At 43.9% G+C, this 67,609-nt stretch overlaps 6 protein-coding genes and 1 long non-coding RNA gene across 17 annotated transcripts in view; 3 read left to right on the top strand and 4 right to left on the bottom strand.

The window, feature by feature from the left end:
* The window catches only part of itpkb (inositol-trisphosphate 3-kinase B), a 14,439-nt gene extending 4,099 nt beyond the window's left edge, over nt 1-10,340 (top strand). For both annotated transcript variants that reach the window (XM_057016514.1, XM_057016513.1), the window contains exons 5-12: nt 1-229; nt 5,874-5,973; nt 6,089-6,126; nt 6,216-6,391; nt 6,505-6,709; nt 7,809-7,910; nt 8,233-8,304; nt 8,556-10,340. The exon at nt 1-229 is cut by the window's left edge and continues 620 nt beyond it. In XM_057016514.1, the coding sequence (XP_056872494.1) occupies nt 1-229; nt 5,874-5,973; nt 6,089-6,126; nt 6,216-6,391; nt 6,505-6,709; nt 7,809-7,910; nt 8,233-8,304; nt 8,556-8,765 (1,132 nt within the window). In that variant the 3' untranslated portion in view covers nt 8,766-10,340. The remainder of the gene's footprint in view (nt 230-5,873; nt 5,974-6,088; nt 6,127-6,215; nt 6,392-6,504; nt 6,710-7,808; nt 7,911-8,232; nt 8,305-8,555) is intronic.
* On the bottom strand, nt 9,951-11,267 carry LOC130515928 (uncharacterized). Its single transcript, XR_008947307.1, has 2 exons — nt 10,674-11,267; nt 9,951-10,468 (listed from the first exon to the last, which is right to left on the bottom strand). It is a non-coding gene; the product is annotated as an uncharacterized LOC130515928 (long non-coding RNA).
* Nucleotides 11,268-11,448: 181 nt separating this feature from the next.
* coq8aa (coenzyme Q8A, genome duplicate a) lies at nt 11,449-25,891 on the top strand. Of its 4 annotated transcripts, none has more exons than XM_057016516.1 (17): nt 11,449-11,609; nt 15,134-15,233; nt 15,321-15,403; nt 15,487-15,707; nt 15,779-15,974; nt 16,092-16,158; nt 17,808-17,882; nt 18,478-18,606; nt 19,656-19,741; nt 19,825-19,965; nt 20,126-20,207; nt 20,294-20,387; nt 20,509-20,650; nt 20,766-20,873; nt 20,974-21,039; nt 21,511-21,597; nt 22,198-25,891. In XM_057016516.1, exons 2-17 carry the CDS (start codon nt 15,140-15,142, stop codon nt 22,489-22,491), a joined length of 1,965 nt encoding a protein of 654 aa, XP_056872496.1. In that variant the 5' UTR covers nt 11,449-11,609; nt 15,134-15,139; the 3' UTR covers nt 22,492-25,891. The 4 variants fall into 4 exon arrangements, with proteins under 4 accessions (XP_056872496.1, XP_056872495.1, XP_056872499.1 ...); XM_057016515.1 differs by lacking the exon at nt 11,449-11,609 and adding an exon at nt 11,616-11,866; XM_057016519.1 differs by lacking the exon at nt 11,449-11,609 and adding an exon at nt 11,616-11,866 and having other exon boundaries at nt 22,129-22,241.
* stum (stum, mechanosensory transduction mediator homolog) lies at nt 24,665-32,678 on the bottom strand. Of its 3 annotated transcripts, XM_057016558.1 has the most exons (5): nt 32,489-32,677; nt 32,082-32,406; nt 26,805-26,987; nt 26,469-26,477; nt 24,665-26,104 (listed from the first exon to the last, which is right to left on the bottom strand). In XM_057016558.1, exons 2-5 carry the CDS (start codon nt 32,290-32,292, stop codon nt 26,070-26,072), a joined length of 438 nt encoding a protein of 145 aa, XP_056872538.1. In that variant the 5' UTR covers nt 32,293-32,406; nt 32,489-32,677; the 3' UTR covers nt 24,665-26,069. The 3 variants fall into 3 exon arrangements, with proteins under 3 accessions (XP_056872538.1, XP_056872540.1, XP_056872537.1); XM_057016560.1 differs by lacking the exon at nt 26,469-26,477; XM_057016557.1 differs by lacking the exons at nt 24,665-26,104; nt 26,469-26,477 and having other exon boundaries at nt 26,509-26,987; nt 32,489-32,678.
* A 6,014-nt stretch (nt 32,679-38,692) lies between these two features.
* Nucleotides 38,693-48,166, bottom strand: ehd3 (EH-domain containing 3). Of its 2 annotated transcripts, XM_057016547.1 has the most exons (9): nt 47,855-48,165; nt 47,228-47,493; nt 45,434-45,610; nt 44,809-44,906; nt 41,799-41,940; nt 41,619-41,718; nt 41,362-41,532; nt 40,124-40,288; nt 38,693-40,038 (listed from the first exon to the last, which is right to left on the bottom strand). In XM_057016547.1, the coding sequence occupies exons 2-9, from the start codon at nt 47,452-47,454 to the stop codon at nt 39,511-39,513; spliced, it is 1,608 nt and encodes a 535-aa protein (XP_056872527.1). In that variant the 5' UTR covers nt 47,455-47,493; nt 47,855-48,165; the 3' UTR covers nt 38,693-39,510. The 2 variants fall into 2 exon arrangements, with proteins under 2 accessions (XP_056872527.1, XP_056872526.1); XM_057016546.1 differs by having other exon boundaries at nt 47,228-48,166.
* A 570-nt stretch (nt 48,167-48,736) lies between these two features.
* On the bottom strand, nt 48,737-53,468 carry il20ra (interleukin 20 receptor, alpha). 2 transcript variants are annotated; one of them, XM_057016521.1, is made up of 8 exons: nt 53,340-53,468; nt 52,780-52,889; nt 52,167-52,290; nt 51,674-51,879; nt 51,281-51,456; nt 51,063-51,207; nt 50,745-50,881; nt 48,737-50,397 (listed from the first exon to the last, which is right to left on the bottom strand). In XM_057016521.1, exons 2-8 carry the CDS (start codon nt 52,826-52,828, stop codon nt 49,465-49,467), a joined length of 1,770 nt encoding a protein of 589 aa, XP_056872501.1. In that variant the 5' UTR covers nt 52,829-52,889; nt 53,340-53,468; the 3' UTR covers nt 48,737-49,464. The 2 variants fall into 2 exon arrangements, with proteins under 2 accessions (XP_056872501.1, XP_056872500.1); XM_057016520.1 differs by lacking the exon at nt 53,340-53,468 and adding an exon at nt 53,015-53,304.
* On the top strand, nt 53,379-64,533 carry med23 (mediator complex subunit 23). Of its 3 annotated transcripts, none has more exons than XM_057016512.1 (31): nt 53,379-53,590; nt 53,864-53,895; nt 54,053-54,140; nt 54,227-54,351; nt 54,544-54,655; nt 54,764-54,862; nt 54,955-55,056; nt 55,135-55,204; nt 55,296-55,408; nt 55,490-55,585; nt 56,300-56,317; nt 58,705-58,911; nt 59,068-59,211; nt 59,325-59,470; nt 59,559-59,804; nt 59,887-60,029; nt 60,125-60,299; nt 60,383-60,546; nt 60,628-60,752; nt 60,834-61,039; nt 61,616-61,796; nt 61,876-62,046; nt 62,130-62,346; nt 62,449-62,558; nt 62,661-62,787; nt 62,866-63,031; nt 63,172-63,226; nt 63,299-63,513; nt 63,592-63,712; nt 63,799-63,930; nt 64,011-64,533. In XM_057016512.1, the coding sequence occupies exons 1-31, from the start codon at nt 53,540-53,542 to the stop codon at nt 64,221-64,223; spliced, it is 4,170 nt and encodes a 1,389-aa protein (XP_056872492.1). In that variant the 5' UTR covers nt 53,379-53,539; the 3' UTR covers nt 64,224-64,533. The 3 variants fall into 3 exon arrangements, with proteins under 3 accessions (XP_056872492.1, XP_056872490.1, XP_056872491.1); XM_057016510.1 differs by having other exon boundaries at nt 63,154-63,226; XM_057016511.1 differs by lacking the exon at nt 56,300-56,317 and having other exon boundaries at nt 63,154-63,226.
* The last annotated feature ends 3,076 nt before the right edge of the window (nt 64,534-67,609 follow it).

The raw sequence follows: 67,609 nt of genomic DNA, 5'->3' as shown, positions 1-67,609 counted from the left end.
ATCTGAAGATGCCAGTCCAGACCAGTTGTCTGCTGGCCTGTTCTCCACCCCCAGCCTCAGTTCCAGCCCCAACTCCTCCACCGGCTTCCTCAGGAAGCTGTCATCCTCCTCTGCCTCCTCGGCCGGTTTCTCCTCGTCCTGGGAGGAGTCGGAAGAAGATGTCTCCAGCGATACCGAGAAAGGAGAACAGCTCCTCAACCCTGCAGTTCTCACTTCCAAACAGAAAGCGGTAAGCAGAAACCTGGAACGCGCTGCTACAATAGTGGAAAATCGTCTCAAATTGGTTAAATAACGCCATTTGAAGGCAAGGTGAACCCTTTTTGTCAATTAGCCGCTTTATCCATGCGATTGGAGGCTGCTGAGAGGTGGCGGAGGCCGCTGTGTGTGTGTGTAGGTGGAGATGTAGGCGTTGTGTGTTTTATTTGTAGCCAGCAGGAGCTCTGGAGGTCATCTCACTTCTGCTTTGAAACATTATTTAAAAAGAGGTTGTTCAACTTTATTTTGTTTGTGATTCACATAAACAACATCCCAGAATGTCCACTTTTAAGGATCGGCACGTAGAACTGAGTTAAATTTGGCTCACGTTTGCTTCCATGACTCATCATCAGCGATCAGCATATTTCTAATAATTAAAACCTGTTTGTTTTGAGTGTGACAAACACACCTTTCCTTCATATTCTGCCTATGATCACACGGGATTTCCAAACCAACACTCCAAACTATTTGTATAAATGAATTTGGCTGATGGATTTGAATGGTGTTTGTGTCGCTCTTTGCATATTTCCGGTCAGTTTTCCCCCTTAATTCATCCTGTCAAAGACTGAGCCTGACGCTGAGAGAAGATCGACACATTTGCTTCAAAAGAACTGGGATTTCTTCCTTATTTATCTCAAAGATCTCAACCCGGCAGGTTCCACTTAGGTTGATCTGTAGCTCAAGGTGTGTGTGATTGTGTAAGTGTGTGTGTGTGTGCGCAAACATGCAGGTACACATTACGAGTGCTTCTATGAGTGGGAGGAATGTAGCAACAAAGGAAGAGAGGAAGAGGAGAGGACTTACAGAGAAAGATAGAAAAGAGGCATTAGAGACAGGAGTGCAGTGAAAACTCAATCATTTTTTCTAATTTTTATTGTTGATTGAATCTTAGAATACAGCGATTCAAGACGCTAGTGAACTTTTATCGGATAAGAAACAGCAAAGGAAATTGCTGAAACTGCAAAAACGCATAAAGAGCAGATCCATAATTTGATAAAACATGAAAGGATGGTGGTAAACAGTTATTTATTGGCAAAGGAAACAAACCCATGTAAGTGAAATAAACTTCAATGAACAGAGTCTGGGGTTGTGTTCAGCAGTGGGAGCGCTGTGAGGACTAAAGTGCTGAGGAAGTGTGAGGAATTCACTTATCAGTGAGGCTAATTGAAAATAAAACGCTTTCTTTTGCTGCGGAGCAGAAAGAAATGGACTGTGGAGTCATGGAAAAAGATCATGTGGTCATGTGGTGTTTAGCCTGGTCCAGAGTGACGGCAACATCGGGGGTGAAGAAAGAGTCAGATTGGAGCGATAAGCACCTCGTGAGTGGTGGCTCCTGTGCAAACCGCTGGGAGAAGGCCGTCATCCTTAACCCGTCCCCTGTTTTCACCATTTTTAAGACAGTTAGACACACCTGGATTGCTTTGTGAAGGCATTCTGAGAAGTCTGAGGCCTGTGCAGGACAGACCCATATAAAGGCATTTTTATTAGCGATCATGTGACTGCTTGGGCGACTCGCCAAGGTCGGAGGTCATGAGGATTTTCCTGATTCTCACTAATAAGGCAGCAAAAGGACACCTGCGATGGAGTGATTCAGTCAGCTTAGATTCAAGATTAGCTCGGACGATTTTTCTGCTTTTCCGGCTTCTTTTTTGAAGAAGCTCAAAAGCATCTGCGACTCTTCTGTGAACCCTCGTTGCGTCCATCGAGGTGTCATTTGGGACAGGCTGCACCCGTACCAAACTGTGAAACACACACTCCCTCTGCACACACAAACACACACAACATCTCTTTGTTGTGCAACATGCACATAATAAATGAACAGTCGGCGTCACGTTTACGGTGACGAAGCGATTCTGCGTCTACGTCCAAGGGTGAATCAGGAGTACTTCCTGACCAAAAAAGCGACTTTTGTGTCGTGAACAAAGTCTCACACGCGCACACACACACTTACAAGCTGTGATAGCTGAAATGGAAAATCTTCGCAACCACGGCGGCCGGTTGCCTAGCACCCATGTGACGTCAAACCGAGTTTCCCTCTCACAGCTGTGTGTGTGTGTGTGTGTGTGTGTGTGTGTGTGGTGTGTGTGTGTGTGTGTGTGTGTGTGTGTGTGTGTGTGTGTGTGTGTGTGTGTGTGCAGTTCTTGTTTGTCTGTGCTTTGCAGAGAAGTAACCAGAGAGGGGAAACACCAATCAGCTCTTTATTTGCACTTTCTGTGTGAGTTCTCTGGCATGCGTGCATGCATGTGCATGTTTGAGGCGGTCCCCCGCCCCGGTGGTGTCAGAGCCAGGTCAGCTCACGGTTACAGAAGCTGACGGTTTGGTTCTGGATCCAGAGCAGACTCGGGTTTGTCAGAGGTTTAAGAGCTGCAGGAGACCTGCTGGGATAAACCTGCTGGATGTGACTCAAGAATTTCGATGTTGCAGGAAAGGGACAGACAGCCTCAGAGAGGTGCTGTGAGGGAGCGGGGGAGACACGTCGCACCTGACAGGTGTCTTTGGGCTTCTCCCTCAAACTGCGCTAGTGCAGAGGTGAAAATACAAACAGCTATAAATAAACAAATAAACACAAAACATTTTATTCACCTTTTCAATGGTGTTTAGCCTCATTTGTAAGCTTCGCTGTGCAACAGAATCTCTCGTGCTACTTTGCCTGCAACACACTCCGTGCACTGTTTGTGTGTGTGTGTGTGTGTGTGTGTGAAGAAAGTTGCTTGTCTCTGCAAAGGGGACCTTGCGGTGAGCAATATCAGGCTTGCTCCTTCCTCATTGCTCGTTTGAACGAAAACATCAGCACTCACCAGTGTTTCCCCTACCTCACACACTCAAGCAGAGTCACCCTTTGCCCTGATGAATGTTTTTAATTATTCGCAGCACCCTCCCAAACTCCTCCCTGCAGCTATGACTGATATTTTAGTTGCTCTGAGTGCCTCAATTTTCTTAAAGTGGACTTTGTGAGGCTATTTTTTTTACTGCAGTGATCTTATGAAACCAAGCATGCAGCTGTGAAATGCGTGCACGTTACTTAAGGACTGTCAGCGGGCTAAAAGGAACTCTTTTGCCTCATTTGTTCTTTGCTCGCTTTGTTGTTTCCAGAGGGCAAGGCCCTTATTTCTGTCTTTCTTTTGTTTGTAGTCAGCGGCGGATGTGGAAAATACTGTCGCTGAGGCAAGCGGCAACCCCCCACTTCCTGTCTGTAAGAAGTTCCTTCTATTACCCCCCCCATACGACTCACACACACACACACACACACACACACACACACACACACACACGCCCTTTGAATGGAAACTTAAATGCTTTTCCTGCTGTCTCCTTGTCATCCAGCACTTCTGGGAATTGAGATAAGAGAACAATAATGAGGTGGAACAAGTAGAAAGAGGAGAGAACTTGAAGGATGTGACGGAGCGAGTGTATAATTTTGCCTCTTAAAAAAGAACGGCCAGTTTCATCATTTGCAGTCGGATCCTATCCGTGCCAACGCGCTAACATGCGCTTGTCCTGTTTTGCTTTACGAAACTATATACGTTTGTGTTTGTAGAAAGGGAGGGACCGGTGCTTCTGACCAGTTTGTCCAAAAAAGCATCAGGTTCTACTAACGAGTGCATATTTAGATTTAAGGAATTAAAAAAACAATTATGAGTGTGCGTTTAAGGCCTCTTAAGCTTTACTCCATCTGTGCATGTCCTCAGTAGACATTTGCATGTTCAGATCGTGTTCCTCTGTTTTGCTAATCAAATGATCAACAATTGTTTGTGATTGCATGCACTCAGACACACGTGGGTAAATCTTTGTTGGGGCAGACAGGAGAAGAGACCATAGAGGTCCTCCTGGTGCCTCTTTGGTTTGTTGTCGGTGTCCGGCTCGCCGGAGCGTCTGATCTACATTTGTCAGCTCTGATTGGTCCCGATGTGCTCGACACTGTGGAGCGCGGTCATTTCGGTCGCCGTCATCTTCATCGTTACCCTAATCCACCTCCGCACCAGCTGCCTTCAGGTAACTTATATGTCAGGCCCGATGAAGGTTTTATGGTCCTAAATTTAATCTTTGTTTAGTGATGTTTGACAGGGTCTGAAGTGTTATTGTAATCGTGACTTTATAGAGCAATAAGAGGGCCAGTCTGCGTCCCGCCGCCTCTGATTTCATCCCAGTGTCCTTGTTTTCTTTGTGTGACACCGAGATAGTCCAGAACTCAACTCAACTCAACTCAACTCAACTCTTCTCCAACTTGTGGCCAGTTTCCACGGTGTGACCTACACACGTGTGTTTATGTGTTTAACTTGAAAGGGGCAGAGTCCTTTACTCGCTTCTTCTTCTTCTTGTTCTTCTTCTACCCATCATGTGATTCCTATCGAGGGAGAAGCAAAGGGAGACAAGACGGTGTGTGTGAACGCGTGTGTCTAACCATAGATAGTCATGTTATCAGCTGATGAAGTTTCATCAGGTCGAGATTGTGTGACATTGGGTATATTTCTCCTTCTATGGTCTCTTCTAGCTTATCTACTCCTCTCTTCTCTCATCTCTCTGGTGTCTGCTTCTGCCACACCGTAAATTCAGTTTTCAGTAAGAACTAAATCAACATTTGTGTGAGATACTGCAACACTGTAACTAATATAAAATATACAAACACTGTCCTCATACACAAGATGCAAAAGGGGGTGTCGCGTCCCCTCAGAGCCAACTGAATCCTTTATAATCTGTTTGAAGTGGACATTCCTTGCAGCATTTTGCTATTTTTTTCCTATGCTGGAAACACTGGGATCTCAGCCACAGTGTTGCACAGCCAACCATTGTTCAAACCCACAGACAGCTGGAATTTTTCCATCTGATGTAATAGCGCAGGAATAACAATATAAACATGCTTTTGCATGTGGAATATATTATTCCTCAAGAGTGGGATGTCAGGATGTCATTCCATTTACTTAGATATTAATTCTAATTTTTGAATAGCAGTGATGAGGCAAGTGTTTTTCATTGAATAGCCTTTATTTTAAGATTTGCATTTTTCATCTTTCAATATTTGCTTTTGACTTGTTTTGTATGGAGCTCATGAGTGTTGGCCTGCGGCCATTGACCAGAGCTTAACGTGTTTTCTCGCAAACTCCCAGAATCTGTTGCTGCAGAAACAGTTGGTCGTCGCTCGAGTGTATCTGGACATTTGTGTGGTCAGAAAAGGTTGTGACGGGGTCGCAGGATGTGTTGGATGTAGGATTTCAGCTGCTTTACGGGAACACTGCCGGATGTGTTGACAGTAAACCAGGTCATTAATCGGGACTGCAGGCTGAGCAGTTTAAGCACAGAGAGACGGTGCTGTCAAGTACAGTAAGTGTGGAATGTGGTCAGAAGAATCCCTGACATTCGTCACCCTCAACTTTAGTTCCTCCAAAACCGGATTGTGCTCACTCCTTCCCCTGGAAATACTTGAACTACTGGTTTCCAGGGAGAGGAGGAGTGATCATTTAACTAGATTTCTAAGTTCACAAAAAATAAATACTGATACTCTTAGTAATCTGCAGTTCTTGATGGATGGATGGATGGATGGATGGATGGATGGATGGATGGATGGATGGATGGATGGATGGATGGATGATGGATGGATGATCACATGCCTGTCTTTGCAGCACAAGTCTTGGAAGAAGATTAAGAACATGGTCCACTGGTCGCCATTTGTCATGTCCTTCAAAAAGAAGTATCCCTGGATCCAACTGGCTGGACATGCAGGTATGAGGCCAAATGTGTTGTATGTTTCTTATTAAATCAAAAAAAGTAAAAGATATCAGTTCACTTTACTGGGAGGCCATTAGCTGGAAATGCTTTCAAATGTGTCCCTTGACAGGGAGCTTCAAGGCCGGAGCCAACGGACGGATACTGAAAGTGAGACTCTTGCATCTGTGCAGATCACTTGACACACGTGCTGCTTCTGAGTGGTTGTTTTGAGCGTCTTTTCGCTTCTTCCCCCTCAGAAACACTGTGACTGTGAGCAGCGCTGCTTGTCCCTCCTGATGAAGGATGCGTTGCGCCCGTACGTCCCTGGTTACCACGGAGATGTGGAGAAGGACGGTCAGAAATACAACCAGATGGAGGACTTGCTGGCCGAGTTTGACTTTCCGTGTGTGATGGACTGCAAGATGGGAGTGAGGTGAGGAGAAAAAGTAATGGCGGTGTGTGTAACTCACCTCCAAACGAAGGCCTGAGCTGCAGCGAATGAAAGTCAGGCTGTCTTGGCTCATAACGTGTGTTAACTTCCTCCAGGACCTACCTGGAAGAAGAGCTGACCAAGGCTCGGAAGAAGCCCTCCCCCAGACCCGACATGTACCAGAAAATGATCGAGGTGGATCCCAGCGCGCCCACGTCGGAGGAAAACCTGCAGAAAGTCGTGACCAAACCGAGATACATGCAGTGGAGGGAGACCATCAGCTCCACGGCCACCCTGGGATTCAGGATAGAAGGAGTCAAGGTAAGGCTTCGGAAAGGAAATGGTGTGATGGCAGCGGCGTGTCCTCCAGTCTTTCCTTCCCGGTGTGGGTGAATTGGACTGGACCGTGATTGGACTTCCTGTTTTGAACACCAACTTCCTCTGAAGTATATGTGCGTTCCTTTGTTTCACACGAAGCCTGTCCGTGGCAGCTCTGTATGTTTCGTCATCTGGTTCTGACACTGCGTACGGATGGACACACACACACACACACACACACACACACACACACACACATCTCTGTCTCTGCTGCCTTTATTTGACGGTTGTGACTATATAAGGACATTCCCGGCCTCCCGGTGGTCTGTTGCCATGACACTGAGGGCTATCCCCAGAAACAAAGCTGTGTGTGTGTGTGTGTATGTGTGTAACTGTGTGTCTTACAAATTATTTAAGCTGTAACATTAGTGGAACCGGCGCAGTGATCAGATATGGTGTGTGTAGGGACCTATGTGTGTGCAAGTTAGCCCAAGCTGCACTCATACCTGAACCATAAAGGGAAAAATATTTTTGTCTCCAAACAGCACCTTGTTGCCTGGCAGCCAGTAGCATAAGAAAAGCTCCTTTTTATTCCACTCTGCAACCAACTGTTCAGCTCCCACTGCTGCTTCTGATGCTGAAGGCTTCATCTGCTCCTGTTCTGGCACATTTACTCATCGTACATTAAATTTGAGCACTTTTGTGTTTACGATCAGAGTCAACGCAAACATTTACTCTATAGTTTTGATGCCACACAAATGAGAAATCTCAGCGAAATTGCGGCAACATTTTGGGCCGTCCAATTGTCTACCGGTAGTTTTAGGAGAAACCGGGCATCTTTTTCTTCTGGATTTTAAATAATACATTTATTTCCAGGGCTGTTTTGTCAAATGGTCACAGAAATTAAGCTTCTGCTTCCAGTATTTTTTCTGCGCAGACCTGTTTAGAGTGTGTCCCTTGCTTCCCCACGGCCAAATATCTAAAAATACCTGCTTCTTTCCCTCCAGCTCAGTGTTTGTTCTGAACTTCTCATCCATCCTTCCTCCCTTCCCATCCTCCACCTTTGTGTGTTCTTTAACGGTCCTCTTACTTTCCTGTTTAGATGGAGGACGGGACGGTCAACAGGGATTTCAAGAAAACAAAGACGAGGGAGCAAGTCACTGCCGCCTTCCAGGACTTTGTCAAAGGAAACAAGGACGTACTGGTGAGTCACAAACACACCTTAACCTCATGCTTTTCGTGGCTCAAATCCTTGGGAACTCACGCTGTTTTATTTGCAAAGCATTTTGCATAGTACCATTTATCTGTCGGGTCTTTGTACTAAAAAATATGAATTATGCCCTGTTTGGTTTATCTATTATTGGTTAATTAAAAAATGTTATGATAAATAAAATCTATTTATCACTGCTGCCATTTCATGTTATTATAATGGTGACTGAAATGGCATCAAATGTACCTGTGGATCACAAGTAAAAGCTTGTTTATTTTATTCAATTTGATTAATTTTCTTCTTTTTTGTCCTTCAGAAATCTTATTTAAGCAGGCTGGGGGAAATTAGAGACACTTTGGAGACCTCACCATTCTTTAAAGCTCACGAGGTAAAGATGCACTCAACCTGGACAAACACAAGACAATAAATTCACAATAAATAAAAGATTTTATCTGTCATTAATGTTAGACGCATTAATGACAGACAAAGAGAATTACATGTCCAAAAGGCGTGTTTATGTCTCGATAGCAGGAGGTAGGTGGAACAGAACAGGAATAGAGTTCAGGGTTTGGAACAAACCCGTAATGTTTTATTGTTTTTCATGCTTTCCTGTTTTTCTCTTTGCGATTGTCTGCCCAGGTGATTGGAAGCTCCTTGTTGTTTGTCCACGACAGCACGGGTCGGGCCAAAGTCTGGATGATCGATTTCGGTAAAACGACTCCTCTGCCTGACGGGGACGAGCTGACCCACCGGGCGGTGTGGGTGGAGGGCAACAGAGAGGACGGTTACCTCTTTGGATTAGATAGCTTGGTGGACATCATTTCATCCATGGTGAACTTTGAGTCTTGAGGGTTCCGCAGATATTAGGTCTTTTTTTGGAAAAGTACAACATTATCCCCCGAGAGTGTGCGGCGAAATCCATCAAGGACACGTCTGCATCAGTGGACTTCAGAATCTTGCTTTTTTTCCCCACCAAAAAGGTTTATTTTTCCACCAGAATCTATGTAAAACTTAATTGTGATGAAAAATAACTGAAGATATGTACGATATATTTTAATTTAAAGATTTCCAAATCTTGACATAAATCTTTTATTAAAAATAACACACATTTTTGATTCAGTTGGGTTTAAATCTCGGTCATTTGAGCATCAGGTTAGTAGGTATTATTAAATAAAACTTTAACTGTACTTAAGATGTCATCTGGGTGAAGCACAATTGTCTTTGCATGAACACAATGAACGTGGACTAAAATACATATATACGGCAAACCTTAGTGTCTTAACATTTGCCTAAAATCACAATTTTTTAATATTTTAGTTGCATCAGAATTATTTTGCAGATGGTGCTGATGAACCGGTAAATGTAATGTTTCAATGTGTGGAACGGTGTGCTTCACTGTCATGGAGACCGCAGAAGATTTATTAATAGAGGTAATATATTTTTTGTAAGATATTTAAAGCCACAGTGTGGGGCAACAAGAAGACGCTGTCACAAAAAGTGGATTTGTTTGACGGTTTTGTGAAACTAGAGCGCACATCACAGGTTAGTTTCATTGGTATGGAGGAAATCCTTTCATTTTAAAAAAAACACGTTTGCCACCAAAACCCACCGTGTTTGATGCTGTTTATATCATATTGTTTTACCCATGGAACACTTAGCAGCCATGAACAATCCTATTTAAGCTACACAGTGCCTTTATGTTTCAAAGCCAAGTCAGAAAACTGAAAATATTTTTGTCAAATGTTGCCTTTTAGCCATTTTCTCTGCTTAGTCTCATCAGGCATGCATGACTCTTACAATCTGGGCTTAATGATGTTCTTATTTATATTGTTTCATGTTACATTTCAGTCGCTGTAGATACTGTGATATTTGTTTGGATTGTTTGACTTTGTGATATATACAATAAGTCTCCTTTTTTTATCAAAGAGATCAAAAACAAAACTGGCGACAGAAAAAGAAAAGTAGTTTCACGTGGAAACTGAAAAATCAAACTAGGAATATTTCTTCCGTATACTCAAAAAGATTTTCCACTGATTTTTGCTGTGACACTGCTTATAATTCCACATGGTGCCTATTGTACATACATAGTTTGACATTTTGGGAAATTAGTGAATTAAATGGCTTAGATATTCTGGTTTCAGCTGCTATTTCTGGTGATAATAGCATGGAAAAAACACAGTTAGCTTCATAGGATAGTGGCTTCTGTTCAATCTGTTCACTGACTGTGAACTTTGCTTTAATTTCAACCCCAGAAAAGAAGCGTAATGTTTCCCAAAATGTTACACTTATGCTGTTGCTTTCGCTCCCTGGTGTGCACTTAAGGTTGTTTGTTATAGACATTTTCCTGTTTTGTTGTATATTTATTTAGACTGTTTATTTTAAAAGAAGTGTGTATTTGATCAAGAAAAAAATCCCTGAAAACTGCATGGTGTCTGACATTTTTTTTCTCATTTTCAACAACTGAGACCTCTCACGCTGATGCTGCAACTTCTTGGCTTATTGTTTGCATGTGGACATTTGAAATTCAAATTGCTGCCGATCATATCAGCCTCCTGGACACATGGGAAAAAAATAAGGTTGGAAGTGGCATCAAAACAAATATATGACATTTTTACAAGTACTTATAAATATAAATTTATTAGTAAATATATGTTTATTCACTAGTATGAAAACCATTACCCCTTTAGATCCTCCTAAGTAACCTTAGAGTAAGATTCTAAATACACACGAGTTGTGATTTTAACGTCTTCTACAAACCTGGGAAACTTTTGTGCACTCAAGTTTATCTGCAGGTGAGAGTGTTTTTATTTTTGTTTGTGACTCTATGGTGCTCTCTGGCGTCGGTTTGGTGACACTACAGCACTGAATCCCCACTTCCGGTTGAAGCTCAAGTATAAAAACACATAATTATAGACATTCTTAGTGGTTCTTATTAATTTTTGCTGCCTTAGTTACTTTGACATGACACATTTTATCGGTTATCCAACACAGATTTCGTTTTACGACTTGCAATAATGACATGACAGTAGATGGCACCAAATGGTTTGTTATTGCGGTTGTGTAATGAACAACACCTTTAGTCATCATACCAATTAATAGCAATTGGTTATTTCAAAAGTGGGACGTAACTTGGCCTAAATTCGAACGATGACATCGATTTGGTGATATTTCGCATAGCAGGGTCTGTTCGGTGAGCAAACACTTATCTTTGTTTGCCTTCCATCGAACGACACTTTAAGTCGCGTTGGAAGCACTCACGTATACTCAGATAAACACGGTTGTTCTTGTCTTGTCACGTACGACACGTAGGTTCGTGTTTTTCCGTCAGTACAGACTCAAGACTTTCGGGTTATTGCAGAAACACGACACATGTTTTTGTTAAGCGATTGACCAACCAGAAGCCTCGAGTTAGTTCAGGCCTCCCGTCAATCAAACTCTACAGACCAATAGGAGCAGAGAACGAACAAAGTGGGCGAGGACATTCTAGAGCGTTTCCGAAATAAAAGTTCAGCTGGCGGCATTCAAGAGACTCTAATGGTTAAACGCGGTTTTTACAGGGTAAAGAGCAACGGCAGAAACCTCAGAATATATTCGTTTTGCCAAAAAGTGAGACGATTGCGCTCTCCTCCGTGTGAAACGTGCTCGCGCAGGACGTGACGCACGCTGGACGTGACACACGCTGACCAGCGTCGGGTAGGTTGCGTCAACACACGTTTCTGGCTGTTCGCTGCAAAGTTGATAAATAAGGTTGACCTCGTGGTGGAGAGAGAAGGGCTGCAGCAGAGGAAAGGAGGACCAAAACAGGCTGCGCTCCTTCCTCTGAGCTCACCGAGAACAGTCCCCCTTTATCTCCACCTTGCAGTCATAAACCTTCCAACAATAAGCAGCTCTTAGCCTAAGTCGCCCTCGCCGCTGACCTTGTTTTGACGCGGAGAAATAAGCAACTGCTGGTGAGTATCCGCAAGGCCATCACACATTCTCTGACAAACAAACGCCACACAACGTTGCATTTCTTCTCTCGGTGGCCTTTAATTCATTTGGGCGTGCTCGCCCCCGAGATGTGTTTATGTCCTGCAGCTGCATGGCTGTTCCGCTACTTCTGCAAACTTTACCAACCTGGCGACCAATCAGAGGTTTTTGAGAAGAACAACCTATTGTGCAGGATTTATTATCCGTTTTTTCTTCTATAGAAACGTTTATTGATGCGCCTTTTTTCTGGCTCGGAAATAATTCTGGGCGACTGGAAATAGACGTGCAGCTGAATCCACATAGCGTGTTGCGTGTTTATGTCTGGACAATTTAAGGCAAACTTTCTTTTCAACTCAAACCTGTCAATACTGTTCCGCTACCTTGTTCTCTGATAACCTAATTTCCGGTAGTCTTATCATTTGGTTCTGTAGCCCTGTTAAAACAAACATTATTACAGAGTCAACCACTGATCTTGATCACAGTTCAGGCTGTAAATGATCAAACTTGACAGACATAACGGGTGAAATCATTGTTTTTTATTTGCTTCTGTCTATTAGTGCCGACCAGTAACACTCCAATTGTTGTAAATAAGTTTTAATCCTTCCTATAGTCACAAGTTGCACTTATCCCCAGAAACTATTTAAGCTGTAAGAATATACTTCTAATAATAAGGTTAATTAATTAAATAAATCAAATCTACCTGTTGTGTTACTCTGTTAACAGTTGAGTTAGAATTGTGGGAGATATTTGACCTGGATTGCGTCAACGTTTCTCTGAAAGCTGACTCAGCAGAAATGCCAGAGTCATTTGTGCAACTTTAAGTGGCTAAGTGATTCAAGACAAAGTCATCCTCATCTGTTTCTTAAATGAAAACGTGGTTTTAGTCATGTCTCCCCATTACTGGTGGAAAACCACATCACCGTTGTAATGTGAGTAACATTACCTACAGTACGTTTGGCTCGGGATCGGGGGTCGCTCGGGCCCAAACGCCAGATATAGACGGGTTCAGAGTGCGATGCCTGGATATTTTCATAACAGTGAGTCAACCGTGCCGGAACAGCAACAGAGACCAGTCAACAACTGAGGCCTCGATGTACAAAAGTGTGCCATACAGGTCATGCTGTCGAAAAAGATCCCACAGCGACCAACAACAGACCTTCCCATTTGTCAATGTCATGCTGGTATTCTTGTTAAGCATGATAAATGGGGAGTTGATGGCTTCAGACACACTTGGTGGTAATCTCAGTTAGAAATGGGAAGTTGCTCAATACAGCTCATTTGAGAACTGTGGTTTTTGGCCAGTTGTAGATTTTGACCAATCAGTGTTCACCTCTCTGAGTCTTGCAAGAGTAAGAGCGTTTTGGCTGCAAATGGCTACAAAATGACTTTGTTTTTCTTAAGAGATTGAATGCTTAATAAAATAAATTGCATCTTATGTTCTGTATTTAATTCAGCATTCAGGTTGCATGCAAAGCACATTTTTTCCAATATTAAAATGTGAGAATATTCACCTAGTATTCAGTAAGAATTCGGCTCAACCTGCTACCATGGTAACAGATATCTGTATCAATATTTATGGGAAGTAGAGGAGGAAACGTGCTGATGTTGACTGCGAAAGAAACAAAGCTCAATAATAGCCTGAAAACTTCCTTGCAGAGCTTACGAGCAGAACGCGCTTCCACCTCCAGTTAGAAAGCTGCGTTTTTACCAATAATTGTATCGGGAGTTTAAGGACCAGTTTTAATTTTCAGGACCACTGGAAAATATTGCAACAATAGGATGAAGTGAGGAGAAGAACCCGGCACTTGAATTTTAAGCAGACTTGACATGATGATTAATGGAGATGTTCCTGGAGCCAAAAGAGAAAAGCGAGTGTTTTTCTTGTGGTTGTAACTGAAAGAGCCACACACCCAAACTTTGTCTGTTTCAAAAATATCGAAGGATGACCAGAAAGTGTTTGTTGTACTGTGCGCGTGGTCACATGTCAGGCTTTGAGATGGGGATCACTTGGAGTCTTGTGACTTCTATGAAAGTTCTTTGTGTGTCTGCCTGGTCACCCACTGCCCTAAAGGAGGAAGGATGACCCATTAACTGACTCTGTGTGTGTGTGTGTGTGTGTGTGTGTGTGTGTGTGTGTGTGTGTGTGTGTGTGTGTGTGTGTGTGTGTGTGTGTGTGTGTGTGTGTGTGTGTGTGTGTGTGTGTGTGTGTGTGTGTGAGTTCTTTTTTTTCTGTTTTCTTGTACTTGCTACATACTAGGTACCAAAATCCACATTCTACTAGCAAAGCAAGGACATTTTTGGAAAGTGAGGTCATTTTGGCTGGTCCTTGCTACTTCAGAAGACTGTTTTAGTGTTAAAATATGATGTTGAAGTTAGAATTAGATTAGAGTTGGGGTTTGTTGGAATGTTAGGGTTGGGTAATATGTTATGCCTTTGAAAGTCCTCACAAAGATAGAACTACGGGATGTGTGTGTGAGAGAGAGCCTATTCATTATACTCGAAGCTCATCCGTTGGCTCATTCTCTTGACTTAACTTGTTGACTGCTGTAGTCACACCCAGAAATTACACCTGTAATACAGCAACAGTTGTTCCAACAATCTCTCAGCTCAGGAATCGGAGCCAGTTCCGCTGTTTAGCCGCAGGCGTGACGTTTTGTCTGATTTTGTGCATTCAGACTTTTAAAACTTTAAATTTAGACTCTTCTCGGTCAAATACAGTTCAAAAACACACGCCCCGAAGCTGCAGCCTTTTCATCTGCTGTTTTCCTCCTGGCCGTCGTCGACGCACGGCAAGGCGCGGCACCCTCGCAGCAGAAATATTTGCTTCAGTTTCATGTTTTCTGGGAGCAGAATTTCCAGGTTGCCCCCATCAGCATGAATGCGTTGGGAGGGGACTTGAGACAAATGCAAGTCCCCGCGTCCTTTGTCTGCGTGGGCGGGTGTGGCGCTCACAGAGGGATTGCAGGGGATAAGTATTTTTAGGCAAAGTATTAAAGTCATTTAAAGCGCTGACAGCTGTGTATTTGGGTGACTGCACACCTTTATTTTGGCAGCAGAATGTCAATTACGAACCACCTTTGCCCACCTGTTTATGTGACATGGGAACCCTGTTTGGGTTTGATTACCATGTCTGGAATGTGATTCAATATTAGCTTGTTGCTAGTGATATAGCTATCAGGCTTTGGCACCGCTCTGAGCTGATGTTCATGCATTTGTTGCTCTAAGTCTCTCTGTCGTCTTGTTTTCAGGCCGTCATGGCAGGCGATATGATGTCGCTGATGCGAGGCTTGGCTAAACTGAGCCAGGCAGTCGTAGAGACGCAGAGCAACACCCTCCGCACTGGATCTGGTGAGTCTGCTGGGTTTTTGGAAAGCCATGTTCACTGTTTGTTTACCTTAAGCACAATTAGATCCTATATTTAATTTTCTAATGTAGGCATACCTGGCGTTGGTGCTGCTGTTCAGAGCATCCAATCAGCTGCCGAGCAAAGCCTCTCTGCTGCTATGGTGAAAATGCAGGTACGCATCGGTGAAAAACTAACCTCAATTATAAATAAGTCATTGACTTAGCACGGAGATGAAATTGGTGTTTGTGTCTCCAGGAGATGTCGGGCCAGCAGCAGGCCTCCTCTGCCGAGTCAGAATTTGATTTCGACGACGACGCAGTCTTGTCCTCAGAGATCCAGGAAGAAGGCGACTTCACAGAAGCGCACGCGGGGAGCAGCAGTCACGCTGGAGCGGGGAAGCAGTCATTGTTTGAGGGATACAAAGATCCCAGTAAACAGTTTAATGGACACACCAGATCTTACCACCAGGACGCCAGGTACGGGCACTTCCTCTGTATGCACGATTTCACCGGCGTTTCCGTGTTGACCGCCGCTTCCTCTGTGGCAGGCATTTCGCTGGGCTTCACCACGGCTACAACCGCACTCTGAACAGGCATTTGTGGTTACGGTTGTACTGCCAGCAGCAGCTCAGTCAGCTGAGGACGTACCACCAGGACCCCACCACCGTTGGGGGGCTGACAGCTGACGACATTGAGAAAGCCAGACAGACGAAGAGAGCCGAGGCGAAACCACACAAGCAGGCGGTAAATATGTGTTCTTCAGATCCTAGTCTTTATCAGACACACAATATTACACTAATATATAGTTTGATGCATTTGTCGGCATTGTAATACCCAGGTTGTCGCTTCTCTGTTTACTAGCTCAGTGACAAAGCCAGAGAGAGGAAAGTACCAGTGACCCGGCTGAGCAGACTGGCCAACTTTGGAGGTACTGTTATGTCATTTTTTGGTCTCTGGCTAGGTCTATATTTAGTGATCTGTTCTGGTGTGTTGATGCACTGCGGTTAACTTGGCTGATACTACAACAGCAGGGGACCGCAGCCTGATACTGGGCGGTTCAAAATTTCAGAACACTGGACAACAGCAATGCTACTAAACGTGCACAATTGTCAAGGAGGAAGGTCATTTAACTATACGGGCCAGAAGGTTCAACCTCCATGTAACGAGTAACCTGAGGATGGTGCTGGTATGCACAAGATGTACAGATACAAATACCTACAAGCACATAAAACACGGGGTTGAAAGGACACATTTCATATGTACATACACTCACACAGGAATGGAAGAAACATTTGTCACATGTTAAAGTGCGCAGTCCATGGAAAGGAAATGTTGTTGTCATGAACAGAAAAATACTCCTTGACAGTCTGAGAGGGAGGAGCTGTGAAAAATCTGCGCGAGCAGATTGAGAGTGTGTTAATCTGGTCAGACCACGTCGCCTGTTGTCTCAGTCCGTTAAGCCTAAATCCCAGATAGTAACAAAAATGTTACGTTGCTTTGCTTAGTTGGCAGCCTGCAGGTGCCTGCTGACATTTAAAGGGTAAAGCCTTCACCCCAGCAAAGAGGGGTTCTAATGTGAGGGTGAGAAGTCCGTAGCTTCGCCTCTTAACAGCTGGCATCGCATCAGAGTGGAGGTGGATGTCCTGTGGAGCCGCAACACAAAACCCAATCCTAGCAAAGTTGGCCAGACTGGCAGTGCAGCTATTTTACTGAAACACACGTGAGCTTGTCAGAACGTTGACAGATGAAACGTTTCGAAGGTGGCGCAGGAGGAGGGAGGGTCGAGGCATGTGTCCGCCATCTGTTCCTTTCCCCCGTGTAACGTTTGTTGACGAGCTTCACTCCCAGTGGAGAGCAGAGGTCAACATCAGCCATGATTTATAGTGGGATAGATCTCTGCCTGGTTGTGGGCAGCGCCGTCTTTAAAGAGCTTCTTGCTGAACCCACTCTTCCGAATCCCAACCAGAACGAAGGTCGCCGGGGTCGACTCTCCCCTTTCAGCCGCGGAGAGCAGTCTGTAAACAGGCGTGACTGACAGACACTTGTGCTCGGGCTGGAAAAAGGGATGTCACTCACGCGTGGGGAGAGATGCACCGTCATCACACGGGTTTAGCGGCGCTGCGGGAAGCCGCACGGGTGAGATTAAGAAACGGCATCGGGGAGGGAATGTATGACGTCCTCTGTTTTCAAGTTCAGCCACCTTGTTTGTGGCACACTGAAGCGTGGCGTTTTCACTTTTGTCCACATTAAAACCGCTGACTAACTGATTATATAATGCTGAATTATGTAATTTGCCAGGGACAGTAGAGCCCATGAGCAGGCCCGCACTCTTATTAAAGAGATCAGGGAAATAAAATGCAAGTTAAATAGACGGCATTTATTTCTGCAGCTTAATTGTTTGTATTAATCAGTGCTTCACATAGTCTCCTCGTGCACACTTGTTTGAGAGCTGTCACTGTTGTCAGACTCTGCTGATCCATTCTAACGTCAAGAATTGATCCATCATTCTGTTATTTGTCTCGCATGCTCATGCACAGTTGTGTTTATTTTCCCCTGAAGTGTTGTTTTCTTTTTCAGGTCTTGCTTTAGGATTGGGAATCGGAGCTTTAGCAGAAGTTGCCAAGAAAAGCATCAGGCACAATAATGGCGGAGGTAAATAGTCAAAAGATTTTATTTTATATTGTAGTTGTGCCTTTTTCTTGTTCAATAGTAACTTTAAAAGTGGATTCTCCTGCGTGCTGCTACATGCGGCGATATTATGCATGTCGTCAGGTCAACGCCCTCTAACCCAGCACCTTCTGTAAACAGACGTGCCTGCTCCTGTGCTGCTGCAGCCCTCACACTCCATTGTGAAATGGAAATAAGATGAAAGAATGGCCTGGCAGTTTATGGGTGTTAATCCCAGCACAGCCATTCTGCACACCCTTGTGTTAAATCTCCGTTAAAGGTCTAAGGGCGGTCTCAGACACCCTGGCAGACGTCACCTGGTGACCTACTGACCCCAGAGGCGTATTACAGAGAAGAGTAATCCTCCTCCGATTCTTGTCAAACTCTGAGGGGCAGAGCTGGTCACAGATGCATTTTTTACTGTTTTCGCCTGACTGCGTTCTGGAAAATGGTGGCTGTTTTTTGAATCTCCTGCAACATTTGCTGGGTGTTCCGCCTGCTGTAAAGATGTTCCTGACTAAACTGTTATCATGCTGCTCCTTCCTACAAAAATTTCATCCACACTTTTTATGTTATGCAGATGAAAACAAGAAAGGCGTTCTGGACTCCAGCCCCTTCCTGTCTGAGGCCAACGCAGAGCGCATTGTCAGGACTTTGTGTAAAGTGAGAGGAGCTGCATTAAAACTGGGGCAGATGCTCAGCATTCAAGGTGTGCAGCAAACACACGCTCGCTGTAGGAATGAACACACAACTATTTCATTACTGAAATTCAAACCAGCCGATCCCTCTGTGCATCCATAATGTACAGTTTATGGTGAATTAGCATTTATGTTGGTCAGAGTTCACCTCAGGTCAGCCAGGAGGTTGCTGTTCTTTATGATTTGAGCAAAGACACTGTTTAGATTCAGCCAGCAGGCTTATGTTAAGGTTCTAGGTGCTTTTCTGTCTTACCAGACACACACTGCTAACAAAGTTGCACTTGTTTGTGGTTCACATGCACGTGCACATTTGTGTTTCACTCATTGAGACTGCTTTCATTGACATAAAGCATTCCGCGGCACCTTTATTTAATAACTAAGTCTCAACCCTCAACCGGCCCTTTAAAGACTTCCTCCAGAAATGTCCTCACAATGTAGCAAGTGCAAACAAACACACAGACCAGACTGATTGTCCTGGTATAGAGTGAGGACGGTCAAGGTTGGCTTCTGTTTGTTTCTGTCCACACGCTGACCTTACCGAGTGACTCCGGACCTTTGGCCTTCATAACTTGTGTTCATAGTGTGTTTCTTTAAATGCTACAGCAGTGAAAATTTAATCTCTCATTAAGTAAGAGATTATTAAGTAAATTGCAGGAAATTAATAGTGGGCTGGGATTCTAACAAGCTGTGTTGACCTTTTATCATGTGATCCTTATTATTCATTCTGTATTCCTCTGCATATTCATCGCTGTAAGCTTCAACAGAATTAGCAAGCATGCAGCAGCAACTACTGAGACATAGTTGTAGTGGAGTGTGGAGACGGTAAACATCACTGCTTTTTGTCCCCTGCTGACATTTTTGGGTCACAGTTAGAATGCAGCTGTAGCTGTATGAGCGCACGTTCCGCCATCGCAGCTTTTAGCCCCTGTCTAAAATACGCGTAACCTTGAGGTAATTTAAAACCTGTAATTCTTCGTGTTGTCTTTAACAGCCAGTTACGGTAGCTGACCTACAAAGTTGTGTTTTTTATTGCAACAAAGTCACCTGTTTTTGATTTCAGATGATGCTTTTATTAACCCCCAACTTGCCAAGATCTTTGATCGCGTACGACAGAGTGCTGACTTCATGCCCATCAAACAAATGACGGTAAGTTTTTTGTACCAGCCTAAAGCACCACGAACCAGTCCTTAATTATAAAATAACCCCCTACTTGTTGTGTTTATTTGAAGAGAGCACTGAACAGTGATCTGGGTCCCAACTGGAGAGACAAGCTGGAATCATTTGAGGAGCGCCCGTTCGCGGCGGCGTCCATCGGCCAGGTTCACCTGGCGAGGCTGAAGGACGGCAGAGAAGTGGCCATGAAAATACAGGTAGACCAAGAACGCACACGTATGAATCTAAAGTTCATGCAGCTCGTCGATGCAGCTGGGTTCTCTCTACTTTATCCAGTCAGAGAAAAGCTGAGCGATTCCTTAATCCTAATTCCTATAAAAGGTTTAAATGTTTCCCTCCTCTTCTGTTTGTTTCCAGTATCCTGGCGTTGCTCAGAGTATCAACAGTGACGTCAACAACCTGATGACAGTCCTGAATATGAGCAATGCCCTGCCCGAAGGTAGCCGCATAAACATCATTTCAATTAAGCAAAGCCCAATTTCGACCGCATGGATCAGCTCACATTCAGTCTGTTCGGATCTTTAGGTCTGTTTCCAGAACATCTGATAGATGTAACGAGACGCGAGCTGTCCCTGGAATGTGATTATATCAGAGAAGCTCGTTGTGCTAAGAAATTCAGGTGGGTCTCACAAAGCGTTTTGCTAACGAACGATTTCCAGCATCGGTTTTATACTTTGATGGTTAACCTGAGTAACTGAACCCTCTTTGGGTTGTTTTTCCTGTTCTTTTGTCTGATGCAGGGAACTTTTGAAGGACCATCCTTTTTTCTATGTGCCAGAGGTGATAGATGAGCTGAGCAGCAGACATGTGCTGACCACAGAGCTGGTTCCTGGATTTCCTCTGGACCAGGCTGAGAGCCTGTCACAGGAGCTGAAGAACGAGGTGACGAAAACTGTACAGAGATTCATGCAGAGGTCTACTTTAGAAGTGGGGAGCTGTGGATAATTCCTTTATCTTCATAAGACATTTTAGGAATTTTTGTTCGTGTCTGCCTCAGATCTGTCAGAACATCCTGCTGCTGTGCCTCAGGGAGCTGTTTGAGTTCAGGTACATGCAGACTGACCCCAACTGGTCCAACTTCTTTTACGATCCCCAAACACACAGGGTGAGTCTGTCTTGTACGTGGGCCCAGTGTTGGTGTTGCCGTGGTAACGGCTGCAAGGATTTATAATGCTGACATTGTTTACCGGATCACGGCTGTGTAGGTGGCGCTGCTGGACTTTGGAGCCACAAGAGGATTTGATCAGAGTTTCACAGACGTCTACATAGAGGTGAGACGCTCAGAACTTAATTTTAGCGACGCAGCTCTTTGTAGGAAGGGTGCTGCATTTAGCTGTGACCTGCTGGAAACAAAAATACCAGATTCATTCAGTCCAGTATTTTTAGAACCATGGTCTGCAGCCTGGCTCGTCTTTCCACTGTGGGACGTGAAGGCCAAATGGCGATGGCTGCGTGACAGAAGCACAATAGCACCGCCACAGCAATTCCTTGGAAAGTCCTGCTGCTGATATTACCCACAGTCATAAACACGACCAGTATTCTTTATTCCTCTCAGCAGACTGCGTAGTGTCTAGCCCTGTCAACTTTTTAAAAAGTTGAAAGCCAGAAAAATATGTCCAAAGCTGAACAGAAAGAACGTCAGGGTCACAAGCAGACAGAAGGTTTCCATCACGGCTGTAAAGTTTATATATTCAGTGGTTTCCTTAGTCCTTGGAGGCAAATCAATCCTCTTTCACTTGTAGATAATCCGTTCAGCTGCAGAGGGCAACAGGGAAGGGGTCCTCCAGAAGTCCATCGAGATGAAGTTCCTGACAGGGTATGAGTCAAAGGTAAGCGTGGCTGCTGCTACAATACAAGTCAAATACACACAAAAGAACAAGTGGTAATGCGGTAAACCGAAATGGGTTGAGCCAATAGAAATTGGCTTGGATCATGCCGATGGTGGTCCAAAGATGGGGGGTCCCTGTATGTGTCATAACTGTGGACAGGTGGTCTATGTGATCCATCATGTTAAAACAGGAAGTAGACAGTCTCTCTAGAAGCTCATTTATATTCCAACTGTGATTATAATGCGTTACCACGACAACCCCAGCAGCCATTCCTCAGTAATTTCTATAAATAAATAGGTTTTCTGCAAGATTTCTGGCAAAAACAAGTTGATGAATTGAAATAACGGTGAAAATAAATATGTAAAGAACACACTGAAATTGTTTGTTCATTCTTTTTCTTAAATTTCTTAATAATTTCTTGATTTTTCCAGAAAATAAATATATTATAATTCAAACCACTGCAGCCTATTTTTATCTCGGCCCTCATTAGTCAGAGGTATTTTGACCCCGGAGCTCTGAACTCCCCCTCAGAGTGAAAGAAACCCAGTAACGTCCTGAGATGCATGGTGTTCATTTTCTAAATGGCATCATGTTTTCCAGGCCATGATAAATGCTCATGTGGACGCAGTGATGATCCTCGGAGAGGCCTTCGCCTCCAAGGAGGACTTCAGGTTTGGCTGTCAGTCCACCACCAAGAGAATCCACAACCTCATCCCGGTGATGCTAAAGCACCGCCTCACCCCACCGCCGGAGGAGACGTACTCGCTGCACCGGAAGATGGGCGGCTCCTTCCTCATCTGCTCCCGGCTGGACGCCAAGCTCCGCTGTAAGGACATGTTCCAAACAGCTTACGAAAAGTACTGGGAAGGCCGCACGCCCCCTCCCTCGACCTGAACTGGCCTGTGGGGTGATGATAGAACCTGGGCCCAACTGCAGACGGTGCAAATCAAGGGTGAGGTTGGCGCGGTGGCTACAGAGCTACGGTCCGTGTCGAGGCATTAGCTCATCTGGGCATTTTTGAACGTCGATTACCATTTGATGGACAACAGCAACGATTCGAATAGAACCCGTTTAAGACCCCGAGTCAAAGAACCAGAGGGTGCCGAGAGACAGCCCGCTGCGTTTTTACAGGGGAATGGTGGAATTTTATCTGGCACGTTCAAAGTGACTTGCATTTTTCTTGTGCTTTTCATTGCTGTGTTGAAGTGTTTGATTGCATTTTAAAGACTGAACTGTCAGATAACACCAGCCAACACGCACACATTAATAATCTAATCCAGGATTTGTATGTTAATGATCATGCTAACGTGTGTTTTTAATCAGTTTTCTGTGGAACTTCTGTACATTTTAATCTCTCGTATTCAATCCAATGGTTCCTGTCTATTTAGCCGAATTCCAGTTGAAAAGGTAAATGTTATTTTTAGTACCAAAGCATAAGTTGTTTTTTTTTTCAGTTGTTGAATTGTACAGACGTTAGACTGCCTGTAAGATGAGGATCAACCTTCATCATGAATGTTCACGACCTGCGAGGTGGGAAGAAGCTCATCGTTGTATCGCACAAAGTCCCAGCTCGTGGTTTTACCTCGTCTGGTGTAAAGGTCTCTCTCCTCTGCTGTGTTATTGTTTGCAAGGTAAAAATTAAATAAACGTTGACGGTTTATTTCCCTAGAGGGAGGTGTTAAAATCCCGCATTTGTATTTCATATCAGCACAATGAATTTTTTTTTTTTTTTTTTTTTTTCGTAAATCAAAAATGTCCTTTACGAAAGGTTCTGATATTGTCTAGCAAAAGTAAATGATTTATACTTGGTCAGATGACTGAGGGGTTTTTGTTTGTCATTGGGTCGTAGCATTTAAAGGAAGGGCATCTGTTGGTGCTGTTGAACAGGTTTCTGTGTGGTTGTACTGTATTATTCATGCTGTGTCACCTGCAGGTTAAGAGGTTATGTGTTTAGGAGATGGAAATACAGTAGAGTGAGGGAGTCTCTATCATTTCTTTTTTTAAGAAATGCACGTCCAGACACAAAGCATGCTCGTGGGCACTTTAGTATCCGGACCAATGAATCATGCCTGTGTGCATACATAGCAGGGCCCAATTTAGGGTGAGCACATTTAGATAGGGCGTGCACACACACACACACACACACACACACACACACTGCTCATTTTCCTCCGTTGAGTCAAACTGACTGCTGAGACTTCTTAGGTGTTTTGTTTTTTTTAACTCGAACACCTGTAATTTTTCTTTTGTGCCACGGCGTGGCGCTGGTGTGCTTTCACATGCACAGCTTCCAGTAAGAAGAGGCAACTGATGGTATGAAATCAGAGATGACTTTATTTAGAGGAAGTCACGCTTGGATTACAGACATTGCAGTCGTCATTTACATGCAGGAGTGTGAACGTTGTACTTTTACGATCATGAAACCTCAAAGAATTTTACAGTCATAGCTTCTTTAAAAGCCTAAAAAGTCATCCATCTTTAAGAATACGGAACTTTTAAATTCTCACTTCCCAGTTGATGTGAAAGTTTGGTGCTGTGTCAGTCTGACAGTGATGGAAATGTGGTGATCTTGGATGAGTGTGTTAAACACACTGTGTTTACACAGTGGGGTCTTTGGCATCTGCGGGAGCTGTACTTATATTTGTTTCTTCTTTATATACAGCTCTTTATATACACTCATTGGTCTGCAGTGGGCAGAAACAATCCTTATTTGGTGAGAGGGGAGAGTCGGCAAGTCTGGGCAAAATTCTTACAGGCAAACGCTTTTTATGGGAATAACATCTGTGTTGTCCACACTGGCTCCTCCACGCCGATGGATAATGACACTATTTCTGTCATCGCCATGGAAACTCCTTTGAGATGTAGTGATCAGAAAGCTGATCCCGAGTCTATGATGCCACGTCCTCTCTCGACTCTACATTTGAATAACTAACAGAAATATACATTTCTACTCTTTTTTTTTTCTTACTTTTCTAGTTTTTTGCGGGATGCCACCTTGAGCCTGGAACTCTGATGGATCTGAGATGTGACCACACATATTCGGTGTAATAAAATAAGCACAAACAGACCCAGCAATAAAATATGTTTTTACTGCAGCATAAATTAACAAGTAAAATAGAGTAGTAAAGGTACCACATAGTGTTAAAAAAAAAAAAATCAAAGTCACACACTTTATATCAGTCTGAAAACAAAAATGAATGCACATTAGTGTAAAAACCACTCCTAAACTTTTTTAGGTGCCTTTCTTACTGTGACCTATCTGATATAATAAAGTAGGAGAGCATTTCGGAGCTAAATTGCAGGGCTAAAATACACACTTCTAATATCCAAGCAGTACAGACGGAGAGGTGCTTTTAAAATCCACATTTCAGAGCGTGTCTTAGTCCGGTTACGCCTTGCTTCAGCAGTCCACCTCACCATAAGAAAATAGGCACAATCAATTCACATCTAAATATAATCAAAGCTCTAAGAATGTTGCACAAGTGTTGGTGTCCGCATCTGTTTGTGTTAGTTGACACCGCGACCCCAAAGCCGAGCATGCAGGGAACTTTAAACAGGAAGTAAACTACAAAACCAATGCTACAAAAATCACTCAAGAGGATTTTAAGGCATAAAATACCACCTGCACACTCATTGTTGTAATGCTAATTTTCACACACATGAGCACTTCACGACATCGATACAGTGATATTGTTTGTGTTGTGTTGTTGCACCGTTAAAAGCACTAACATAGTTCCTCGGTTACAATCCAGGAGTTAATCTGCAACATAATCTGGTTGGTAGGCAACGCAGATTATGTTCTGGTCAAATATCACACACACGGTAAATACACACAGGTTATATTGACCCATTAGTGTTCAAAATAGCTGCTTGAATAAAAAGAACAGGGTAGGAATGCTGGTGTCCCACACTGGTGTATCACTGCTTTGCACATTTAAAAGCTGCGATAAGTCAAGTAATTAGCAGGCAGAATGAGTCATTGGACACACACACACACACACACACACACACACACACACACACAGAATGTGAAAAGAAAGTGTTTGCCAACAGCAGTGGGAATGTGTGAAAGGAAAATAAAACGATGTTGGTCGCATGCTGACTTCATTAACTGTGAAGAACACTGATAAATACTATGTTGTCCTTATAAAAGCCACTAAGGTTTACGTGATTCCTGTCCTGTCATTTTTGGTTTTTACAGATTTGCGTTTGCAAAAAACAAAACAAAAAAAATGTAAGAATTTTAAAGCAGTGATAAATGACAGAATATGAACATCTTCATCCTGCACAGCCACTTGTCTCCTGTCTTTCTTTTCTTCTTGCATTTATCTCTAATTCCTTCTCGTGTCGGCTCCCTGCCCAACATCCAGACATTGGCAGTGTCTGCTCATTCCAAAGGTCGCCTCCGGGATTTCAGGGTCGTTCAACTGGCACAAACTGCACGAGACCTTGGCAGACAAGAGCATCCTCCATCAGACGTCCTGGGGAAGACCCTGGTCTCTGTAGCCTGGGCAGGGAGTGGGAGAGGGCAGAGGAAGTAAGGTGTCTGAGGGACATACAGATGAAGCATTCATCAGATATTAAAAGCTCGTGTCATTGATGTGTGCTGCTAAAGACGAAGCATGGGAGCACCGGTGGCTGACGTAGTGGCAGTCAGCTATACGGGATTTAGATTATGTGGCTGCCTTTAGCATCCGTTTGCCTATTTTCAGCGGAGACCATATATGCTGCTTGGATAACTGAAAATACATCAGCGCCCAAATGTGATTCATTTGGTGACGAGTGCTGGCTTTGAATTTCGTAAAGTTGTTCGCTTCTGTGTGAGCTCAACACATCTCTGTGGGATTATTGAGTAAAAGATAAAAACCTACCATCAGAAACTGTGGGGAGCACGGGGGGGGGGGGGGGGGGGGGAGAAGAGAGAAGGAGTTACTGACTCTTTTGAGACACGATATTCACAAAAATTCAAGAGAAAACATTCAGCAAATACACTCCAACACACATGGGGATGCTTGCATGTAGAGACACACACAGGTGTGTAGTTCTAGTTTTTGGTCATTCCTTATTTGTTCTCGTTGGGAACAATTCCGATACGTGCATGCAACTTTAAAATCACTGCAGACGTGTGCTGCATTTGTAATTCATCACCTGTGTTTATGTGAGCCACAAAAATCTGCAAAGCAACGCGACATAAAACAAGAACTGACTCGCCAGGATGACCATGTCCATTCCCCAGAAGATACTCATGATCCACCCAACCATGATGACTGCTGTCAGTATCTGGATCACAGCCGCAGCCACGTTGAGCCAGAACACACAACAAACTCCCCGCTCCGGGAGTAGTTCGCTGCGGGCTCCGCACAGCACCGTGAAGGCTGAGAGCAGGGTGCCTGTAGAACAGAGAGGGGAAATTATATGATCAAATGACATCCCAAGTCAGTCACCCCTACCTAAATGTCTTCAAATGATTGCAGTACCCCTCCCTGTCACTAGATGGGGCAGTTAGATCAATCCTGTTGCACATATAACCAACTGGAAAAAGTGTCATTATTCAGTGTGAGGCAAACTGCAGGATTGTGGACACAGTTGTATCTCACAGCATCCAGTCACGCCCCTGAAGGATGTGAGAATTATTGAGAATTTAGTCTGGTGAGACCACGACGGCAGTGGTGCCACCAGAAATGTCCCGCATTAACTCTGAGTGGATGTATCTGCTATCTATGTCAGATGAACACGAAAGAAATGAAACCAGAATTAAGCAAGAATCTTTCTCACCAAGTGGAATTGCAGTTACATTGATGCTCCACACGGGGCGCTCTACCAAAACCTACATTAGAATCAGCTAATATATAAATCGCTACATACAAGGACATTATCTTTCTTGGGTAAGATCATCTCAGCCTGTAGCAGGACGATATTCATATGGGAATAGATCCTTTCTGCTGTATTTCTGAGCCCCGTGAAGTGGGTCATTTTGTCAACAGCGTGAATGACTCATAGGTTCAGCAGGGGTTCGTTTTCGCTGCAGACGTCCAAATACGGCCCTGAAATCTGTACCTATTTAATGTGACATTAGGGATGTCTGCTGGATGTGTAGGCAGCCTCGGCCCTAGTTCCCCCCAGTGATTTCTTGTAACATTGGTGGAATTTCAAATAACAGAGCAAGCCAAGCAGGTGTGTGTATGTGTGTGTGTGTGTGTGTGTGTGAGTGTGAGTGAGAGGCAGATGTGAACCAGCTGCTACATCGTGTCTGAAGAGCAGAAGAAGGCCAAATCAAGTGGAAGTTGGCTTCTGAGGATTTACTCTTTCTTGGTCTTCTTGTTTTTCTGCTTTATTTTTGATAAGGAGGGGGTCGGGTGGGGAATGAAGAGCTCTGTAAGAAGACTCTTTATATAGAAACACAGGCACGCCAGATATGTCCCACACTCGTAACAAATCAGAACATACACCATAATATTTACTTTCCCATGGATTATGGTGGCCTTGTCTGAAATGCTTCCAAAAAAGTCAAACTGCCAAGTCCCAAAATAGCAAAGGAGGGCGGAGAATAAGGGAAAATAAGAAATCTACTTTATGGGTTTTTAGAAGGGCTAATATAAGATTCATGAAGACGTTATGATCTCATCAGATGAAGCGTGGAGGTCGCAGAGGCCACGCCCACCAGCAGATGCCTTTGGTTGCTGATGAAGCGGCCCACCTCCAGATATAAGCGACAGCAGGCTGGTGGCTCCAAACTTGGCTGGCAAAAGAAGGATCCATGCTGTCTGGGTACGGTTAGATCTTTAGGTACGTGGTACAAATTTTCTGTACCGTGAGATGACTTTCATCATAGCGTCTGTTGCCGTCATGGCCACCGTTTGACGACTCCACTCTGGAGCTGTTAGAGGGCGATTGAAGCGAACATCTTAGGGGAAAATTGGCCATTAAAGGAGAAAAGAACATGTTTAACAATCCCCGACTACAATAATAGTAAAAAAGAAATGTTTAATACATCCAGCAAACCTCTTTGTGTGAACGTCTTTTGGTTTCCTTGTATGTCACACGTGGGAGATATTATGTGTGTGTGTGTGTGTGTGTGTGTGCATGTGTGCATGTGTGTGTGTATGTGCAGAAAAAACCCAGACAAATGACTGTAATCACACGGAACACTTCACAGAGCACCCACTGGTAGTGTGGGAGGTTAATGATAGAGTGTAAGAGTGTGAAAAGAAGGAAAGGAAAGAGAAAAGACAAGGAGACGTATCGCACTGAGTCAAAAACAATAGAGTAGAGTTGTAGTTGTTTGAAGAGAAACTTTGGGGAACTTTTTCCTGTGGATTAGCGCTTTAGTCGACTGAAAGGTGACCGATATGACAAATTTCAGCCTTCGGCGAGCGACCTACATCAGCAAACCTTCTGGTTCTGGTGAATAGCACCCAGCACACGCCCACCCAGATCCATCTGAGTCTTAGTCTGGGTTGTTTATCCCACCCGGCCTGAAAAGGACATCAGAATCAATCCTGGCCTCTTGGTTCTGCCCGTCTGCCCCACATTCGGGCCATCTGCCCGAGGATATTAATTCTGCCTCTGCGCTACATTCAAGCCATCTGTCTGGTGTCTCTTTTTGGACTTCCCTCCATCTTCAGGGTGGCTGCCTGGAGTCTCGCCTTTGGAATCTTTAGGTGCAAAGCTTTACTTTCGCTGTGTCTGATCATCGCTTGCCTTTAGATCCTCAGTCTTTAGAATTTTCTAGCATTTTCATTTTAGGGCCTTTGTTTTCGTCTGCCTCGAACACAAACACAATCAATAAGATCCACCATCAACCACAGAAAGGAGAGGAGATCCTTTTGAAATATGTCATTTCTCTCCAACAGTGAGGCAGATGCCGCACAATTGCTCATTGCTGAATGTCTCCAATAAAGAGACAATTACCCCCCTATTGTCTAACAGAGGGTATCTTAATCAAGATGTATTCTCAAGCGGATTCGTTCGCATTGAGGTTTCACTTTGGTACTAAAGGAAACATCAAAGCTGTGTTCACCTTTAGAACAGTATCTGCTAACACTGCCGACCCATCAGAACAAAAGCTACCATAAGTGTCTGGAACACTGATCCACTGTGATATGTGACGTTCACACCAGCAGAGATAATCTTCTTTCCCCAGTGCCAAAGACGCAGGCTTTATTCAAACAACCGTGCACGCTCATGTTTGCACGTTTCTACTCTGACTCTTGTCCCAATTCAATTACACGTGTCTAAATTTTATTTTGGATGTAAGGATGAATAGAACAAGCTGCTGTTCTCCATCGCAGGCAATTAGGCAATTCAACAGAACAGACTCACACGCGCACGCGCACACACACACACACACACACAGACACACACACACTCACATGCACGCACACACACACACACATACATGCATGCACACACACACAGATATATACACACACACACACACGCACACACAGACACACACACATGCACGCGCACACAGACACACACACTCATGCATGCACACACAGACACACACACTCACATGCACGCACACACAGACACACACACTCACATGCACGCAGAAGCTCTCAATTCTTGCGAGTCAGATACACACATAAGTGCCCTGTATTCATTTCAGTCTGCGTTGCCACGGCAACCAGCCACAGCTATTCAATGAAATGTCAAGGCGCCGAGGCCGTGCACACAAAGATGAAGGTGTCGCCTCTGCCTTAAATGCCCGCCCGGCACGGTTCTAATGGTAGACCGTCAGCATGCGTGCACAGACAGAGGGTACCTGGACTTGTCACCGGGGGTCGTCGGGTCTGCCGGCCTTGTTTTCTGCTCTCAGAAACACTGGAGAAACAGTCCTTGAATGAGATTTGGAATACATCTTTGCAAGGAAACATTAATTACTTTTTATGTTTTGATTTTTGAATCCTCCTAATAATTCTTTAATGTTTTGATTTGACATAATATGAGATCCACTTTCTGGTTCCACAGTTGATGCCAAGTGCAAAGATCAACATCTCCTATAGCTTGATGCTACATATTATGCAGGTCAGATGATATTACACAGCCGTAAAAAGACATCCAGAATCAAACGGGACACCGGACCACACAGCAGAGGCATCGGATCTGTCTGGATCGCCACCAAAAGACACTCCAGGGACCACTGTTAGAAGATCTAATGTACGGTTGTACAAGAGCTCTTATAATGTCATCATATGAATGTTACGAATTTGGGTTTTTGGCTCTTTCAAAATAGGAAAACAATAATCAAAGGTGCTTTAGTGGAGGCAGTTATGCCAACACTGCAATCTACACCCTCTGCCAGACATTTATTGATTAGACGAGGATGTCACTAACACCTGACGGAATATGAGTGTGGCTTTGACACTCCAGATTGCTTCTTTTGCAAAGTCTGCCTTGGGGAGACAATTGAAATGTCTAGAGGCCTCCTTAATGTCAACCCAGAGTGGGAGATGTCCCTGTGGAAAAGACGCCCCTGAACGCATCGCGAGTCAGACTTTTCTCTCAAATGCTGCCGGTGTTACTGACGCCATTCATTGTTTCAGTGTCACAACTGGAAAGGTCATTGCTGCACAATTAGTGCTGCGCAAGTGTTCTGATCGTCTGGTTTGTTCAGTAGCACTTTTACGTGGGTTCCTAGCAGCAATGTTAACACAAAACCAGTAAAAATGGAGGATTTGAGCACTGTGTCGACCTACCGGTTAAAACAAGTATTACACTTAATGTTGACCTAGGTAGCACAACAGGCCATCCATCCATCCATCCATCCATCCATCCATCCATCCATCCATCCATCATCCATCATCCATCCATCCTCCATCCATCCATCCATCCATCCATCATCCATCCATCCATCCATCCATCCATCCATCCATCCATCCATCCATCATCCATCCATCCATCCATCCAATCCATCCATCCATCCATCCATCCATCCATCCATCCATCATCCATCCATCCATCCATCCATCCATCCATCCATCCATCCATCCATCCATCCATCCATCCATTCATGCTGGCCCTGGTGTGGCATCAGGCTCTGCCCATTGAGACTGCTGTTGTGATACTAGTGTTACTGTCATTGTTTGTGCATGTATAGAGAAGATATGATCACAGGAGTGTGTTAGTTCAGACAACTTGCAAAGAAACGTTCCCATCAACATCAAGTTCCAGGAAGTTTGTTGTGCTGGAGGAGTAATAAAAAGTCAAGTGCTGCTCATAACTTTGGTTTATTTCTCCAAATATTTTCGTAGCTGTTCCCTGTAAATTTTGCGTTCAGGACCAGTCAACATCCGCTCTGACTCGTTGTTTGTTTGTCTTTGCCTTCTCCGTGACTGTAAACTCTGGCTACCCCCTCCTCTCTCTGACATTCACAGCATCTCCAGTTTTAGAGTTTAATCTCTTTCCCATTTTATCTGGACTGTTTTTCCACACAAGTCACACATAAACCGAAGGGCCAAGCTTGATTACAGACTTACCCAGACCAGGTATAAAGGTGTTTAGAAACAGACAGATGACGGCCAGAGGAAAAGGCATCGTGGGTATCGCAGCTCGCAGAGGTCCCTTCTTCTCCCTAACCTCCACCACCACTCCTCCACCTGCTACAGGGGCCCCGGCCACAGCTTTGGCCCCGAGACTGTCCCCAGGCTTTACCTGCCGCTGCTCTGTTCTTCCTTCTTTCTCTGCCATTTTCTGCCTGGTTGAGGTCTGGAAGTAATTATTGATTGTCTTATAATCAATGATTGATCGTGTCCTTTGAGGTGCTTCGCCGTAAGTCAATGGGAAATAAGAACCATCGGTCCACTGCAAAAAGTCAGTAGAATTGTTAGAAATATTCAAGAAATCTGATGTCCTCGTTCTTGCTGACTTCTCCTCACCCGTTTACCTGTTTGGAAGTGAGAGGTCAGGGATTCGTGCCTTTGTTTCCAGCCATGCTGAAGAAACACTGAGCAAACGATAGCTCCTCCATAAACCCCCCCGTCAAGCATGCATCCACTGGAGTCACTCTGTCCTCTTCCTTGCAGTCCATACCACGCACCTCTCCGACACAAAGTGCAGGCAACAACCCCCTGCTTATTCTACACCTCCCCTCTCTCCCCCACTCTCTCTCCCTCTCTTCACCTCCCTCTCCTCATCATCATTTAAAGGAACAGTGCACCGATTTATTGTTCCATCTTATTAATTTAATAACCTCCTTCCACATTGTCAGGCGGCGTGCTGACAATCCTAAAAACAAACTTTGTAGAGTAATGAAATAATACACCTCTTTTGATTTGCACAATTATTTATGGGGATTCATGTGGACAAAAAATCAATATAAGCAATGTTTGTATTGTGTCAGCTTTGGTGGCCCTAAAAGGCTGCAGGAGCGCAAAGTATTTTTATCCAATCTATGAATTAATTACTTTTTATTCATCCCTATGTCCATTCCAGGCTACTGTAGAAACATGGCTGAAGGGCCTAAAACCCATGTAGGGGGACCCACATCACTGTTTATTTAAATATCTCACTGGGCTTTAAACTGAGCAGAACGATATAAATATGTTTTTTATCCCCCAAATGTGTAAAATTGCAAAAGAAAATCTCAGTTGAAGAGCAACAGTAAATAAAGCGATGCCCCGCAGGGATAAAATAGTGGACTCACAGAAACAGTGAAGGGCAGTGGGGACATCGGACCACGGCGAGACATGTACCGTCCATACCTCGCTAATTATCCACGCAAGCTTCCAAAAAGCTCATATACTTTTATGTCTGCTTTTCCTACTTTCATGTACTCCAACTTTTGCCCCACAACTCGGCGCAGCCTTGAAATTATTCTTTCACTGAGTCTGTCACATCTCCTTTGTCCCTCCCTCTCTCATCCTAATGTGGTCTCCAAGCAACCCAGGAAGCTGAACCATAATTATACAGCAGATATTGATCTCTGGTCCCTGCTCCCCCCTTTGTGCTCTCTCTCCCTCTTCATGTCTTTGTTTTATTCTTTCCCCAAATTCTTCATTTTTTACTTTTCATTTCCTTTTTAATCTCCTCTGAGAGATAAAGAGGAGGCTTCTAAGAGTGGCTTTGTTGTCATTGTCATGCAAAGCTACAAATTTAGCTGATGGCGGCATGTGAGGATGACAATTCAGGAGCACGGCGTGGCGCTGATGCTTATTGCCACGACAACATGACCAACGTACAGCAGAAACAATCAGCAGTCAATTTAGTAATAATCTTTTTCAACGTCTGTCCAGTATTGCATTCATGTCCCTTTGCAACCTCTGTCAACATCGGGGAATAATTTAAATCTCTCCCATCTGTCAGGAGAAGCCGACATCACACCCAGATATTTATATACATGCGTGTTCACCTCTTTGGGTGTTTTGTCACCCTCTCATCACCTCAGCTGCTCACACGGTTCTTCTCTCGCACTCAGAATGATATCAGGAACATCCTCATCTTCATTCCTCTGATGGCTCATTATCTCTTAATGTTAAGATATATCAAGGCCAGGTTTTTAATCCATAGATGACCTAATTATTATAGAATTTCATTTTTGTCAGCTGAGGTTCATAAAGGGATGTATTCAATAGTCATATTTTCGCTTATAACTTCATAACTTTTAAACCATTTTACACCTCCTCGGGCTCATTAGTCCCTCTGGACCAGCTTGACAGGCCTTAAATCTTAATGTGAATACAAAATATTCCTTTCTGGCTTAACGCATCACTTTTGTTTTAAGAAATACCGCAAGAGATGCCTTAGCTGTTGTCTACCTGTGAAAGATTCTACATGTTGGCCCATATCAGGTGTTGGGAGGAAATTAGCAAACTAATCAGCCCCAGTTGGTCTCCCGAGATGCGGTGATTTTTATATGATGATTATTTTTCAATCCGTTCCAGCAAATTTAAACTGCAACATCCTCGTTCAGCTTCTCCTCCGGGTGAGGATGAAATCCTTCATCACCTTTTATTGAGTAATCAACTCCTCTGTTTACAGTATGTGAACCCCAGACTGGAGACAAGTTATAAAGCTGGTAGCTCTTTACTACTCCATAACTGACAACTCTTGTGAGGGGAAAAAAAACAAACAATAACTATACAATATAAAGACTGTTTCACTGAGCTGCAGTTTCTGTTGCAATCAGCAGTAGTGAACGTCTTAGTTTGGAAATGTAACATGGAAAATGACGAGAGCGCCCCCTAATGGCAATAAAGGTCTACTACATATTACACAGGGATATTCTATTCGTATCGTAAATCGTCTTTGGGGGTGAATACGCGTTCCTAGACACAAAAGAAATTTGCAAATTTCCCTTTTACACAGTGTGGAAAAATAATCACAATAGTAGTGTGATTATTCATCATAGTAGTGGTGAGACACTTTTATTGCTACTCTGTTGGTGATCATCTTGTGGCACAAATCAAGAATTTCTTTGTATATAATCACTTCACATTCCTGTGCATGCAAGTCAATAGAAAATACATTTTTGCAATAAATAATGTAAATCCCAGACTTTGGACATGTTTTTTGCAAATGTGTGAAAGGCCAGCGGGAGGCAGCAGAGCTACACGGAGCCTGTTGTGCATCTTCTTCCAGATTATTGATAGTCAGCATTTAAAGTGATCTATTTGTGTTTGTTCAAGACATTGAAACACACCAAATCAGGAGGAATAAACTCAAAGTAAGAGAAAGACGTTTTATGGCCTGGAAGTTTTTAATGACTGAACGGTTTATATTTATAAAGCGTCCTGTGAAAGAGGAAAATGTTTGATAAGCGCCGTCTGTGCGCATCCTCTCCCTCGTCCTGGCCCTTCAGCAGCTCAGATAACAAATGCCAATCCATCATATGATAAAATGTTCCCTCCTTGTCCAGCAGCTGATGCCTCGGAGGGTGGGGGGGGGGGATCCAGTCTAACCCTGGAAGGAAAAGCCTCTCATCACTTAAAGGACAGGGTGTTTCATCCAACAGGTTAGGGTTAGGGTTAGGGAGAAATTTCAACAAAAACAGGGAATGGTGGTATGACCTGAAAATTAACTTGGAGCTTATTTAGATTAAAGGTGAAAAATTGGAATGATTGATGATTCTCCCTTGAATTGAATTCCTGGAATGTTATTTAGGGGTTGGCATCCTCGGGCCTCGGGGCCTCTGGTTCCCAAAGAGCAGCTCTATTTGTTGGCCAGGGTGTCATTTCATTTGACTCATTGCGACCTCCTGCTCACATAAAAGACTCTGAAGGTCACCAAACGTATCCTGACTGCCCACTGTTCCCACACTGGGCTCAGGTTCAAATGAGCCACGGCAGGAAACGGCAATATCGGACAAAAGGTTCCACCAAATCTGCACCACCGACAGTGACGAATGCACCTCTTCACTCACGAGAGAGGATGGTAAATCAATGAATGACATATCAGGCAGTTTGATTGCTTGTGTTACACTACAATATTCATGAAAAAGGAATTCTGCGCCTCCCTACTGACTGTTCTGACCGAATCTTCATTATTAAAATAAAAAGAAAATAAAGAAAAAGATGAGGAGCGATGATTTGCAAACGTCCACGCATGAATGAATGAGCTGTGGGCTGTCTCGCTGAGTCAGTCTGGTTCCTGTTCTAACTAAAACAACAAGATAGCATTATCTGAGAAGCCTTCTTTTACACATTATATAAGAGTGATGAAAACTCGGTTCCTGCACATCAGCCATGCATGAGAGATATGCATGCGGAAACCAATGTACAGGAAATTAACAAGGGGGCAGTACAACTAAAATGATAAAATAATGATCTTTGGGTTTCGTGTACTCAATAAAGAGGCCTGCTTTTCTGTGGTTATGTGTGAGGTTCATTTAAATGAACTACTACACATATTTCAGGTGGGAGTTGTGTTAGAGGAACACCATTAGATCACAACAGGCCAATATAATTCTGAGAGGCCAGGAGACTTCAAAAACTAACAAAAGCCTTTATTTATGCAGCACAAATCAAAAATAGCACGAGTGTTAACAGTTTGATTCTCAGGTCAGAAGTTGGTATTTTTCTGATCATGCCATGGTAATAGAACAATGATGATAATGATTTTATGAGTCTCTAATGCTACAAGTGAATCTCTCTCGCTCTTTGCGTGTGTGTGTGTGTATGTGTGTGTGTTCTCTGTGTGTTTGTGTCACACAGGATGCTGACCTTGTCCGTGGCCTCTGGATATCTCAGGAAAAGGTTCAAGAAATGCCCATCAGGACTTAGTGAAGTTATTACTTCTAACACACACACACACACACGCACACACACACACACACAAACAAATCCTGTCCTTGTGAGGACTTTCATTGATCTAAAGCAGTTCCCAGACCCTTGACTGGTTGTAACCATCACACCTAACCCTCTAACCCTGACCCAAACTCTGACCTAGGCCTTAAACCAAGTCTTAACTCAAGTTAACTCAAGAGTTAAGAGTCAAGTTCGAGCTTCCAGAAATTATCCAACCATTCCACATTACCTGAAGGGTACTACCAACTAATATAAAGACAAAGACGTGTACTTAAGGATGTAAAGTAAGCTTGAAAAATCTGGCCCTTTCTACACTGATGTCTATTTTCACTTTATATCATGATTGTTACTGGACAAAGCACCACAACAAAATAAAGACCAAATTCATCCAAATTCAGTAGGAATAATTTATTTTAACTGAAAAAAAGGAAATTCCAACGATAACAATTTTAAAGAATGGAGATTTGTTTGCTAATTCACCTGAAAACTTGCCTGTTGGTGAACTACATCCAGATTGGAGGACACAATCATGTGTGTAAGTTCGAGGGTTTAGAGGTCACGAAGAGCCACAACACCTCACTGTTAATTAACTTTGTCTCCATGGTGACAAGTGTTGCAGCCTAACTGAACAAAATGACCTCACACACGACAGGAAAGTTATTCATTTATTATATTCATTGTTCGGCGTCAGCTCAAATCATTGTGGAAGACTTTCATCAGTAGCATATCTACAGTTTAATTTAATTTCAGTGATCTCTAATCCATATTAATCAGTAATGATTAACAGTGAAGCTTGTGTGTGTGTGTGTGTGTGTGTGTGCGTGAGTGTGTGACTGCTCATTGTTTAAAGAAAATCCCAACATGGAAAAAATAGCCGAACATCAACCGTGTACTGGAAGGGGAAAAAAGAACACATAAACTATTTCTGGTAGCAGGAGTATTTCTGTGCTTCCTGGAAAATGTAGAAAAAGTTGACAGGAGGATGAAGAGAGGAAATAAACAAGGGAGCAAGAGGAGAACACAGATTTATGGAATCTTATCTTTTTAGGGTGTGTGTGGGGTGTAGGTGTGGATGATTGGAGCAGATTGGAAACTGTACAACAAGTCTGCACCAGGAGTCTGATATCTCAAAAGACTGGGTAGGTGGCCCCCCACTCCCAACACACACACACACACACACACACACACACACACACACACACACACACACAAAGACAGACGTACATGACCTTGAGCATTTTGTGTCCACACATGCAAATTATTTGTGTGTTTGAGTTACTGTAAGTTGGGACAGGAAATGACCAACAACAGCAGAACTTCCTGTGTAGATGCATCATCTATGCATGCAGCGTGCGTGCGTGCATGTGAATATGTGTAGGTTTAAAAGGCCTTTAAATCACAGTCCTGGCTTGATGTGTTGCATAAACGACATAAAAATAATTGATGTCGACTTGAATTTATGTGGAAAACGTCTTGAAACTCCGGCCAAGATAAGACCAAGGTTGAAGTGCTTGTAAGAATTCCCTTCCTTCATCCTTTAGGATCTCGTGTTTCCCACACTTCTCCTTCGTTATTCGAGGGTAAAATCTCATGAAGTGTCTCCTGAAAAATGTGAGAAACGAAACGCAAACGTCGCATTAAATCTATGCGTCCATATTTTATTATACATTATATCTTTGACTCTAAGCTTTTTAGCAGGAAAGTTGGGGTCTTTATTAAAGACTTGATTATCTTCGTTATCCTGCAATTACGTTGTTGTAAACCTGAAAAACTCTCAGATAAAGCAGTTCTTCAACATTCCCTCAAGATATTTGGGAGTTTTATAAAATAATGCCTCAAACTCCAACTTTGGTAATAGGTTCTTTATTACATTTGGACCATTTACACCGACAGAACATCAACAATTCTGAAAAACAGCATTCCCAGTCGCACCAGTACACAGGATGGGTGTTTAAACCTTTGTTATGTGCAGTAAATCCAGTTGCACAAAGGAAGAGATGCAAACGTAAACTGGAAACGAGGATGTACGTCCATACTGGCAACTGTTGGTGAAATGACACTGGACAGGAACAGATGTGATTAGTGTTTGTCACTGTTACAAACCTGTGGAGTTAGTTCGCAGTTTAATTTCTAAACCAGTCAAACCAGTAGGGTCTGTAATGCTTAAGACGTAATGCATAGAGACATACGTATGTGGGGATGTGCTCAAACACCACAGCAACACATCTGCACATCACCTTCCCCCAATACGGCAAATGTCCGAACACGACAACTTTGTATAACAGTTACAAGATTTCCAAAAGATCGGAATCAGAGCAGTCGCTACGGTTGCCTTCACCATGTGTGCTTTGTCACCTTTTGCTCTCAACATGATATATTCGATATTGTCGGTGATGTATTTTATTTCAAAAGGTAAATAAAATATCGGATATTGTTTATTTTTATATCACAGCTGAGGAAGTTCCAGTAGTTTTGGATTCGCTCACATTTTGCTACATTCCAGTGTTTCCTGATGACTTATTTATGTTAAGCTACAACTTTACCGTGACTAACTACAGCTTTCGATGTATCACTTTTGCCAATTTTAGTGTTTTAAGCATATTTTTTAATGTCAATTTTCTAGTGAAGAAAGCGACGCCTGTGTCGAGGTTTGCTTTTCCAATGACTATTCGGTTATTTTCCTCTTCGAAGGAGGAACCAGATGTTCAGGCAGCTCTGAGGGCAGTTCATGTCCTTCCAGTTTCACCTTGATCAGGTGATTTGCCAGCGCGAACTCCTCGTCGTCCAGCATCCCGTCCTTATCGATGTCCGCCAGCTTCCAGATCTTCCCCAGCACCGTATTGGGGAGTTTAGACTTCACCATCTCCTTCTTGGCGTTGGCTCCTGTCACCTTCCCATTGACGGGGGACAATGTGTAGAAGATCTCGTCGTAGGCGGGCTTGTCCCGTGCCACCACCCACTCGGCCTCGTCGATGCCCTCGCCGGCTCCTTCGCCGTAGCCGTGCCCAAACGGGCCGTCCAGGGTGCCGTCGAAGGCGCCGCCCTTCACGACTGGGTTGGGAAGCTGGGTTTCTTCCTGGCGGACGAGGATCATTAAACCTGCGATGTCGTGAGCCAGCATGTCGTCCACCGCTTCCAGAAGTTTGGGTTTCAGAGGCTGGAATTTGTGGAGATCCTGAGCTTGGAGTTGATCCTAGAAGTAAACAACCATATCAGAACGTTTGATCTCACCTGTCAGACCCTCCCTCTACAAAACCCGTTTGCTAATTCCTGGTTACCTGCATCTTTTTCAGGTTGGGGAAATCTCCAGGTGATATCTGATGCTCTCTCTCAATGCGTTTGTAAATATCTCCAAGGCTGGCGATCAGCTCTTTCTTCTTGTTCTCCTTCCCAAAAACAGAGGGCATGTCTTTCTTCAGCGAGCTGATGATGTAGGCATGGACCTGAGTGGCCAAGGGTAAAGAGTTTAGATTTTCTTTTAATTATAGTGGCAAAAACTTCAAAAGTACCAAAAATAAAGGATGAATAATAATCCATGATTGGTAAGGACCTAGAGTCAGCACTTTTTTTAAAAGTGGATGGATGGATGGATGGATGGATGGATGGATGGATGGATGGATGGATGGATGATGGATGGATGGATGGATGGATGGATGGATGGATGGATGGATGGATGGATGGATGGATGGATCAATGGGAGGATGGCAGGTCCTGATTATGCAAGTTTCACTCTTCAAATGACACTTTCATTGATCACAGCAGAGGGGTTAAATGCTTTATTACATTCATTCCTAATGTGCACTTTAATGTCGGGAGGAACACGAAGGCATTAATTCCTTTAAATCCTCCTGCACAAGAAAGAAAAGACCAAACCAGACAGAATGGATGTCAAATTCTGACTCAGCACGATGACACGTTCGATTATTATGAGTGTTTTGAGCAATGTTATGAGCAATGTTTAGACAGTCCTAACAGCTTGCATATGAGAATGTTTTCTTTAAAAAAGTGACACATCGGACTGCCGCTGTTTAGCAAGGAAAGATTTAAATTCAGTGAGATGGTAAATCAACGACTTGTGTTGACATTTGTTTTCAATATTCATCTGAAATTAGTTCTGGCCAAAGCCATCACATAGGAAGGAACCCCCTATTTGTTATGTCATTGTGGTGATGTATGCGTTTCCCCCACTCAGAGACGTCCTTGATCCTCACTGACACACACACACACACACACACCCACCCACACCCACACACACACACACACTATCAGCTGTCGAACAGGAAAACTGCTCTCAACAACAGTTTGATAAATCCGCCTGTTTAGAGGAATGTGTGCACGTGTGTGTCCTCTGCAGTGGGACAGAGACAAACAGTTCTGCTGTCGAGGGTAACAGCTGGAAGGGACGATGTAAAAATCCTGCGAGTCCCTCCAGCTAAATGAGTTTAACATAAGTGCAATAATAACGCAGGGGAATTAAACGTCGTCAAAGTGCTTGTGTGGTCCGACCGCTCCCTACCTTGGCTAGCCTTGCCCTCTTGATCAGGTCGTTGAGTTTGCGCAGTGCCGCGTTTCTCGGTAGAGACTGAATATCTTTGAATAAATCCTGCTCCTCCGCCTCAAACAGCTTCCTGTTGTCTGGAATCAGCAGCGGGTGGGACCAGAATGACCCGATGTAGACACGGATCACCTGAGACAGAGAGACGCTGTAAGCCCAAGTCTCGAAAGGCGGTGGAGGTCTTCAAGACATACATGTTCACTGAGGTTTTTCTATACCTCTGGGGTGTTGACGATCTTCCCCAGGGACCACATCAGGGCACCGTAGACTCTCATCAGCTGCTGGGTCTCGATCTGATCGGCTTTGTTCAGCACAACCCTGGAAAACACAGACAGTGTTGCTTTGAAGGAACCGTGGCATTAACATCCTTTAATCTGACCAGCGCGTCCACAAGGCACCTGATCTTGTCCTCGTGGTTCTTCAGGGCCTTTATCACCTCCGAGAACTCATCAGAGATGTCCAGTTTGTGGGCGTCAAACAGCAATATGATCCGATCCACCCTCTCCGCAAACCACTCCAAGACAGCTGCAAAGTCATAGCCTAAGTGGAGGTAGAAATGAACAAATAAATGAGGGATGACACTGTCCCAAGAGTTGAACAGTTTTAGATCACTTTAATTTCCTGTTTCTTTTGCCCCATAATGTGCAGGTGTGAAGCTAATAAAGATGCCGCCTGACTTGATGTTGAAGCATTTATAACCATTAAAGCAACTCAAAGGCCAATATTGCCTTAAAATAGCTGCACTTTAGGTGCAACGCAAGCGTGACTTGATGGTTTCAATGTCTTGATGATGAAACAGAGTCAGGAATCAAAGGCTTCTTGACTTTTAAGGGGCTTCAGGATAAAAATCTAACCAGGAAATGCACCAGTCAAGACGAGAGCAAAGAAAAAACAGGAAAAAAATGGATTAGTTGGCTAATTCCAATACAAAACGTAAGAGCGCATGTGAGGTCAAGCGGTCAATAGAGGCTTTATGTTAATGCATTTGGCTGGGTTGTCTGAGTGGCTGTGTTTGTAAAAAAAAAAGCAGCTTGTAGTGTACAGCAAGGCCGAAAAAACACCTGCAAGAACATAGCTGAGCTTTTGCAAACTACTGTTACTGTGGCGACTCCGTTCCTCCTCCCAGTAGAGATGCAACTTAGATTTAATTTTGCTTAAGAACGAACAACTATCTGGCTGCCAGCATCAGTAAACAAACAGGATGATGGTGCAGGATGATTCCTCCCTGGGACATGAGTGAGTTGAGCTGTAGCAGCCTGCACTCAGTGTGTAAAATGTTGAAGTTTGTCTTAGTAAAGGTTTTTCTTTTTTCCCAGCTGGGAGTTAAAAACATGACACACTTCTGGACCATTAAACAGCTCGATACCTTGATATTTTAAAATTTTAGTGGATTGTTCTTCACAGATGTCCTCACATGGTCGGAATTTTAGCACATCAGCAAGTTTAGGGGCTTGAATATTCGTCCGCCTTGAATATTCGGCCTAAGTTGATTGGACGGTGTGGCGATTTCGTCATTATGACAGCATGAAAAATGGAGCCTGTGCCAGACACATGGTTTACAAGCAAGTGGGATCACTTCTCGGAGCCTGGAGCAGATGTTGAATACATGGAGAATGTCCCAAATTGAGGCTAAAATGTCTGTCGATCACATAAATTGCAGTTTCATTGGAGCCTAAAACTGAGGACAATTTGGGTGATAAAGAATACAAAACTTCCTATAAGGTCCAGGACAGAAAAGATGCTTAATAACACCATGTGACAAAGGTCTGATGAAGAACATGTCAAAGTCCATAAAATCTTCAAAGTATCGTTTTTAATTGGCCGGTCGGAGCTGATACCGCCAACTTAGTATCAGAAATACCTCCATAACGACATCTATGTAGGCAGCTAAAGCCTGAAATCTCCTCATCTGGACACACCAACACACGTGCACACGCACGCACAGATGGAGACAGTGACAAAACAGCAAAACAAGTCTTAAATCGTGACACAGACAACAGAAATGCAAGAATTATGAAAACAGATACTCAAAATGCAGAAATGGACGACAGTTCCATGTGAAAACACAGCTGCACGCACGCACGCACGCACACACACGCACACACACACACACAGTCCCCAGAGACAACACAGCTGTGCTGACGCAGGAGAGATTAAGGTTAGCCTGTATTTTTATATCTAACAGACAATAGCAGGGTCACACCCCACTGGGCTATTTATTTGCTTTCACAACACGCTCGATATGTGGACCGAGCCATCGGAGGACCCGTTCCGCCTTTACAGCCCGGCAAACCTGTTTCCTTCAGTTGCTTTCGAATTCTAATAAAGTTGCACCGAAGCCGTCAGCTTATTCGCTCTCTGAAGTTTCTCAAGACAACAACTGTCTCCTGACACGCACTAATCCCGACCCAACCCTGCGATGAAGTAATGCGCTGAACTCAGTGACCAGAATCTTGGTTTTGTTTAGCCTTCTGGAACATCATATGTGTGTTTATATATTTCATCTCCCAAAACACTCTTGCAGACCAGATGACCAAGTCCTCGTGCAAGATTTGTGGCCCCAGAGGCAAACTGGCGTGCAACTGGGATGGGGTGCTAAAAAAGTGAGATGGACAGACGGTAAAGGCTGGGAGGAAAAGGAACCTCTCGCTTTCACTTTCATCAAGCTCGCTAATCCACTTGGGCCTTAACTGGCATAAAACCAGAACATACAACACAGGCATTTTAATACAGAGGAAGGTGGATGGAAAAAAGAAAGCAGTGGACGTGTAGAACACTTAATAGGTCTCTTTAATTATCGTAACTCTTTTCTGAATGCTAAAGGATGCTATGGCAATGCTGCTAATTAGCTTTGGGAATGCCAACAATGCTGGACCCTCGGAAGCTGGGAAGGAGCTTTTTACACCGAAAACAGGCCCAGCAACACCCACATCTGACACTAGAGATAAGAACGATACCTAACAAACAAAATCAAAACAGTATAAAATATACTTTTTCTCAAATGGATCTATAAAAATCTTCACATTTGTCTTGATGACCTAACTTTACAGCTCTGTTTCATTTACATCTGTTTTTTTTTTTTAACAACAGAGTCGCAGATTGTTGTTTCTGAGCCGTGCGTGTGCACGGGTGCGTGTGCACGTGCGAGACAGTCAAAGCTCATCTTTCTCTGTCGCTGCTTCCTGTTGAAATGAATGAAGCGCAATCCTGTTAGCTGGAAGTTAAAGTAAACACACACACATGCATCCAAAGGAAACGCTGACGTGGTTGTTCAGAGTTCAGTGGGATGGAGGGATGGATGGTGGTGGTGGGGGGGGGGGGGGGGGGGGGGGGGGGGGGGGGGCTGGGGCTCTCGCTAATAAATGAACAGAGAGAGAGAATGGGAGAGGACCAGTGTGCACGTCTTACCTCGGCTAATTCTCTGTTTCTCTCCTGACAGAATTCCCGGTGTGTCAATCACGCTGATGCTCTCCAGCACGGGATTCGGCAGCTGTGCACACACGAACCTGCAAGGCAAGACACGCGCGGGGGGGAAGAGGCGTGCTGGCAACTTAAAAGAAACTGGACAGAAGTGTAAAACGTCTAAAACAACAAGCACGGTCCCGGGCCAGACGCCCGCTCTCTCCTCCATCTCTGCTTTCCTTCACTCTCTCCAGCTGAATAAGCTTGTCAGGTTATCAAAGGTCGCCTGGGTCAAGCCGCCCCCCCACCACCAGCGCCGCTGCGACAGTCAGCGCGTATTCTGTCTGTTCACTTTGAGGAAAGTGTGAAAAGATTCTGGCTCTTTTTCAGAAGGATGAGAAGGGAGTCCTGTGGGTCAGCCGACACGCAGGAAGCCATGAGGAGAGTGAATCCCAGCCAGAGCGCACTGGGAAATTCAATCACAAAGGAATGTCGAGCTCTGGCGTCGACTGTCGCTCGCACTCTCTGGTCTCCTATTCCCATGTTTCCCCTCTGTGTTCTGTCCTTTTAAGCCTGCTCGCCATCCGATATCAGAGAATTCATCACGGGTTTGGCGAAAATGTGCCGTTACCTGTTGAGGAACGCGTTGCCAAAGGCGTTCAGCTTTCTGAAGGGCTTCTTGGGGTCGACCACTAAAGCGTTGCCGGGGATGACTCCCTCTGTGTCACCGTGCATCACCGCGATGAAGGAATCCGTGGTGGGTTCGGGGCCGATGCGCATTCCGGGAAAATCCTGTTCCAACAGGTAGCTGTTGAGGAGATTACAGGGACAAGAGATGAGATGTTTTACAAACACCCTGTTGGGATAAACCGAGCATGTAAAAGATCACCCTGCTCCGATTTAACCTCAGATAATGAAAGAAAAAGGTGTTACCTTATGACATACAGTAATATTTATGATAGGTGAGGACATACAGTCCCATTTGCGTGGAAAGTTGTCTAAATTCCAACCATTTCTTGTTTTTAACCGTTTCTTTAGGAAAAGGCTTGTATCAACCCTCAAACAACACAGCTGTAAGCAACACGGACAGATGTGCATGCAAAAGCAGTTCTTTCACACTGAAAAGCCTGGAGAAGCAGTTCAACAAAAATAAAAATCTGAAGACAGCTGGTCTGCGTTGAATTAAGAACCTGCTGGAAGAAGGATTTAGGGGATTTCACATTTAAACGTGGGGTTTGAAGCCATTATATCAGTAGGGCCCTTAAACGTTAACATGAAACCTCTGTGCTTTCTGAAACAGGGATAAGATGGAAATGTTGTATGTAAAGTAGGCCAAACGGCAATGTATACCAACACACAGTCGGCAGCAGACTTTTAATAAAGATGTATTTAACTAATGACGCAACGTCAGCCTACAGCTGATGTGAATATGACCTCAACCCAATTCGCTTTCCGCTGTTCTGCAGCATGTGTGACACGCTAAGATTAGAGGATTTCTGGAGCCCGTTGCAACCCTAAAAACCTGCCATAAAAAAAAAAAAAAGAAAAGATTTCCAGCCGTGAATGGTCATAAATTTTACAGGGTGGGTGTGTGTGTGTGTGTGTGTGCAGTTTAACTGCTACCAGATGTAAAGACGGTTCCCTCACATATACGCTCTGCAAACACTGGTAGTGCCTGGTAGAGCCATCTCCCTGCACGTGTTGTAGGGAGGGTGTGTATGCATGTTCACGATCATGTACTCTAGTGAGCAGATGTCACTCTAAGTAAAGTCACCTTGGAGGGGGGAGAAATGCCATGATCAGCAATTTGAGAGATTTTTATTATCTGTTAATAATAGGTTGAATTTTTAATGAACGCTCCCTCCTTCTGCCCTTCCAGCGGCGGGAACCCTGAGGTGTGAACTCGGGGGTTAGCCAGCATTCTGGACATTCTGCACCTTCCTGTCGCATCGTCGGACAGGAACCGTGCTGCCGATGCCTCGCCGCCGTTGCCATCGGGGAGTTAATCGAACAAAACAAAGCAGAAAAGAGCAAAACATGTCAGACAGCTGTCTTGCATCACAGCAGGAAGTCACCAACGGCGTCCTCTCTCCATTCTAATAGGCTAACACTTATTGTGTGTGTCTGGGTGAGTGCAGGACATCCTCGTGCAGACACAAGGTTCAACACCCAGGCGGGAACTGCAGGTCATGAGCTCTTGACTCACTCAACCCAATTAGCACTGTTTAACCAAAAAACAGGATCAGATTGTGTTTATCTATTTGCTGATGGTGATCTTGCTATAACATTATAAAAAGCATCTTATAAAGGTACCCTGAGTTCTCCTAACCTGTTGTGTTACTTTAGCTGAGAGTCTGGGCGTGTCAGCCACGGTCAGACCTTCTTTGTGTATGAATTTGCTTGTGTTGACCCCCCCCCCCCTCACCGTATGAAGCTCGTCTTGCCGGTTGAGTACTGGCCCACCAGTAAAACCATTGGCTTGTTGTCAAAGTCTGCATCCTCCAGAGCCGGGGAGTGGAACTCATGGAACTTGTAGTTCTCCTCCAGAGGCAGGAGTTTGGTTTTGTAGAGCTTCTTAAGTCCATCACTGACAGTCTGAAAGACCTCAGGCTCCTTCCTCCTCCTGTCGTCGGTCCCAAGCCAGCTGAACATGTCGTTGGTTGCTTCTTCAAACAGTAAAATCTCTAATTGCTGAATATTCTGTCAAAGATTCTTATTCGGGCCTCGACTGAGAGGGTTTAATATTATTTTATAACTATTGTGCCTAAAAGACAATTTTTATTATCTAAAGCACAGTAAATGCTTGAACGTAAATCATTCAGTACAAAATAGACTTAAAATAAAAGCAATTAATACCTGTCCTTGTATTGTATATTTAAGGTAAATTCAACCCTAATTCTCCACATGCAGTTTCATCTCAGTCACACTTTTAGCTTCGTAGCCCCCAAAACTATCAAACCGGTTCTTGATGACTAATGAATGTCTGCAAATAATCTCAATCGGGCCAAAATCCAATCCTCAATCACGCTGCTAATGCACAATATCAGGATACCGCTATTCAATTAGGTCCCAGAGCTGACAGAGGAATCCCAAAAATGATGCACCGACTGGCTGTCAGTTGGAAACCACCATTATTGTTCTGCTCCGGCTCTTCTGTCCACAAAATAACACCAACTGGAATCGAAATTGTTCCCTTATTCCCCTAAAAAATGACGAGCTGCACGCTTCGATTCGCTTTTGGGCCTAATTTCCCTCAAAGCGCGGTGATGAATTTGGCAGCTGACGTCCTGCAGCTCAATTTAAATGCCGAGGTGAAGGAAACCGGAGCCCGGCGGAAGTGCCCCGAGGCTGGCCGTCCGTCACAGCTCGGTCCCGCCCAGTGATGCCGCTGCTGGAGCCGAGAGAGAGAGAGAGGGGCGCCGCCATGATGGAGGAGAGACCGCCGTCTGAAAGTCAGGGCGCCGCCTAGCGTCCCGTGTCAGTAATGCTCGATAACTGACTTGTGCTTTACTATATTTTCTCCACTTTGGCGGCTATTGCTATTTTAAAAGTGTTTTAGGTTAATAACGTAGAAATGAATTTAGAGTATAAAATAAGGAGTTGCTGCTGTACATTCCTTTTGATTTATAAAAATGTGCGTTGTGTCCTCAAATTATTGGGATCTGTGATTAATAAGGCTGTAGTTTTTTTCGTAATAGGTGCGTTTTAAATTGTTCAATTAAAGTTTACTAGAGCTTTTTTGGTATCATCAGATAATGTCAATTAGTAATCCAACATTTTATCAAATTTGTAAAAACAAATATTTGTATTATTAAAATTATTCCTGTAAAGTGTATTATTGTAGCAATATAGTGTCAAATTGGTAAAACTGATGGTTGTTTTGTAAAAATTAGCAATATTAAGTTAACATCATTTAAATAAAAAAAACCCTAAACTTCCTTAAACTTTTATTTGCACATTTTGATCAGCAGGTGTATAATTTCTTTAAAATAACAGACATTCTTGGAAAAATTTTATTTCTCAAAGTAAGAAAAAGAATACCAATCTCAGAATATCCATACATATTTTGAATTTCTGTAAAAACTAAGCCAATAAACGGACCTTTTATATATAAGAAAACAGACATAATCTCCAAATGAGTGTGGTTGACAACCTAAGCTGTTTTTTAAAAAAGTAACAGAAAGATAAAAAGTTTTAATTTAGTGAATAGGCCAAAAAAACTGAGGAAGATCAAACGGTAAAAACATTGTCACCACTGTTACATGACACTGACACCAGAGGAAAATATCAACACTACAAAATATTCCTGTGTATGTACATCTGTATATGAATTAGAATTGCTGGTTTAACCTGCACATGTGACGGAGAATAAAGACCGAACACTGCGACCAATGGATGGCACAGTTTGAGGCAGAACACGTTCTGCAGAGAGCAATATGTTCAAAGAAAACAAGGAAGTGCTCTAACTCAATGTCAGCAGCAATAACAACTGGCAAGGAAACATTAACGAAAACCACCTAAACATTAACACGTAACCAAACATCACAGCAGCTTTGGAACAGTCACAGTTTGTACCATGAAACAGAATTCATTTTAGAATTCATCTCTTTTTTAAATAAAAATACACTATCAAAACAACAAAACTAACAGCGTTGAACACATTTAATCATCTGAGGGGAACACCAAATTCCATTTGGCCAGAATATCGGGCCCCTCCCCTCCTCCTTCTGGGTCTCTCTCCGGCTCTCTTGGTGCCTGCTCCTCCTCTTCAGACGCCTGTCTCACAAACACATCCCCCAACAACAGCGCCCCCTCCATCACATTCCCCTCCTCCTCCCCCCCTTCGTTGGACTCCCCTCCATTTTCCGGCTCATTTCCACTGTCGATCCACTTTGCCAACTCTGGAAGCACAAGTTTGCCCAACTTCGGATCCCAGTCAATAAAAATAATCTCTCTCTCTTGCTCCTCCCCCTCCGCATGCCCGCCACCATCCTTTTCTGTTTCTTCTAAACCCATAGCCCTTAAGTCATCTGCCAATCTGAAGTCGGACTGCTCAGAGTGGGCGGCGGCCATGCATTTGGTGTTGTGAGCAGCGTAAACAGAAAGAAGGGGTTCCAGCTCATTCGCATTTTTTTCTTCCATCCCTGAAACTGTAATTTTATCTCCCTTCAGATTTAGGGGAATATGGAGGGTCCCAGCCTGTTCTGGAGCGCTCAGCTCTGCTGATGCTGAGTGTTCCGGCAGGTCTGCATGGAATGACCTCCCCAAGCAGGAAGATGTTGCCTGAGGAGCATAAACTCCAGAAGAGTGATCCTTCTGATGGTTCAGATTATTCCCACCTTCATCATTGACACGCCCTCTCATTCTTTCTTCCTGTCTGCAACTTGTAGATGGTGAAAACACAAAACTATAGTCGATGGATGGATGGCCACAGTCATACGGCAGCTGTGGGGGCAGATATCTGGCGTACTGGGGAGGGGGATCTTCAAAGTGTTGGTCCGGCATAGGGTCTGCTGGCGCCATGTCATTGATGGCGTTAAGGTTGATTTTCTCAAGAGGAAACGCCAGAGAGGGCTGATTAAAAAAACCTTGGTCCTAGATGTTGAGGAAAAAGAGGTATTCAGAAGGTATACTTAAACTCAAAATACATGCTAAGAGCAACTTCTCCATAGCACGGCACTCCCTCAATCGCCATGGATTAGACATGCTTTCTTTACTTGGCAAACAAAATGCAGAAAAGAGTCTGAGGCAGCAACAGTCGGTGGTTTTTAAAACGGTTGTTTTCTTTGTTGAAGGTTGTTATATCATAGTGAGACATTCTAAGATTTGCACATTTATTTTAATTGACCAAGCTGTTAATACATATTTAACGTTTCTAAAATGCCTAAATGTGGTTTAAATGCTAATGCATTCGTGCTAAACAGCCGTGTTGTTCGTATTACCAGTGTATATGGTGTCTTTTGTCCCATTCCCATCAGGTATTGGTAGAGAATGCGGCCAATCACCACTATAACACACACACACAGAAAGGGGACCACAATACCCATAATCACCCACTGCAGCTGAATGACCAGCGGATCTGGAGATAGACAGGGAGAAAGGAGATGAATGAAAATATGTTACACATTCATGTCTGTGTCACGTAAAAACCTACCAGATAAGTTTACAATGTCAACAGTTACACTTGAGTCAACAACTCTAAACTGTAATTGCTCAGAAGAAAAGGCAATATTTGCTCTGGCACACCAGGTGGAAAATACCTTGAGGCGTGGTTATGCACTGCCATTCTGATGACTGGCACTGGATGGGCATGACGAGGAATTTGGCCTTGACAGAGAAGCAGTACTCTGTGTTGTAGTCTGACAGGAGGTGCTTGTACAGACCAGAGGAAAGTCTGAAATGGCTCTATAAACACACACATGGAGATTTATCAGTTCTATTGGCAAATGTGACAGCTTGGTCTGACTTTTATACTCACCGTCTCGCCATGGTAGGTATTCTTAACAGAGAGGTTGTACAACATCTGGGGGTATAGCGTTGCCATGGATACAACTGCCATGTGGTTTTTCGGCTGATACCTCATTGGTCCCTTTATTGTGATGATGGCACTGTTGTTCTCTATTTCAATAGTCACCAGTGGAGGACCGAAGGTAGCTAAAAGACGGGACAAAAATTATTTAGATATATTTTGGAAATTTTAAATCAAAGTAAGGCCTGCTGGTAATGTATTTTTATAACGTTATCACATTATGGACAGAAAATGTGAGCATAATAAATGCTTTTTTCATATTTTGGAATGATTTTACAAATAATTCAGTACAAATGTGCAACTTCAAAAAAATTGTAGAGCCACAATCGCTCTAATTCTTACTGTCTGATTTTGGGTCAAATCTTCGCGTAAAGACCCATGTGGAGGATGTTCGTCTGGTCTTAGCACGAACTCTAGCATAGTATCCATGCTCGAGGTCCCACGTCTCGTTGCTCAGATCACACCAGCTCTGCGCTACTTCTACACACCCCTGCACCGCCCTCCAGCGCACCCGTCGCCCTTTGCTGTCCGCATCACTGTCCCCATAACTGCACAAAAGAAAAACGAAAACGGATCTAAAACACGCATCAGTCAACATTGCACAATCAACTCACTATGCTGCTTCCCCTCAAGCGTCAAACCTCGACTTTGTTTTTTGGCTCTTGTTACATTATTGTTTTGTGTATCTGCCACTCCCCCCGTCCCCCTTCCCCCTTCAGTCCTTCATTACTGGAAAGTTCCAATATGGGTGGCAAAATGGTGAGTTTCTCTTTAATTTAACTTAACCCTAGAAAAGCCAGAAACCAAAAATCACATTTCATCTTCCAAACCTTACACTGCATATTGGACTGTAAATATCGCATCACCCGGGGTGCCATTTCCTGGGGTCCATTCCAGTACATTTCTCAGGTTCACAGAGGAAATGATGACACTGGTGGGGCTGGGCAGAGAGGCAGAGACTAAGGGGAACAACAACAAAGCAAAACATAATTATTCATTCACCTGGCAGAGTAAAATATTGACACATTAACAAAGTACAAAGTTTATTAACAACTCTGACAAGCCTGTGCTTACTGGTAGATAACACATGTGACATGCATAACGCCATTGCTGGCTATATGTGTCAAACATTGTTAACTTGCATAAAACACAAGAAAACTAAGGAAAACAAGGTTTTGTTTATAATAGAGCTCAAATGACAACATCATTGCTTAAACAATGAAATATTTTATAACCAACAAACAATATGGTAAGAAAATATATCTTTATTCCAGAGTCATGGTCATTTTGATAAAAAATTAACAGTACAAGCAAGGAATACTAAAATAGCACTATGATAAAACTAATAATTTTGTAATGTATGACAAAATGTATAATGTTGTAATGTATTGCATGTATACATGCAATTGCAATTATAAAACGGTAACGATACCGCAGAGCTGCCATACCTGTGCACCAAAGAGCCCCGAGACTGAGCAAGAGAACCGTCTTCCACATGTCTGTTTGGGGCTCTGTCTGATGTTACTGATGTTGTCCCAACATTTCAAAGATTTGTCCCCTGGTAGCCAAAGATGCGACATAAAAGTGGAAAAGAACCCAAAAAGAGAAAATTAACAAATGAAAAACGGAAATAATAATTAAACGACACTGGCATTTGAATCCAAAGCAGAGAAAGTTCCGAACCGCACAGCAGCACAGCACACCGATAAAGGATTTACGGCGGGTAGGATGAACCCATTACATTTTTCTGTGTGGAAAGGTATGTGACTGTACCCGTTTGTGCGCATAACACCTCGAGGACGCGCGCAACCGCCCGGGAGCGGAGGAGATATCTGACTTGTTGAAACGATTCCAGTAATTTCAACGATGATTATAGGGGATTGCGTTGTATGAAACCCATTTTTATTAACATACGGTAACGTCTGTAAACAAACAGTTTACTTTAAAGTACATTATACTAAAGTCGATTTTAAAGGGGAAGAAATAATTCAAAGAACAGCATGGTCACCTCTTGAAGCAGAACGCTGCAGCCCGTGTTTCCGTGATTCGCCCGGACTGTTTTTGCAGTTGCGCGTTTCTCGGCGCATTCGGTCCGGCGCTTGTTAGCATCGGATAGCAGTTCGATCATTGAATACATTGTCTGCGCCAACTAAAATAAATATTTATTTTCTTCTATGGCGGCCTAGAAATTGGCGTTTCTGTGCAAAAATGGCACTGTCGATGGAAGCGCAGCTTCAGAGCATCTTTGAAGATGTTGTGGTAATTGGCATCTTTATGTTCCGCTAACATGGGTTAGCATTTCCGAAAATAGTAGCCACTTCTATTCTATTAATTTAGAAGCCTGATGTGTTTCTGCAAATAAATAAAGATACAACGCTCTTATGAATTATATCATGTAATGCACGTATGTAACTGTGTAGCTGGATATCATTTAACCAACTAAATAGTTTAATGAACATTAATTTTTACATTGCATTGAGTAGAGGTGAAAATCCAAGAGATTTTTTAAATTAATTTCTTTTGTCTCTCTAGAAAACCGTGATGATAGAAGAAGCCTTTGCTGGGTGAGAGTTAAATAATACCAATAAATCCCGTGTTTGCTCTTGGAAATCGTGTTTTTCTTTTAATTGATTTTCTGAGTAATATGTTTAAATGTATTGTGAACTCGCAGCAGGTTTAAGCTAACTGCTTGTGAAAGTAACGAAAGTGTCCTGTGTTTAGGATGTTTATGGACACTCCGGAAGATGAGAGGACTAAACTCATCAGCTGTCTTGGAGCTTTCAGGCAGTACTGGGGAACACTACCACTGGTCTGTACACAGATGCTCACACGCTTGCATACAAAAGGCTGATTGCCCATTTGATCCATCTTAATGACCTTTATATGGATTTGCAGGAATCTCATGAACAGTGTGTACAATGGATAGTGCGGTTTATTCACAGCCAGCACAGCCCCAAAAGGATCTCATTCCTCTATGAGTGTTTGGCAATGGCTGTGGAGACCAGTCTGTTACCACCCAGGTGCTTCCAAATTCACATCTAATGTTGTTAAATTGAATGAATTATAGCTTGTGCGTCATTATAGTTTAGAGTTATTTACATTAGATAATGTGAAACGTCTATACTTCATTTAATTGTGTATCTCAAGTTGGCAATATTATCGATCAAGTGTGTAATCTGTGTGAATGATCATAAATCTCTGTTTTACTGCAGGATGGTGTGTGCAGCCCTTATAAGCTCAGACAGTTTGGAGTGGGAAAGGACTCAGTTGTGGGCTTTAACTTTCAAACTAATACGCAAAATCATTGGCGGAGTGGACTATAAGGTGTTGTAACACAAAAGCACGACACGAGCTGAATCTGTACACTATAGCCTAGCTACTGGCTTTTAAACATCAAAATGCATCATAATTGAAACTGTTTTTCTCTTCCAGGGTGTTCGAGACCTGTTAAAAGCACTTTTGGATAAAATTCAAACCATTCCTACAACAGTCAGCTCATCTATAGTCCAACAGCTTCTAGCTGCACGAGAGGTATTTTCCTCTTGTTTACTTGCAAGAATGAATTATGATATGATTTATTACATTGAGTTGGTGGCACCAATTGTTAATTCTGTGTGTTTCAGGTGGTGGAGTATATACTTGACAGAAATGCCTGCCTTCTTCCTGCTTATTTTGCTGTTACAGAAATCAGGAAACTGTACCCAGAGGGGCAGCTGTCACATTGGGTGCGTATGGAGCAAGCACCGATTGCATATGGTCCTGATAACAAACATTTATGTTTATGCTATACTGTCTCTGTAAAGCTTCTTGGCAGTTTGATATCAGATTTTGTGGACAGTTTCCGGCCCACAGCCAGAATTAACTCAATCTGCGGTAAGAGGCACACTTTTACTTTGAGTACTGATTGGTGATTAGTTGCTTCATGCATTGATGCGTGTGTGGGTGTGTGTGTTTGTGTCTACAGGCCGGTGCAGCCTGTTACCGGTAGTGAATAACAGTGGCGCCATTTGTAACTCCTGGAAATTAGACCCCAGTACTCTTCACTTCCCTCTGAAAGGCATGCTGCCATTTGACAAGGTGACATTTTTTGACTTTAAATTAATAAAGGACACATGTATGGGCAAGCACAGTGATGAATTTATTTCCTTATCACATCAGGAACTGTTTGAGCCTCAAACTGGCTTGCTCCGCTATGTGTTAGAGCAACCGTATTCTAGAGAAATGGTGTGCAACATGTTAGGACTCAATAAACAGGTAAGATTTTGTTTCCTTTGCGTCAGCATCAGGTCTTTCACCTGCCATTGTTTCCCCGCCTATTCACTGTAATTTGCACCACCTAAGTCTCCCCCTACCTGCTTCCATCATTTCCCACTCATCCCTTATTGTCTAGTGTCCTCGAGTCCTTCCCGCACCTAATCATATCTTCATTGTCTCCCCTCATTTTCTGGTCCTTTTATTCATATTTCCTGGTTCTTTATTTCCATGTATGGCATCTTTGTGTATTTCCCCTTTGACACTGCTCCTCTATTGTTGTTGTAGTAATACAACTCTATGAGATTATATGTGAAGCAAGCCAATGCTGTGAGCCTGACCCATAATGCACCGGTGTTAGTTTTCCCTGTTGGGTTCATCCAGTTTCAACTCAGCCAAGCTCCACGAGCTCCTCCTTGTCCCTGCTGCCTTTGTATCTGTTGCTAACAGCATAATCAACACTGCTGAGCTGTGAACGAATAACGTCAAATTCCTTTTGTCTTCGTTTGCTGGCTGAGTTGACACTAACTGTGCTGAACAGACAGTGAACAACCTAGCTCCTTAGTCACCACTTTCTCTTTCTTTGTCTCTCCACTTTCCCCTCACGATTTCTTACTCCTCTTTTCTTTGTTTCTCTTCTTGCTCTTTCTCTCCTTCTCTCTCTCTTGTCTTTTGGTTGTGTGTCGTGTTTGTCTGTCCCTACCATGCGCTCTCTAGACTCTGAACATTGCCCAGGTATGTTGTTGTTCCTCCTCCCGGTTGTCTACCAACTAACCAGCCCTGTTGGATGCTTAGCTTTAGAACTTAGAACATGGAACCTGGAAGCCAAAAAAGGATTATTAAAGTGGATAGCTGGAATAAAGAGAACTGTTGCAGAGCTTGAAATGATCACAACAGGGGTTTCATAGAGATATACTTACAATACCAGCTAAATCCTGCTATCCTGCAGGCAAGGTATTTCCCAAAGATGGCAGAGAGAGGGAGGAGGGTTTTTGTTCTATAAACAGCTTAATGGGCAAGTAAAGATTTTAATACTTTGTTTCCGCATATTTGTAATTTATTTCCTGCAGTCTTAAATCTACTGAAACAGAATTCCAGGCCTGTTATAAAAGGTGTGTCTAGTAGTCAGTGTGTTGTATGTTGGCATTGATAATGCATTCAAAGCCCATTTTAAAGTAACATTTTGTATTTGGGTAATCCTTTATAGCTTTGCTTCTCACACATGCACATTTGCTTTGCTGTGGCCCAGCGTCTGCAGCTTCCTTCTTTTGATATCGCGTAACTCGGGAACAAGACCTAAAATAGATTTGACTACAAAAATAGTGCTATCTTTCAGCTGCGATATAGACATATAGATATTCAGTTCATGGTTCCAGGTACTGAGCTCAAGTGAAGTATTGCTCGTTTGAAAACCCTGGCATTGACATTTCAAGCGCTGCTGCTCTGCATGTGTGAATGTAGTCTGGTCTCTGCCTGTCGTTAGCAAGGTTCTCCTATGTCTAACCTTTGTGCTCCCTGCTGACCTGGACAAAACCGCCCCATTCGCATTGAGTATTAGTTTTATCTTGATCAAAATACAGTAATTCTTTCATTTCTACTTACCGGTATTCGTTTTTAAGTAGGTTATGCAAGTCAGTGGTTCTTTGTGAGTTCAGAGTCTTGTTTCCAGTCTCAGCTAACATTTCGAAGCCACAGTACACCCGTGAAACACACTGTTGTCTTGATATACGTTCCTTCAATTTAGACACTTTTAATTTGTATTCTGCTTACCTCCATTTTTCATTTTCCCTTAAAGAAGCACATTCCTTCTTATGTTTCTGTCATTTGCCCAGGTCGGCTGAGTGATTTTTGATTGGCTGAGTGAACTCTGACCTGTGTGGCGTGATGTTAAGTAGATGGTAATACAATTAATACACTTTGTTGTGACCAGCGTGTAGCAGGAGGAGCAAGTTAAAATGGGGGATTTTAAGCTTGCATTCCCAGAATATTAATCTGTTGTATGTATTTTATACTGTTAGGATGTGCAAAATGAAGAAAGAGGCCCAAAATTTTTCTGAAATGTATCACAATACTCATTTAAGAGAAGAGATGTTAAATAGGAGCCAGCTCCTTATTTTTTAGGTGTATTTGCTGTAGAATTGTTTGTTTAGTTACGTCTGTCTGTGTTTTGTAGCTGTCACTGGTGTACTTCACTGTTTCCAGGCTTGTGATGCAGAGAGGTGACTGCTGGGCTCATATTATTATTATTATTTATTTACTTTAGTCCACTATGCCCACAGAAAGATATGCCCGTGGATCCGTCTTTATCTCTCTCTGTTTTTCTCTTCACACTCTCTTGACTGTCTGTGTGTTGTGTGTGTTCGGCGGTGGAGGAAGAGGAGCGATCACGGCTCCTCTTCTCGATCACGCCTCCGTCCCATCTTCCCAGACCTGAGCCTGCATGCAGGAAGATGTTCCCAACTCAGTTGTCGTTTGCTGTGCGTGGTGCTGTGCTTCTTGTGCTGTTCTGTCATGTTGTACTGCTCTGAGCTGTGCTGTGCTGTGCTGTGCTCCCTCTTGTATATTATAAAGAAATGATGAGTCCTACTTCAACAGCCACTGCAGAGATTAATTCCCCATCTCCTCGGTCCAGGATGGATAAAGTTACATTTGAGAAACTACTATAGTGTCTGTAGTTTTTAATATGGCTGCATAAGGTCTGAAGGAAACTTGATAAATGGTAACTGATGATTATAATGATCAAATTCCAGTAGAGAAATATTCTGAGCAATGTGGGATCATGTAACATTTAGCGATTAACTTATCTGTAAAAATTAAGGGAATATATGGAGATTTAGATCTATGCAACTGACAGGCGGGAAGGAGGTGTTGTCCTGCATGGAAAGAAATCAAATTAATGCTGGTAACTAGTTATTGTTACAGCCTCTGCGGAGTATTTTATTGATCATGCCCTCATTCTGTCTTTCTCCCTTTTTCCTCCTGTCCTCTGTTTCCTCCACCCCGTTCTTTTCTCTGCCTGGTTCTGTTCCTGGCCGTCTTTCTTTCCCCCTCTCCTTTTAACCTGTCCTCCTGCCCAATGATTTCTTTATCCTTTAACACCCCCCCCCCCCCTCCTCTGCCAGCAAAAGCAGCGGTGCCCGGTGCTGGAGGAGCAGCTGGTGGACCTGGTGGTGTACGCCATGGAGCGCTCCGAGAGCGAGGAACACTTTGATGCTGATGTAGGAGGAACCAGCCAGCTGCTGTGGCAGCACCTCTCCTCCCAGCTCATCTTCTTTGTGTTGTTTCAGTTTGCAAGCTTCCCTCACATGGTGCTGTCCTTGCATCAAAAGGTACGGAAAAGAACGACCATTTCATCGTAGGTGCTTAAAACATTGCATTAGAGGAATGTTTTTGTGTCAAATTCCCTCAAAGGAGGTAGCATAACCTGTTGGATTTCCAAGATAAATTCTAATTACCCACGATGTTCTTGACTCCTTTGTCTTAAGCTTGCAGGAAGAGGGCTTAATAAAGGGAGAGACCACCTAATGTGGGTCTTGCTGCAGTTCATATCAGGAAGCATTCAGAAGAACGCCCTGGCAGACTTCCTGCCTGTCATGAAGCTGTTTGACCTGCTTTACCCGGAAAAAGAGGTGCACATCTGCTAAGGGATCTCTTGCATTCCGCCATCTATGTATTTGTATAGCATGTCATCTTTAAGTGTCTTCAGTGTCAGTAAAATTCTTTAACACCTGTCTTCCTCCAGTGTATTCCAGTTCCAGACATTAACAAGCCCCAGTCGACTCATTCCTTTGCCATGACTTGCATCTGGATCCACCTGAACCGGAAAGCCCAGAATGACAACTCCAAACTGCAGATACCCATCCCTCACTCGCTGAAACTGCACCATGAGTAATCTTTAAAACACTCAAGCATCTGTGCATCAAAAAACACCCCAGAGACTAAACATCTTTCTTGTCTCAAATTGTAAATGTTTTAGGTTCCTCCAGCAGTCACTGCGTAACAAGTCGCTGGGCATGTCCGACTATAAGATTGCGCTGCTGTGTAATGCCTACAGCACCAATTCGGAGTGCTTCCCCCTACCAATGGGGGCACTGGTGGAGACCATCTATGGGAACGGGACAATGAGGATCAACCTTCCCGGTACCAACTGTATGGCATCGGCAGCTGTCACCCCGCTGCCGATGAACCTGTTGGATTCACTCACGGTGCACGCAAAGATGAGGTAGATTCAGGAAGGAATCAGTCCAACGTAGCTGGAGTTATTTAACCGTCTCCCGCTGTTGCTGAGTCCCATCTGCTGTCAGTCTTATCCACAGTATTGCTACACGGGTAATAAAGCTAGCCCATGCTAAATCCAGCGTTGCCCTGGCACCTGCGCTGGTGGAAACGTACAGCAGGCTGCTGGTGTATATGGAGATTGAATCACTGGGCATCAAAGGATTCATCAGTGAGTTGAGATCATATTTAAATTCAATGGTTAATAAAGTAATGCAATAAAGGAAGTTGATGCATGTTCTTAACAATTCTGTGCTGTCTAAACAGGTCAGTTGTTGCCGAACGTGTTCAAGTGTCACGCGTGGGGGATCCTGCACACGTTGCTGGAGATGTTTAGCTACAGGATGCACCACATCCAGCCTCATTACAGAGTCCAGCTGCTCAGTCACCTGCACAGTCTGGCTGCTGTTCCCCAGACCAACCAGAACCAGCTGCATCTGTGGTAATGTTGTCCCAGACTCACACTCTTGTGGGTATATTTGTAAATCTTAAAAGGTGTTTTTAGCGCGTCTCCCTCCTCTGTAGTGTCGAGAGCACCGCTCTGAGGTTGATCACAGCATTGGGAAGTTCTGAAGTGCAGCCACAGTTCAGCCGCTTCCTCAGTGACCCAAAGACTGTTCTGTCAGCCGAGTCCGAGGAGCTGAACCGAGCCTTGATCCTCACCCTGGCCAGAGCCACACACGTGACTGGTAACGCTCACTGCATCCACTCCATTTGTACCTTTTACTGACAGCAACTTTATCATCCTGTAACTTGACGTCTGTGTGTAGATTTTTTCACAGGCTCTGACTCCATCCATGGAACATGGTGTAAAGACATCCTCCAGACCATTATGAACTTCACGCCTCATAATTGGGCCTCTCATACACTGTCTTGCTTCCCAGCTCCACTTCAGGTGCACTTAGACACGAACAGACTCGCCTCTGGTCACATCCCCCCATCCATCTTTTATTGAGCACTCGTTCTTTTCCCTCAGGCTTTCTTTAAGCAGAACAACGTTCCTCAAGAGTCTCGGTTCAACCTGAAGAAGAATGTGGAAGAGGAGTACAGGAAGTGGAAATCCATGGCCAACGAGAATGACATCATCACTCACTTTTCCATGCAAGGCTCGCCTCCGCTCTTCCTCTGTCTCCTGTGGAAAATGCTGCTGGAGACAGACCACATCAACCAGATAGGCTTTAGGTTTGTTCATTACATTTATTTAATCCATCAGTCAATCAATCTTTATTTATATAGTGTCTGTTACAATCAAAATTGTTTCAAGGCGCTTTACAGAATCCCAGGGCCTGACCCTCAACAAGTAACAGCAAGGAAAGACTCCCCTTTAACAGGAAGAAACCTTGAGCAGAGCCAGGCTCATATAGGGGGACCCTCCTGCTGATGGGGGCTGGGTAGAGAGAGAGGAGAGGGGGAGAACAGGTAGAGGAGAGACTAGGCAGAGATCAATGAAATACATTAATGATGTATTTTATTATTAATAAACTGCCGGTAGAATTGAGTGGGTCAGCAGGGTCGGAGGTCAGTAGGTCAGCAAACAGCTATGAAGGCAGCGATACCTGTAAATGGATACTGGGGGTGAGTGTGATAGTGGTGCCCCTCAACACTGATACTGACATTTTCAATTTTCTCTAATTAGCCTGAGTCTGGGGCGTTTTTATACGTTTGACCATCATCTGTTGTTAACTGATCAAGTGGAAAAATAGAATGTTTTTATTACATGCTGAGTAATGAGTAGTATTTTTTCCCCTGCCCCCCTAGGGTCCTCGAACGCATCGGCGCCCGTGCACTGGTGGCCCACGTGCGGACCTTTGCAGACTTCCTTGTCTATGAGTTTTCAACATCAGCTGGAGGACAGCAGCTCAACAAATGCATTGAAATACTCAACGACATGGTCTGGAAGTACAACATAGTCACTCTGGACCGGCTCATCTTGTGTCTGGTGAGCAGAAAGGATTTAAATTTATCTCCTGTATGTCGGGGGGGAGACCTGTCTCACTCCTTCACTCCTCTGTCTCCAGGCGATGCGTAGCCACGAAAATAACGAGGCTCAGGTTTGCTACTTCATAATCCAACTGCTGCTGCTCAAACCCAATGACTTCAGAAATAGAGTCAATGATTTTGTGAAGGAGAACGCGCCTGAGCACTGGCTACAGAGCGACTGGCACAACAAGCACATGAATTACCACAAGGTATCAGCGCACCCTGCTGATTTTAGAACCAAATACCATCTGAAACTGTCCCGTAGAGACACACGGAATTTCTCTTTTACCAGAAATATCCAGAGAAGCTGTACTTTGAAGGCCTTGCAGAACAGGTCAACCCTCCCATGCAGCTCCAGCCTCAGTACCTGCCTATTTACTTCGGTAATGTGTGCCTGCGCTTCCTGCCTGTCTTTGACATCGTCATTCACCGCTTCCTGGAGCTTCTTCCCGTTTCCAAGTCTCTGGAAACACTTCTCGATCATCTGGGAAGCTTGTACAAGTTCCACGGTGAGTTATTCCCTTAAGCATGCAAAACAGAGTTCTCACTAGCAATCAGAAACAGTTTGGAATAAGGATACCAGCTCAATTTGAAAACTGAATTCCCTGCAGACCGACCTGTCACCTACTTGTACAACACCCTTCACTACTACGAGCGACAACTCAGAGACAGAACCAACCTGAAGAGGAAGTTGGTGCACGCCATCATGTCTTCACTGAAGGTAACAGCTGCTGAATGCTTTCATGATGCTGCAGTTGCCCGTAGTTCCTGATGCTGTGCTTTAATCCCTGAGACGTCAGTATTAACTGTATTTGCGTAATAGGACAACCGAAGCCCAGGATGGTGTCTCAGTGAGACCTACCTGAAGTTTGGCATTAACCCCAGAGAGGACAACGTGTGGATCCCTGATGACACGTACTACTGCAAGCTGATTGGACGGCTCGTTGACAATATCCTTCCTTACGCTCCCTCCTTAAAAAATATATCTCTTTTGAATACTTGTAGCTCTCCTTAACGCGCTCGCTCACCCATGGCTGGAAAGTCCCCAGGTCCGTTCCCCAACTGTGACTGGAGGTTCAATGAGTTCCCCAACCCTGCAGCCCATGCCCTGCACGTCACCTGCGTGGAGCTGATGGCTCTGGCCGTGCCAGGAAAAGATGTCGGCAACGCTCTGTTGAATGTTGTGTTGAAAAGGTACAGCAAACAATTTGATCTGGAGGGTGGATCAGCGTAGAAGGTTTTGCTTGTGTGATTCAGTGATAACTGGATGTGTTTGTGTTAGACTTGTGTTATTGATGACGTCTTGTACCTTTAAGCCAACCTCTGGTTCCCAGGGAAAACATCACAGCATGGATGAATGCCATTGGACTGGTGATAACAGCACTTCCTGTAAGGAAAAATGCCTTATTCATTTCTCCGAAGAATTCCCCCCACTTAGACAGATTTCCTGGTCTCTTTCAGGAGCCGTACTGGATCGTTCTCCACGACCGCATCGTGTCGGTGATCAGCTCCCCGGCGCTGACGTCAGAGACAGAGTGGGCGGGTTATCCCTTCGCCTTGCTGGACTTCACAGCCTGCCACCAGAGCTACAGCGAGATGAACTGCAGCTACGTGCTTGCATTAGCACATGCCGTGTGGCACCACTCATCCATCGGGCAGCTGTCACTAATCCCGAAGTAAGGGAGTCCTCCGCGGGCTCCTTCCTGCTGTCATTTCAGCGTTTGCAACTCTTTCATCTATTATTCCCTTTGTAGATTCCTGTCAGAGACGCTGAAGCCCATCGTTCAGACAGAGTTCCAGCTGCTGTACGTATATCACCTGGTGGGGCCCTTTCTGCAGCGGTTCCAGCAGGAGAGGACGCGATGCATGTTGGAGGTACAGACACGCTTTGGCCACAGATGCCAGGAAACATGCGGCCGTGAGCTAAACACACGCTGTGTCTTTTTGTATTTGTGTTTCAGATCGGCGTGGCCTTCTACGAGATGCTCCAGGCAGTGGATCAACACTGCCAGCATCTCAGCTTCATGGACCCCATCTGTGACTTTCTCTATCACATTAAATATATGTACACTGGGGACAGTGTGAAGGAGCAGGTTGGGTTCTGATAGAGAAATGACCTGACATGAAAAAGAAAAACCTCTGCCTGAGTTGATACATTTATTTTCTCCTCCAGGTGGAAAAAATCATCATGACTTTACGTCCGGCCATGAAGCTTCGACTGCGCTTCATCACACACAGCAGCATAGTAGAGACGTCGTCATCGGCTGCCGCCGCTACTTCCTCTTCCTCCGCTACCTCCTCCGCCCCGCAACCCCCGAGTTCCTCGCTGTCCACGTCCGCTGCCGCCTCACCGTCCTCATCGCAGCACGCCCACACGGCCATGTAGTTGGCGTCGGGCGACGCGAGCACACCCCACACAATTTAGAATTTGAAACATTTTTTAATCACCAGAAATCATGTAGGGATCTGAGTACCATGACCGGATCTCCATTCTTTGACTGCAATTAAAAACTGTCACTCAATGAGGGAAAATTCATTGTAAACAGTCTGTATATTAGTATCTATTTCTTAGTAACTTTTGCAATTAGAAGCTTCAGAAAGGTTCATGTGACTAATCCTGGCTTCTTTTTATTTCTATGTTTGTAGTCAAGTTTTATATATTGCTTTATCATGTCAATAAAAATAAGTTTGGTAAACTGGTCATTATTAATGATTCTTTATGATGATGCACATTAGATATATTTGTTCTTTCATCTATATATGCAAGTCAAATTATAATTAGATTTAAGTGTAAGTTACCCAGCATTTAACTTTCTTTGCCAAATGACCGCTGGCAAAAATCCCGGAATGCTTGGCGTGAATATAACCTCAAACATTTCTTCATATGTTCCAAATTTGACTGTGGCATCAATATTTTGTGTAATTTGTCCTGGACAACGAAAACGCCGGACGCACTGCAGGCAAACAACCGAGTGACGCTGAACCATCCCATCACTCATCAAAACAGGCAATACCGACTGCAACCAGCAGGGGGAGCCAAACACCCACGCGTATCCCAATAAGCAAATGGAGACCTGACACATTAGAGGAGAGCTGTCGGATCCCATTCCCTCAGGGCCAAATCCAGACAGGTTTTATGTCCTCCCAGGCAGAAATCGGCCTTCACAAAAGCCAGTGGGCAAGAGTTTTCCACCTGGTAGGTTAAAAAAACCGGCTGGACGGGGGCCTTCGTGGCCTGGGTTTTGACACTCCTGCATTAGAGTGTAGTTGGCATCATTATATGTGTATATTTTTTCCCTGCCTTTGTGCCACAGTCAAATTTGGAACATATGAACAAATGTTTGAGGTTATATTCACGCCAAGAATTCCAGGATTTTTGCCAGCGGTCATTTGGCAAAGAAAGTTAAATGCTGGGCAACTTACACTTAAATCTAATTATAATTTGACTTGCATCTTCAGGTGCTGGGACCAAATGAAGAATTCAAGCATTTAAAATGCTTTTTTATTACCAGATGGGATGGATTCACCAAACAAACAGTTAAACTCTCCCATTAATGTCAAACATATAATAACTCCTGAAGTCCCCTTCATCTCTGTGCCATTTTCCTCCCCCCACCAGACCCTATGATGTGCAGCATATCATTATTTTAGAAAAGCAGTGAAGACTCACACTCTCCTGCAAACTAAATTCTCACCTTTGGGCACTGGCAGATCTCACACACTCGACGGTTAATCCCATCTCCTGCAGCAGTGTGCCTGAACCCTCAACACTTTGAGAAAGGGGGACATAATAGCGCTGATCAGCACTCCTAGTTACTCGTCTTCAATTACATTACATTTTCGCCGGGTCAGCCTTGAACGGATTACGTCAACATTATGCAGCCTATTACTTACGTCCATCAGGGACCAGCGCATCTCCTGCGATTTCCATCGTGAGGACAGTGCAAGTCAAAGTTTTTGACCTCGCTTGCGGCTGCAGGGAGAGCAACTCCTGACTGAGAACCGCTGATTTCAGCCTCACAACATCTTTAATAGGATCATTACTCTTTGTTAAAGTTTGTGGTTTAATCACATTACGCTGCACTCTGGGATTTCAGTCCCGTTTTCCGCGCGTGTGCGTGCATTTATGCGCCAGCGCGTGGCCCGGCTGGGATGTAGGTCATGTCCTGCAGTGGGTCGTGCACGGGGTTATTGTGCACTCTGCATGCAGTGCTGCAGCACGTCGGCCTCACATGGAAACATGCTTGAGTTGATGTGTCATCAGCTCAAGCATGTTTCCATTTCAGCTCTGCTCTTCTGCGTGGGAGGTCTGGGTTTATACTTAGAGCTGGTCTAAGGTCTGATTGTGTAATCCCTTCACTCTCCCCTTTATTAATTATCATTATTATTAACTATTATTATTGTTGTTGTTGTAAATGATCCATCGGTATCTTCTCTCTTCTGCGGCTCCTTCTCAACATGCATACATTTATAATCCAGCCCCAGATGTCTGGTGAAGTGACGGCAGAATGACGCAGGGAGCGAGGTGCAATCAGGAAATAGAGCTTTTTCTATCCAAAGTTGTTCATTTTGGACGTTTGATGAACTATAGTTATTCCACAATCCTGCAGTTTTTCTACAGGAACATTTTTTTTTATGGTGTGATGCCTTTGGAAAGACAGGACTGTTTTATTTAAAGTCAAAGGTCGCTCTACTTACTTGCTACATGCACGTACACACGCACACACAGCACCTCCAGCTTTCATTTCACATTTACTTGCTCCTAAACGGGAAGCTCCGTGCTAAATCCCCCTCCCCACCATTGGGGGTTGCTATGGAAACCGGTTGCATCATTGTCCCTGGCATTTTCTCTGCTTCTCTGACTTAAAGTGTGTGTGTGTGCGTGTGTGTGTGTAAGGATGCAGGTTTAGAACTCCTCTGCCCATGAGACTGAATATAATCTGAAAGAGTCTTCGATGGTGAGGAGATGGAGAGATGATTGGAGGGTGAGACGGAGAGAGGGAGTCATCTTACAGGTGTGTGTGTGTGTGTGTGTGTGTGTGACGTCTGAAGAAAAGGTTTTATATGATAACAGTGTTGCTGGACATCAATCACGGCTTCAAACCAGCAAGAAAAAGGCAAAGATGAAAACAATCCGCAGCGTCAACAGTTAGAAAGCGGCTGATATTTGCTGATCCTCGACGTGTGTGTGCACGCTCACTTTTTGAGGTCACTTGCGCGTGGACGTCCTGCTGATGTGGCGAAAATCAAACAGCAGCTTTAATAAAGGCCGGATTGAGAGGAAGCAGAGTGCTGATGGCGAATAATCTGGATTTTAATGTGTGTTTGGCAACAAAACGCATCGTCTCTTCATTTTCAGGCGTCACGCTCACAGTACGGCGTTATGAGACTTAGATCGGGTTCATTAACTCCGGAGTGAATTTACACAATTAGTCTGAGAGCACATAAGTAGCAGAGTAAACACAAGCCGCTTCTGAGGAGCACAGGCTGCTCCATCATCCTGGGATGGGAGAGAATCTCCTTTGGTCAGACTAAAGCTAAAGAGTGGAGACTAATGACACAATATTGAAATGGTTTTTGTCTATTTTAGCACAAACCTGCAGCCACCAGGTGACCCTCCTGCCCTGTTCCGGGGTAAATAAGGAGCAAACGTGTCAGAATAACAGTCAAACATGCTTTAATCTGCGTGTGGAAACTCACGCTTGTGCCCTCTGACCCCCTGCTGTGCCCGTTCCACCAACTCTGTGTGTGAAAAGAAGAACTGTTGCTTGT

Source organism: Takifugu flavidus, chromosome 19, assembly GCF_003711565.1.
Source record: "Takifugu flavidus isolate HTHZ2018 chromosome 19, ASM371156v2, whole genome shotgun sequence".
Lineage (NCBI taxonomy): Eukaryota > Metazoa > Chordata > Actinopteri > Tetraodontiformes > Tetraodontidae > Takifugu > Takifugu flavidus.
Note: the sequence above shows the minus strand (reverse complement) of the source record. Positions and strands in the feature narration are given on the sequence as shown.

Coding starts and splice junctions, on each gene's coding strand:
- coq8aa (XM_057016516.1), top strand. CDS start 15,140: ATGGCAGGCGATATGATGTCGCTGATGCGAGGCTTGGCTAAACTGAGC. Junction 15,708..15,778: donor TCTTACCACCAGGACGCCAG/GTACGGGCACTT, acceptor CCTCTGTGGCAG/GCATTTCGCTGGGCTTCACC. Junction 18,607..19,655: donor GCAGATGCTCAGCATTCAAG/GTGTGCAGCAAA, acceptor TTTTGATTTCAG/ATGATGCTTTTATTAACCCC.
- stum (XM_057016557.1), bottom strand. CDS start 32,292: ATGGCAGAGAAAGAAGGAAGAACAGAGCAGCGGCAGGTAAAGCCTGGG. Junction 26,988..32,081: donor CACCTTTATACCTGGTCTGG/GTAAGTCTGTAA, acceptor TCTGTTCTACAG/GCACCCTGCTCTCAGCCTTC.
- ehd3 (XM_057016546.1), bottom strand. CDS start 47,454: ATGTTCAGCTGGCTTGGGACCGACGACAGGAGGAGGAAGGAGCCTGAG. Junction 45,611..47,227: donor GGCAAGACGAGCTTCATACG/GTGAGGGGGGGG, acceptor TCTCCTCAACAG/CTACCTGTTGGAACAGGATT. Junction 40,039..40,123: donor CCAACCTGAAAAAGATGCAG/GTAACCAGGAAT, acceptor GTTTACTTCTAG/GATCAACTCCAAGCTCAGGA.
- il20ra (XM_057016521.1), bottom strand. CDS start 52,828: ATGTGGAAGACGGTTCTCTTGCTCAGTCTCGGGGCTCTTTGGTGCACA. Junction 51,457..51,673: donor ATTTGACCCAAAATCAGACA/GTAAGAATTAGA, acceptor CCCGTCTTTTAG/CTACCTTCGGTCCTCCACTG. Junction 51,208..51,280: donor ATACCTACCATGGCGAGACG/GTGAGTATAAAA, acceptor GTGTGTTTATAG/AGCCATTTCAGACTTTCCTC.
- med23 (XM_057016510.1), top strand. CDS start 53,540: ATGGCACTGTCGATGGAAGCGCAGCTTCAGAGCATCTTTGAAGATGTT. Junction 54,352..54,543: donor ACCAGTCTGTTACCACCCAG/GTGCTTCCAAAT, acceptor GTTTTACTGCAG/GATGGTGTGTGCAGCCCTTA. Junction 59,212..59,324: donor TGCTTTACCCGGAAAAAGAG/GTGCACATCTGC, acceptor GTCTTCCTCCAG/TGTATTCCAGTTCCAGACAT.